The sequence below is a fragment of the Gossypium raimondii genome, chromosome 3 (genome assembly GCF_025698545.1).
Source record: "Gossypium raimondii isolate GPD5lz chromosome 3, ASM2569854v1, whole genome shotgun sequence".
NCBI lineage: Eukaryota > Viridiplantae > Streptophyta > Magnoliopsida > Malvales > Malvaceae > Gossypium > Gossypium raimondii.
In genome coordinates, this window is record NC_068567.1 from 57996111 (window position 1) to 58048227 (window position 52117).

Consider the following 52117-nt stretch of genomic DNA (forward strand, 5'->3'; position numbering starts at 1 on the left):
ACCAATAAAACAGAAATAAGTTGAAGGGCATCCAGAAAAATGATTAATTTTACAGAAATTGCCATGCTTTTGTCGAGGGAAACCATCATGTTAGCCTGTTACTAAAAATGAGCCTATTAATGCTTCATTAACCCATTTCAAGCATTAATAAATAAATAAGGATTTACAGTTCAAGTCATAAATGCTGAGCAAAAAAAAATCAAGTCATAAACTTCTGTCAGACTGAGACTCACCATTTATGTTCTCCATATCAAAAGCTGTATATTTTACAAACTAAACACACAAAATTGGAATCAAATCATTGGAATATTTGCTAATATAACAAAACCAAACCAAACCCAGGACAAAGGGTAACATCACCGACTTAAAGTTAGACATAAGACACAGTCTAGACGGTAAAAACAAAGCCACTCCCAAGACTTTAGTAACCCAACTAAAAAAAAAAAAAAAACATTTCCTATATCCTTTTGCTTCCAACCCCATCATCATTGATTTGATGTGAGAGATGAGAGAAACTAAAGGGACAAAAAATTTGGAGAAATCAAAGGTGAAGGGAGAATCACGCCTTACTAACGAAGCAAAATATACATACAGGGAGGAGAACTTGAACACAATTAACTTACAGGACGGTGTTAACATGAAGGGCTTTGAGCAACGATGTAGCCATTTGTTTCACTAACACTTGGCCTCCAGAACGCTGCCCATCTCTGCGTTCTTCGATTAGATTCTGAAGCTTCTGTGGTAAATCGTTCTCCACTATTAATTGTTTTGGTCGCGGGTGGTGCTCATAAACAGCCTGTAAAAAGAAAATTACAGTGATATTCTTGGTAAACATCCTCCTAACTCCATTGAACAACTACAGACTACAAAAAGAAATGCTAATTTTGCTCTCCACTCTCCAAAGTTAAAGTCACTTTCAAATAATCACTTTATTTGAAATAATCCACTCTTCCATCATTACTGAAATAAATTAATATGGTTTGAAGTGCAATAGCGCTAATTTTTCATAGAGCAAGTACTAATTGGTCACCCCCATCAACAGTTTATGTTTCTATTCCCTCTCCATACATTTATAGAACTCCCTTGTTTTTCTAACTTTTTTAAAATATACTTTTATATTCTATACATCCTCACATCACCTACATGCAGTGAATACGAACTTCAACACCAAATTTCCTAGATTCCCCAGTCACATGGCATGCTAAAGTAGAATTAACATACATGACGTAAACTTCCCATCAAACAATTTCTCTAACTCAAATGATCAACACAAGAGAACATGTATGTTTAATTAAAAAGTGACCAAAGCTGACTGCAAGGAGCTTCCTTACAGTAGAGCTGTCAGGAAAATGAAAAATCCTAATGAATAAAGGATCTTGGCATCCGCCAAATGATCCATAAACAGAATAAGAAGTGCACAGACTCTGGGAGGGAAAGGGTCGTACTTACCTTAATTAATTTAAGTAGAATAAGACGAGCAATAGCATCCTGATGATCCAATCTTGAGATTAGCAAGGGCGTCAAACCATTAACAGCTAATGTTGTGTTTATTCGGGATGATTTCCTATATATGAGATATAAATAGGGTCAGTTCAGCAAAATTTCCATTTTAGGCAATCTCTTAAATGTCTAACGAAAGAGGAGAGAGAAAATAGTGGGGGTGGAACTTTTTGAAAAATGAAACATAACCAACTACCATGCAGCTATGCAAGTATAAAATCAATTTGAATGTTGAAGGGTGAAATTGCTGAGAATGTTCTGTTTTAAATACTTAACCATCTTTAGTCTAATCAAATCAATATACTGCTCATCTCCTCTAAATACTAAGACATAACCAAAGGAAGGGTGTAGTATCTCCTACGTGATAATTTTCAAGAATGGCTCCAATATGTGGACAAAATGTTGCTCCGGACAACATTGGAAAAACTTCACCAATCTCTGAACTGCATCCTTCTTCAGCAAAGCTTGTTCCACCTTGCGGTTGTCATTGTCATGAGCCAAACAAACAGCAATTGAATCTAATGCTGTCACAGACCATAGTTCATCATCAAGCAAACTCAAGTACACATCCAATCCACCATGGGCCCTCAACTGCTCCCTTGAATTACGTGATGCATGAGCCATGTCACACAGTAGTGGCAATGCACTTTGTTTTAAAGGAGAATCTGATATGATAAAATTCATCAAGTGTGGAATTATTCCACTTTCCGCTGCTTGTTCCTGTCTCCTCTTATTTATCTTGCACAAGTTGAACAGGGCATTCAAGACCTTCAGAAAATAATTGAAAAAAACTTATTAGAATAATGTCAAAGGCACCTCAGAAAAAGAGCAAAAATTCAACCCAATTTAATAAGAATCACAATCGGATATGAGAACTTCAAAAAAAATATTGGTTTGAGACTTAAAGTACATTGCCAAGTACTGAGCAGAAGAGAAGGAAAAAGGGATTCAACGGTATAATTAATAGGCTAAACAAAAGAAAGAAAAGGAAGAAGAAGCCTGCATAGCATACATGGATACCCATTACCCTCAAGGCTCAACAATCGGTTCCCTAAAGCTAATTTATGAATGCATGTAGATGTTTAGGTCAAAAGGCAACAATCCCTGTCTCATGAGAGACGAAAAAGGAACAGGAATTTACAAAGCAACAAGAAACTAGTACATCAAAAGCAGAGACAATTTTAACTTATTTAGGAAAAGACATTGCTAGTATTATCAACATCAGGTAGGCACCATCATATTATCTACTGAGTTCAATCAACATTTGAATTAAATCCAGGAGATAACTACCCGAAACAGTATGGGAAATAATTTAGACTAAGTTATCAAATAAGCAGGAGTTGCATTGAAAACCAGGTGCACCACATAATAAAATAAATGTGGAGTCTCAGATAATCTCAGATTATTATAAGTTAAGTAGATGAATCATGAGAGATGATGACATATCAAATTTTCTAGCAAATGCATCATTAGGCATAAAGACCAAGTATAATAAGGCAAACCTCATGATGTATTTGAGATACAAGAGGTCCATCTTTGAGTTCTAGATTTGGGATCAAATACTTAATTGCATCTGCTCGTTGAAGATTCTCTAAGCAGTTTGGATCAGTGGACAAATGATTAATACACTTTAGTATCTACAAAAAAAGATGAACAGTTAGTGCAAAGGATACAGGGGAGAAGAAAGTTGAAAGCCAAAACATTTTTTACATACCTTTAAAAGAATAGGTGGCTCAATGCGATTGAACATCTGGAAAAGACGGTTGAGCAAGCTCTGGCTACACATGTAGGACTTAACGACTGTATCCGCTTGAGCAAACTCAAGAAGTAGGTCTGCCACCTTTTCCAGGTACTCCCTAGCAACATCCGCATTCATTGTTGATACCATGTTGGATAGTAACCCTGATGATGTCGTGCTTCCTGGTCTAGCATTTAAAACACCTGAGCCAGATAATACACCTGATGCTGTCTGAGAAGCTATACCAGATGTGGATGCTACTCCTTCACTAAAACCCAGTTGCCCAACTTTCTTACTCACTGTTTTATTTGAAATTCTAGGTGTAGGATCAACAACTCCATTTTCTCTTCCACGGCCAGAGACCTCTGAAACCATAAAGAAATTTGTGGCCTTGAATACAAGTCAACTACTTGTGTCTCATCAAAAGGTAGCAGAAATTTAAACTTTATATGCCAATGGAAAGGTCATAAGTCTCATCAAAAGATAGCATAAATTTAAACACTACATGCCACAACTTAGAAAGTTCCAACATACTGATAAAAACAGGCAGTTCCGGCATAAGTATGTTTCAAGGAGTCACCAATTCCTAGTAGTGATAATGTGGTTATAGGAAGATAAGGTCAACTATTTACATATGCTAACATCTGCATAAAGCAATTAGCAGTAGATCAATCAATCATGAGTATATACCTGCAAATTCAGCCATCAAGAAGTCTAATTCACCATTTGTTTTCCTGTCATTATTAGCATGTAACAGAGGTAGTATGCTTTCACGTCTCTCTGATCCTGGCAGGTGGCGTACATACTCCAATTGATCAGAGATATGTCTAGAAGGAGGTTCATTTGCCAATAGGCTAAGCAGAGGCCGAACTTGCTGTGCCTGGGTAGTTACTGAAGTGGGAAATCCATTTGATATACCTTCTATCAATTTGGGAGGTCTATCTGTAGATGTCCTGCTTGCAGAGGTACTTGTCCTCTGGTGTCTGAAGTCAAGTTCTGCTCTAGCAGAATCCAGTTTCCACCGGTCTGAATTTTCTCGATCTCTGGAAATAGTTGAAGCTTCCTTGGTGGCAAGGTTAGAAAGTTTTTCCAGGGACGTCAGTTCTGCCAATTTAGAACCAACTGAAACATCCAATACTCCATTGCTAAATTGAGGTTTGTTGCTGTCAATAGCAAGATAACGTGAATCAGGCAGGTTGGCATCTGACCTCTGAGAAAGTGAAGTTGAAGCCCGAGAAGGTTCTTGTGGAACAGTTGGAAAGGAATGGTCAATTATTCCATGCCTAACTTTGAGATCAGATTGATCAGTTAGAGAGAGTGGAGTGTCATTCTGAGCAAACAGAGGATGACTGGAATCTAATGGACCAGAACGTTTCCGTTGAGCAGAACCATCTACTGCAAATCCACCCCCAACAGATATGGTAGCAAGTCGAGTTGCCTCATTTAAACTATAAAGAGTATTAATAAGCCTCAGCAATATCCCATTCTTAGCAGCTATCTGACAGAAATCATTCCTTGGGGTAGATCGCTGAAGCTTGAAGACCTGCCACATGCCATCAATTGCTAGGTGAACCATTTCCCTGTGTAAGAAGAGGCTAATGAGTTTTTTTAAGGCATAGAAAGCAAAATACACTAGAGCATTTAAAACATAATATTCCAAAATGAGAAGAGGTAGAAGAACCAAATAGGCGATTGTGCATCAATGAAGTCAACTATAATTTTGATCGCTTGATTATAGAGCTTTCCAAAATAGTATACTGTCACAAGTCTTGCATTAAAAAGCATAGCAACTATAGCCTCATTCAAATACACACGAACCTGTACTTTGCATAATCAGCCTCTAAGAAACCAACTAAAACAGGGATTCCACGGCAAGCTATGAACATTTGCAAAGTCAAGGAGCTATAAAAGGAAATGAACATGGTCAGTACTAGCCTTTTCCATCAATTAAAAGCAATATTAAACAATTGAATTAATGAGAGGAGAGAATTCAACACCTTGATAGACAAAGCTGCTGTAAGAAACAAGCTGCTTCCATCCGAATTTCCCGAGGACGATCAGGCCCCGCAAAACTCATTACAAAAGGGATCTATAATATAACTTGAAGTGAATAAAACTGCTTAAATACTACAATATCCACTTTAATAGTCCCTCCACTTTCTCTTTTTATTTGAAAAGATCAAAGAAGTAACATACAAATACACAGACAGAATCATGCGTACGTATGAAAACTTCTATTCACATGAACTAGCACTTACAAATCCCACAAGGCAAGCATTCTCCTGGAAATCAGTGTTGTCTTTTACAATCTGATTAATAAGTTGAAGCACATAACATATAACCTGCAATTGGAATAAAGATTAACCTCATTAGTTGGTCTTCACCAAGCTAATAACCAAGTTGGAAACTATCTAAGAGAATTTTACCCCTTTTCCATCTAGGAAAGAGGTTCCTTTTTTTCTTTTTTTTCCTTTTTTTTTTTTTCTGGTTGGGGATGGGGTATGGGAGAGGGAGCCTGATAGCTGACATACACGAGTTCTTGGGACATCAAGCAAGTCCATTAGAGGCAGCAAACCATGCTGGCTAACAAAAGCAACTTTTTGCTCAGGACGCAAGTGGAAAATCGCAATGAGTTTCTGACAGGCAGTCACAATTGCATCCTCTGGTTCCTCTGGTCTTAGCGAGCTAAGTAATCTGCTAAACTCAACAGCCTGTAGTGCAAAGTGAAAATAAAATAAATGCCTTTTTAAATCTCTCTGCTTCCAGAAACAACAATAACATGAGGAAGGTTCAAAATAAAAAATTCAACAGAAAGAAATCTGATACATAGCAATACAGAGAGCAATGTGGATCAGATAAGGATTGGGAAAAAGTACAAATTGATTATTTTAGTTACTTGTATGACCATGTTTTGTCCTCATGATATCAAAAATATATATTCAGTCATAAATCTTGAGGGGGGGATCCTAAAAGAATATCCTTAGCATTCACACAGCCCAGGAGTATCTGCAATGTGCAACTTTTAATAGGATTTATTAGAAGCATATGCAACCTGATGAAGGCTCTCATTGCTTGAGATGTCTACCAATGTTGCTTTGACTCTTCACTGTTTCTTGAATTATCTGTGTCCAACGCATATATGGACTTGGGTACGGAGGAAGACCCCAAGGACCCTCCAAATACATGGAAAAACTTCAAAGAATTGAACATACCCATGCCAAAAACATTGCAGTATCAGACACTCCCAGTTTTGAATGAGTAACATAGATGCCTACTCTCCACAAGACTGGTGATTAATAAAAATTAAATAGGAAACTACCCAGGATCCAAAAACTAGATAGCAGTATGATTTATAATTTTCAATAGAAAGATCTTAAAATTTAAATTTACTAGATTGAAATTAACAGCAAGAGATATGGGTAACACTCATTTATAATGGATGACTAAAATCAATTGGAAGAAAATTTATGACTCAAAATACTAAACAGTTACTTTAGAATAGAATAAATAGTAACTACTTCAAAGAAGGAATATGTAGGTTCAGAAAAGTAAGAGTGAACACATGCATAGGTTGAAAATCAAAATTGCAATATACAATGTAAAACTTAAATAATGTTGCTGTAAAAAAAAATTTGAAACTTAAATTATCAATGAAGATAAAATTGCAACTGTTAAAACAAGTAACTGCACATAATTTTTCTTTTTCTGGAAGAAGTAACTGCACATGCTTAACGGTATAGACGATACTTTAAACCTACTAGAAACAAGCTCCAAAAGTAAGGATCCAAAACAACAATAGGCCTGAAAACCTCAACATACTTAAGGGTGGAGTGTATTGCATATCAAAAGAGGAAGCAAGGTTCAATTACAGAGAAAAGAAACCAAAGCAGCTTTTCGAAAGAAATGATAGGAACCTGTAGGGGAAATAGGTTGTCAGCGGGTAACTTCTCATCTCCAAAAACCTGACCACAGCAATACCATAAACAAGAGAAAACATAAAGCTCATGTGTGACAGTAGCGCATAAACATCATACTCCTAGCACACCAATTTTAAACATACCAAACCATCGATGTCAATTACATCATCGTTCAAAACACCCATCATTACACGAAGCAGGTTACCACCTCCATTTGACTGCCCCATTTGCTCTTCCATTTGTTTCTTAGCAATTGTATCCCTTAATTTCTTAGCTAGGTCATTCTTTCCAGTATCAGGCAGAGTAGCTTTGTTCACATTTGATGCAGCCGCAGATGTTGAAGCTTCAGCAGCACTTTCCACCAGGTTTTTATCAAATGGATGAAACAAGTCATCCAAGGAAGCATCTCCAGGAGAATCGCTAAATCTACTTAACTCGTTACCAGTAGAGATCACTGAAGCTTTCACAGCCTTCAAAAATGGAATTAAAATTGTAAGATTCACTTTTACTTACATCAGGAAACAAAAAAGGTAAGAAAGATGAATGTTAAAATGATGACAAGCCGTGTACATGGAACAGTCAAACAGATAAGAGAATTTACAAAAGATGATCTTAGGCAACTAATATCTCAGTCCAGAGATTTTAGGGCTAGCAATAAAAATTTTTCATAGAGAAGAAAGGTAAAGGACCACAACACAAAAGAAATTATAGCCATTATTATAAGTTCGATCTGAACTACAATGTTAAAACAGGCAAAAAGGTAATGAATGCATCTATTGATAGTTGCCTAACATCTTTAAAATCTCAAATAGCAGCTTATTAGCTCATTAAGCAGAACATGAGTGAAGAAGATATTTCATAGAGATAATTAGTTCATGATGTCATAGAAAACAAGATTGGTTGTTTCAGCCAATGCAAGTCGCACCTAAGCATCCACATGGAGACACACAAAGAAACGTCAGAGAAATGCATCATACAGAAACTTCAAGGTAAATAAATCTAAATCATTTTAATCCACCAAATTAACTTTTTTTCAGAAACTAACAACATTCTATGAAACATTTACCTTTTGCAGACCAGCATCCTGAGTTATAGGTCCAAAGCCAAATGACGCATCCTCAATATCAATTGAACTTCCTTTGCCTCCATGTCCTTTTTCTGTATGTTTCCTTCTTGACTCAGGAGATCCAACATCACCATTTATCGTAACTTCATCTTGATTTGATGTATCATGAAGCTGGTCAGAAGCATGGGCAGCCACCACATTCTTAACAGATAGTCTACCAGAACTACTCTGTAATGATAAGCTTTCATGAATGGCTAAGGTTGGAACTTGATCTGATAGTAGATCATTGTCTAAATTATTTGCGGTTTCTTCAAGAACTCTTTCCTGATAAGCACTCTGCTGATGAGTGACTTCCGCCAATAAGAACTCTTTCCCGGAGCTCTGACAATCAGACATTACAAGCCATTAATGTGATAAAACCAGCATCCGCTAGCACCAGTCATTGGGAAAAACAAATAATTAGGCTTCAAACAACTTAAAATGTTTTGAATTTACTAATTTTCTTTAATAAATTATTTGTTGTTTGTAGCTTCCAACTTCAGCTAAGGTTTCTTTGCAAGAAAAGGCTCACGTTGAAAAGGTTCTCACTGTTTCAGATGCCTCCACTTTCTCTACAGGAAGACTCTCTCCAGCACTCTGATTATCTCCACCAGAGCTTTCTGCATTTGCTGCAATGTCTTCAGATATGTTTCTGCCAAAGGAAATAGGAAAACAACCACAGTGTCAGTCATCATGATTCATGAGATAACGCTGGAGTAAGTAAAACACAAATAGCATGGTTAAAAAAGTATTTAGTTGCCAATCCAGCAAATCAGCAAAAAAAAAAAATTACTGTCCAGCTGAAATACAGAAGTGAAGACACTATCTCAGAAAATGAAAAGATAGGAAGAATGTTTCAAATAATTATAGATAAAAATAAATAAGAGTTAAACTCGAGAGTTCAATCTATACATTTTCTAATAAAGAAATCCCCCTCCCCCCTTCCTGTTCTTTGGCTTCATTTTGAAGTCTATATATTACAAAAAAAGGAGTTAGAATAAGGTACAAAAAGATTCAGAAAATATTTAAGAAATGCTTGAATTCCGGAGAGAAAAGGATCAGGTAATAAGGTTACAATAAAAACCTTCATAAGCAGATGCGTCCCCATAATTTAGTATGAAAACTGAAAGATACAAGAAGCCTTTAAGTTATAGCCAGATGACAAAGCTAGAAAAGGCTAAAAACTTAAAATTTGTTGCAACATGCAAAATTCTATTCACGTTCTAGGTGTCACAACAAAATATGCAACCCAAACAAATTAACTCAGACAGGACTAGGTAAAGAAAACAAGTTACATGACATGAAATAGAGCACATATATCTATATATTTACAATCTCATAAAGAAACCATTGGCCGATTTACTATTTGCATGATGTGGATATTTGTCAAACAAAAATCCTAAGCAAACAAATTGCCATGAAAAATAATGTAGTCAATTAGAACTCTGATTATTTGACCAGCCTAATGATTGTAGGTATCCAGGATAAGTGGGACCTTGTAGCACGTAACTTCATCAACACAACTGAAATCCCATGAAGATGATTTCCAAAACACATTAAATGCAGCACATTATCCTATATATACCTAATGGTTCCACCATGACGCAGAGATGACTGCAATGCACGTTTGCAATTACATATCCAAGGGTGAGAAAGCAGTGTTTTTGCATCAGGCCTCTGTCTGGCATCCTGAAAATTCAATGAAGTGTCACTAACAAAATAACAAATCATCAATGACTTCAAAGGGGTCAAATGAATATTAGTGGTGTTTTGATACAACAGTTTGAACTTAGCAACCACCATTAACATGGATGACAAGAAATTTATGTCCAGTAGTTATCATCCAATCTACGGACCAAGATTGAAGGCCCTATATTCTTTTGGCTGCACAGCTGTCAATTAGTCTATGACATTTAGCATGATATCTTATATTCCTTGGATTTTGTTGATTTCATTTCATCTTGAGGATGGCTGCCCACCAAAGATTTTATGTTTACAATTATGTTTGCTTACTGCAGAACTTTCAGCCAGTTACTTTTTTCCTTCTTTTTGTTTAGAGAGAGAGAGAGAGAGATTGAAGTATCATATGAATCATTCTTAAGGAGACTAGTAACAAATATCTATTTTCTTTTGGTCTTAATAGATTTCACAGTTATAAGATCAACACATCTCACTCCCATTAGTAGTGATCTGTTCTTAGTGATAACTAATATTATTCTGTCTACTCAATTAAGCATGACTCGTGGATAACAAACTTTTGATAAGATGAAGTGATAGTTAAAATACAAAATTGGAACTTCATTTTTCTTCAACTTACCTTCTTAAAGCATTGGCGCAGAAAGTCAGTAATGTCTGGAGATAAGCTGTCAGGTATTGGTGGATGCTCATCCTGAGAGTAATATTTTAAAAAAAAAAAAAAGTGGAATTTAAGGCATGATAAAAAGAAAGTGCTCGTTAAAGCATTCTTCAGCAGTCAAATGAGAATATGGAATGATTTAATCAATAGGAAGGGAAAGAAAAATAGAAACTCAGATAGAAGAATTTACTCTTATCTTAAAGAAAGACTAAAAGAATTGTGGGGATATAAATGTCAGACAAACCTGCACAATCCGAAAGAGAGCTGGCATAGGCTGCAAATCATAGTACGGAGGCACACATGTAAGCAGTTCGATCACAGTACATCCAACACTCCAAATGTCAGAAGCAGCACAAACCCCTGACATTTCAATCACCTGAAATATAAATCAACCTCCAATGTAAGGCTTCCATATACCTCAACTGCCGCACACGAGAACTTGGAGAAACAAATTTGACAATTAAAAGCCACACTCCAATCATTAGCAGGAGCCAAAGAACTACCTCTGGGGCCATCCAATATGGTGTTCCAACAACTGAGTGTGTGTTAACATCAGCCTCAGTTAGTTTTGTTGCAACACCAAAATCAGCAAGTTTCACAAGACCCTGAAAAGAGAAATTGAGGGTAAGTTGGGAAGAAACCAAGAGAGTCCATTCACCCTAAACAAAGACCATCAGATCTAAGTTGGAAACAAGTTTAGAAGGAAAAAAGAGCCCGGTGACTATAATGAACCCACACAAACAAGCAGGGACACTGAGGTTTGAGGCAATAAAATATGGCCACAGGTTCAGCAGCACACAGCATTCCACTTTAAAAATCCTTAAGCACTTTGCCGTCATTTATATTAGCCGATTTCTCACTCACCACATGAGTTGCCAAAGTAGAAGGTAGTATATGAATTAAGTGGAGCAAATTCAATTAGTCACTAATGGCCCCATAAATAAGGAGGCCACATGGTATTGTTCTCATACAAATCTTTTCTTCCATGCTCAAATTTATAGAAAGAGAATCAATAAAAATAACTGATCAGAAATAGCAATAATAAAACTCTCCAAGGATAAGAGACAAAATAGCTATTAGGTTACCTCTTTAGTTGTCAAAATATTTGCACCCTTAATATCCCGATGGATAACACCCTGCTCATGTAGATAAACCAAGCCTTCCAAAACCTGCTTAACAAGTAATTAGCATATCCAAATGATTTTAATAGGGAAATGAAGCAGTAAATTGCAGAAATACAAACAAACCTGAGAAATATAAACAGCCACCAATGATTCTGGAAAAGGCCCAAATTTATTTGGCTTGATAATGTTTGCAAGTGAACCATTCTCCACATACCTATTAAAATTAAAGCAATAACTGTAAGTTTCTAACAGCTGAGAACATGCAATCACAATGTAAGGTTTCTTACTCAAGAATTATATGCAGATGAGACTTTGTCTTTGATGATCCAAGATACTTCACAATATTTTTATGGTTCAAATTCTGCAAAGAAGCTCAAATGTTAATTAGCATCAATAAGACACTGACAAAACTCAGTACATGTAATCCAACCAGCAGCAGACAACAATTACCACGAAGATGACCAGTAAACAACAAACAATGGACAAGGAAATTAAAAGGTATTGATAGTTGTAACACAGAGGGTTGGAAGTAGGACATCTTCGGTGCACATATGGCAAACCCATGCATCAAATAAGCAAGTGAGAATTTTGAAGTAGCATTATATCAAAAGTTCAAAAAGCACCAAAATAGACCCAAAAAGCAGTTAAAGGAGGGAGTTACCTTCAATAAATCAATCTCTTGCTGCAATATTAGCCCATTCCATGAACCAAGTGTATCCAAAAGAAAAAGGCAACTTGTCAGCCAAGCTAACACAAAAGAAACTGGAAATAGTAAATGCATGTTTTAGAATTAGCATTCTAAGGACCAAATATAAATTTTTATATTTATTTTCCATGTTTATCACCTAATTCTTCCAAAGTGTTGGACAAATATGTTAAATAGACCTACACTACTCGGACTATTCATTTTTCTTGAAGTACCTATGTCCAAACTCATGTCCAACACATGAATATGCGGGTATGATCTCTAAATATCCTCAAAATACATGGAAGAACTTAGAAATCTAATCATACCCATGCCAGATGCATACCTGTATCTGACACTCACACCCAAATCCAAGTAACATAAGAAATAAACCACAATTAAGGCTTGGAATGATCAATGAGCTCTGAATAATAACAATAACTGCAGCAGGTTACACAGCAACAAGGCAATTTTGTTGATAACAAGAAAACATGATAGGGACTAAATTTCTCAGAAAAGATATACAACAAAGAGTTTGCAAAGAAAAGTAATTTATTGAAGAAAATAATGCAAGAATCTTAAACATTTCTCTGTAAGCAGTCCCTATGAAGTAAACAACTCTCACAATACAAATAAACTAGAAATCTCAAGATGATCCTAAGTCTAGAACCCCTTGGTGTAACTATAGTTCGACAGCCTAAGGGATTTTGTTATTAGCAAGGAAAGAAAACTATAGTTTAGCCGCTAAATAAGAAAAAGATATTAGCTAAGGTGAATCATCTCACTATTCCAACCACAATCTTCTCCACTAGATTGAGGTTTCAAACAAATCCCATACAAAAAATATTAGCTAGATTCTCCCAAATGCGCAAGTGATATTCTAAAATAGGTAGGTGGCACTATACCAGTGCACCCTCCCTAGAAAGGAAACTGATCAACAAGAAGGTCATAGTCTTCCCAACTCGATTTCTCTATAGGGAGATGAAGCCATTGAACAAGTAACTCAAAAATGTAGGACCTCCAGAGTTCTGAAGCTAACAACGTGCCAATATACATTACGGTTCTACTACCATTTCCCAACTAACATTGATGGCTAGTAGAGAGGTTGTTGTGACTTTGAAATTTCCTCTAGTAAGACAGAGAAGTGACACATGAAAGATAGGATGGAGTTTAGATGACAAAAGTGATTACAATTCGTAAGCTAACTATGCAAACTCTAGAAGGATAGATTGGATGGGAGATGAACTCAAGAATTTCGTTTACATGGAAAGAGGCGTCATCTAATTGGTTGGTTAGAACCCCCTATAGCTTATATAGCTTGTCATTGAGATGAAAACTCATAAACATCTCATTCTAGTTTGCTTGAACTATGTTAAAGATGCCAACCATCTCATCCCCAGAACCAAATCTACCTTGTTAAGAGAGAATAGGTAGAAGTCTTGTGTGATGGTTAGGCTTGGCAATTGCTTGAAAAGATCTTCACAAATTTGATTACAACAAATAATTTCACCATTTCCAAGTTGTACATGACGAGAGATTTGTTGGAATGGAATTATGGGTTGAACCAGTGTCCACTACTACGATAACTTGAAGAAGTCAATTTTTCCCTCGAAGCTTCATTGTAGTTCCTAAAGTCTTGCCCAAGGTGGCTTGCAAGGAAATCTCAGCCATGTCCATCGTAGATGTCATACCTTCTTCAACATCTTCTGGCATCTCAACAGTGTTTTCTTCACTTTTTTCGATCTCCTTGAAAGAGAAACTCATGAAGTTGCATCGGTGTCCTAGAGCAAATCTTTCATTACACCAGAAACAAAGACCCTTGTTCAATTGATTCTGCCACTCAACTTTCCAAGATCACACTTGCAAGGGTTGAACTATAGCACGTGTGGTCTTTAAGTTGCCTTCGTAATCCGCTAGAACAACCAAGGGAGAAGAATGGCTAGTATCTCATTGCTTTTTAAAAGTTTGGTTTAAGATTTAAGTATTTAGTATTGTCGTCAAAAAACGCTTTTGAGAAATAAAATGTGACATGATATTGTGAAGTAAATATACATTTAAATAATGTTCGAATTCGTTAATATTATGATATTTTAGTAAGAATATAAAAAAATAATTTATTACAACTCATTATTAATATTTTGATATATGAAATATAAATTTTAAATATTTTTAATAAATTATTATTAATTATTTGTAAAATATAAAATAAATTTTAAACATTAAAAACATAACCATTGCAAATTTAAATATATGATATCATACATTAGACTATAAATAAGGGTTAAAAATGTCATTTGACTTCAAAAGTGTTTTTCCCAAATGCAAAAGCTAAAAAAAAAAAAATTGCTTTTGAGTTCAAAAGTACTTTTTGACTTCAAAATTTTTTGTTTAGCATTGCTTATGGCTCCAAAAGCACTTTTAAGAAGCAATAAGAAGCAAAGCCAAAGTGTTACTGTGAGGCTGAAGAGCTCGATTAGTTTTGGGTTTGTGGGCTAGTTTGGCTCAATGTGGTCAAATTCGGCCCTATGTTGCTCCAGTTAGGGCTTAGCTTGGACTAAAGTTTAAGGGCCAAACTCATGGCTTTGTAGACTTTTCTAGGTTTGTCGATCCTAACATCAGCCTTTAGCTCCTCTTTTAAACCATTAAAAAACACACCCAATAGGTAATGATCTAGCAGGTTTGAGACTCGCGAAGGTCTCTTAGCAGATTCTTGTCTATATTCTTGGACAAACCTTGTCTATAGTATACTACAAAGATGTTTATCAATATTTTGGAACTTCGATAAACCATAGTTTTCTTGCAATGCTTTGACAAGCTCCTCCCAATAAAGTTGCTCCCAATTGATTCTAGAAAATAAGTCAAGGGCATCACCTTCAAGATACATAGAGGCAATATTGACTTTAAGTTCCTTCGGAGTTAGATAATATCAAAAATATTTTTCCACTTTTTGGATCCATCCATGGGGATCATGATCATCATTTCTAGGAAATTCTACCTTCATTTGGGAGCACCATGACTGACCCCTCAACCACCAAGGATTATCCATGCCACTATCATTTGCTTCTAACCAAGCTAATCTTCCCTTCTCATGAGGTCCAAAAAATATTTCTTTAGCCTTTGCTTTGTTCAATATTCTGACATTGATTTCCATTGGAAAGGCTTCACTGGATTAGGTCTTAAGTGTTGCCACTTCTGCTACTACCAAGTCTATGAAGTTTAATTCGGAAGCGCCAACAGTTAATTGTTGGGCAATGGAATCAAAATTTGAATTGGCTAAGGATTTAGTGTTTGCGTTGGTTAGATCTTTTTAGAGATTGGAAGATCCAATGTTCAATGATGATAGATATGCTCTGATACCAAAATACAGGAGTTGGATTTAAAGATATACAGTAATGAGTTAGAAAAGGAAAGATATTTGTTGAAGAATATAATAAAAGAATCTTAAACATTATTCCTCCAATGTGCAACCCATATGGAGTGAACAACTCTCCCAATACAAATAAACTAATAATTGTAGGATGATCCTAAGTTTAGAACCCCTTGGTGTATTTATAATCTAACAGCCTAAGGGACTATGCTATTTGCTAGGAAAGAAAACTATAGTTAAGCCACTGAATAAGGAGAGGCAAATATCAAAACTACAGTTAAGTCATTAACTATGGAGGAAATAGAGAAATGTGTTGCAATAGTAGAGAATCATCCCACTATTTCAGCCACAATCTTCTCCACAAGATCAAGGTTTAAGTCAAACCCCATGTAAGACGTTAGCTAGATTCTTCCCATATGTATGTGATCTTCTAAAATAGGTAAGCATAGGTGGCACCATATAAAAACATTTGCAAGTACTCTAAAATCAATCAATAAATCCTCAGAAGAGGTTTAGGACAAATAAACTTCAAAATGGCAAGTCCTAAGTAGCTTGGATACAAAATGTGTAGCCCGTCAACATAAGTCAATTATAAATATAAGGGTAAGTATATTATGGATGCTTTATTATGAGAAAAGAAGCCCCTTATTGAAAGAAACTAAGAAACATGTCAACCAACAAAAAGGCTCCATTTTCAAACAATCATTCATCTATCAAAACACCTAGAAAACATGGTATGATCTAAAAACAATCAAGAAGCAAAAAGTGATTGAACCTTAATGTAATTTAGCATATGGAAACACAACTACTAATGAACTGCCCATATCTAGCAAGCCATCTTAGTGAAACTCCGTACCAATTTGAAATATGTAAATTTAGAAACTCGAGCAAAATTAAAATATTAAAATCGAACCATTATAATATTGAGATCCTCCTGTGCAATGTTCTCCAAAGACACTTGTTTAATTGCAACAAAGTCTCCATTCTCCAAATCCAAACCTTTATAAACACGTCCATATGCACCTTTTCCTATTTCATCTCCAAGCATCTATACAAGAAAACAGAAGACAACATAAATTTCAATCTACTTTATATGTTTCCCAGGTGTGTGCTCTATTCCTACATCAAATAATTAACCAGGGCAAATAGAAAAAAAAAAAAAAAACACTTAAATTCAGCTTTCAATGAGAGCTCAAAAGCAACAAAAAAAAAGTAAAAAGAAAATGGGAAATTGGAAGTGTGTAATTCTTTCCTATATCCTTTTTTCCTTCCAATTTGTCATCAACTCGCTGGAATGAGGAGCATTTGACGAACAAAACCTTCACATCTTAATTTTCATTGCCATTTTACTCCTTTCATCAACTCAATTTTATAACCGACCAAAGCCGTAATTAACAGAGAAAAAAAGAGATACGGAAATCAATAGGAAGGGTAAAAGAGTAGAAATTCGAGGAAAAATAGATCGAATTATGGAAACGGACTTACGTATTTGTTGTCGAGAGTTTTAGATTTGTGGAAAGCGGAAGAAGCTGCTTGGCGAGACATTTACTTTTGTGTTTTTGTGTATTCTGCAGCTTCAGCTCCTCCTTCCTTGTTTTTGCTTGTTTTAAGGAGTGAGAAACGAAGGCAATCGGTCACTGTTTAAAAGAACCCTACAAGAAGAAATGCTCCATCTTTTGACTACAAAATTTAGGGTTTAGAATCGCAGGAATCCAGAGACGAGGCCATAGCTCCTGCGAAGCCAAAAGAAAAAATAAAGAAAGAATTCAAAAGAAAATAAAAGAACAGAAATGAAAAAGAAACGAAAAAAGGAAGAAAGTGAAAGAATGAAAGGGAAACGACCAATAGAAAGACAAACACTGTATTGGCGTGAAATCAAAATTGGCTTAAATGCAAAATTGACCTTAAATTGTACTACTTGTCTCATTTAGGTACTTAAAGGGCTTTTTTAATAATGGTTATTTTATTCCACAATGCTGGCTAACGAAAAACTTGAAATGTGGCATCTTTTTATTGGATGTTTGCATTTTTTTTTATAGAATGAGATGAAATTAATAGTTTTAGTAAAAAAATACCTTTTAGGTACAATTCGGGATAAATTTTGATTTTATTATTTTTCTTTTTTTGGAAATTTTTTATAATATTCTCTTTTTCAATTCGAGTCAAATTATATTTTTAACTTTTAGCATGTTTTAATAAAATTTAAGTTTTTTTGCCACTTTTAGAATGTGTTTGAAAAGTTTGATTGTGGTTAATAATTATAATAAATTGAATTTAATGTATATCATTAATGTATAAATTAATATTCACAATAAATTTCATACTAAAAATAATTTAGTTTTTAATAAAAATAATAATAGTTTTGTATCTCCAACCTTAATTAAACTTTTTCTTTGTCACTTTTTCGGGTGATGTATTATCCAACATTAATTACACTTGGAACTTGACGTGGACATTCAGTCCTTTTCTATGAATAAACAATCAAACATTAAATTAAGAAAAGAAATTCATCACACATCATAATTTTTAGGAAGCGTAAATTAAATTGTATAATTTTACGATAAAATGTAATTTTATCATTTTAATAATTTATATCTTTATATTTTAAATGTTTAAATTGAATTTTATCATTTTTGAGGTCAAAATACAATTTTACTATTACTAATTTAAAATCTTATAAATTATAAAATGTCTAAATTGAAAATTTACCATTTTAGGAGGTCATGGCCTCGATCTCTTATTGGCCACTAGACCAATTGGTTAATAAAAATAGGTAAAAGCTTTAATTTAAAAATACCAAAGGTTTAAATTCCATTACTTATAAAATTTTAATAAATTATCTTTTTGCTAGTTAAATTGTTTGATGCAATCATGCCACGTGTCACAATATAATTTTGTCACATGTTTTAAATTTAATGGCGTTAAAAGAGTATTAAACTAGTTGATAGAAAAAAGTTCGAGTATTTGGGACAAAAAAAACTTTAAATATTGAGAGAAGTAGACAAATTAAAAATAATAATTTTATATTTAATCCGATTGAATCACTTTTTAAACATTTAATTGAGATTTTAGATATATCTACTCTATTTTTTTTACCATAAAATAAGAATCATGAATTTCACATGTGTTATATATTAAAATTAATCTTAGGATATAAATGAGTATACCACCTTTAACATTTTAAATTTTTTTATGAAAACGTTGTTGGTAAAATAGAGGTAAATTAAAAAAAGATTGAAATTAAATTATAAAATGGTAGAAGGTTAAATATAATTTTACTATATATTAACTTTTAATTTTATTATTTATTAGAGAACTAAAATTTAAAAAATTCATTTTTGAAAGTTAAGTAACAAAGTCCAATGCTTTGAATCTTTGAATATCCATATTTGAGTCTCATCATCTGTAATGTTATACATGGATTTTAGTCCGAATTATTTTAGTTTTTAATTTGTTTATAGGGGTGAAATTAGGGACTAGCAGGGCTCGGTTTCTCCTAAAATGGAAAATTATTATTTATTTAGGTCTTTTAAAATTTTAAAATTTTAAATTAATAAAATTAAAATTACACTTTGCCCCCTAAAATGTAAAATTTTGATTTAATCAATTAAAATTTATAAAGATATAGGCTATTAAAACGATGAAATTATACTTTTGTTATCGTAAAATTACAATTTAATTTTGACCTCTTTTAAAAGTATTTTCTGGTTTCGCCCTGAAAATACTGAATATTGATTTAATTATAATTTATAGTTGTTTAGATATATATTTATAATTATATTTTATGGATTTACTTGTAAATTCTACGAATAAAGGATAAGTTGTAAAATATCACAACAAATGATACCTTCAAAAAGGACGGAATAGGTTAAAAGAAAAACAGAATCAATTTATCTACAAATAGAAGGGTTGGTTGGATGCCACCAGGGGACAGCTTAAACACAGCCGTATTAGCGAAAAGGACAGCACAAAACCACAGCAATGTGCTCCATCACATTAAACAAGTCAATGCTCACCTTTGCTTTACTCACTGAAATTGACAGATTTAATCGCAAATGAGATTTATATTTTCAAACATGCAACACTGAATAATAATTTAAATTTCTTTTACTTAGTGGATTCTTATTCTGATTCAAAGACTAATAATATAGTTTAAATGGCAAGGCGTAATAAAAAGAGATGAGAGGGTTATTATACGTTGCCCGTATGAAAAAAATTCCCTCTCAAAGTTGGTACTGATTTCTTATAAATCAATCCTTGGTAATTTAAGAAAATGTAAGGTAAGCTTAGATGGGCGGTGAGGTGCAATACGATGTGTTTAGTTTATTTTTTGTCTCACACTATAGTATCGTTATAGTATCTAATCTCAATCATCTTTTACATATATGTTGTAGCATTTTGATTTGTGTTGTATTGATTCTTAAAATTAACGATGCTGATAAGATTATAATATTACTACTTGGTTTTCTGGGAATAAATGATTTTATATTATCCAAATAAGAAAGTAATCTGATACATCAAAATCAAAGCTACTTAATTGGTGGTTGAAAAGCAAGATACATTAGTCAAGAATTCCCCAAGTCCTACACAGCCTCGTATTAATAAAATAGGGATCTAATTTAGGACTAAGTTTTAATTTTATAATATGTTATTTTCATATTATATAATTCACATCGTATAAAAAAATTAAACATATGATGCTTTAGTATAATTATTAGAAATTTGTTAAGTTGTTTATTGCTAAAGTTTCAATAAAATATAAAATTATTAAATATTAAATATAAATAACGTTTAAAAATATTAAATATGCACATTTGAGTTAAATAGACAAAATTTGTAATTTATATTTCAGTCTAAGATTAATTTAAGCAAGTATGTATGATGTTAACATCATACATGAATTTAACAGAAAACAAATACAGTTTAGTCGCATCCAACAAATAAACACATTTATTTGGTAATGATAAAAAATTCAAAATATTTTAGCCCAACTCAAATAAGGCATATATCAAAGTTTATGCCCAACTAAACCCTAAAAAGGTTTTAATGGTATCATGAGGCCCTAAATCAATTTAGAAAAATCAATTGAGCTATATCAAACTTTTGCACCCAATTGAACTCTTATACTTATAAAATTAGTTAATTTAACATTTTGACTGACGCTAATTGTTAGGTTCTAACAAAATCACTAGCACCAATTTTAACGGTCATTGAGTCAGCTAAAAGATGCTAACGTGGCAGGAACACGTCAAGAAAAATAGAACAAATTAAAATGTTAAAAATATTTTAAAAATGCAAGTCAAGAATTAACTTGATAAATGATTGTCTAGTTTCAATTAAATCTTAGACAATCATTTGTCCAAATTCATTTTGTCTGGCTATAATTTTTAAAATTATAAAAGATAATAATTTTTTAAGAATTATTAAAAATCATTAAAAATTATAAAACAATTTAAAAGATAAAATTATTAAAATTATAAAAATCTGTTTATAATTTGTTAACGTTGGAGGTTAATAATTTGTTAATTTTCTAGATAAAGCTAAATATAGAAGTAACAGAAGAAGAAGAAAAAGGCCGCATTTAGTATTTACTATCTAAACCAAATAATCAGTTTTGTTAGTCGAAGGGTCCAATTTTGTGCAATAAGTTTGCAAGGACTCAATTGATTTATTTGGAATAGTTCAGGGCTTATGATATCATTAAGTCCAAAAAAGAAAGCTTCATGTTTAATTGAGTAATTTTCAAAATCATCCTCAAAATTATATTACAAACAAGTAAATTACAGTTGGCCGAAAAGCAAAGCAAGTAAATTACAATTTTCCATCAGAATTTCAACAATATTACAACATATATAGTATCTGGGACTGTATTCGAAGTGTTGGTGGGGTACTGAAACTCATTGGTAGCTAAGAACTGAAACCTTGGCTTGAGGACCTTCTTGAATGTAAACAAAACTGCAGTCGGAACCAGGATTCAACACTTTAAGCCATGGTGGAAGCTCGTAGGTGTTCTTGACCGGTGTCGGAGAAAGACCCCATAAATTACCCGATAAATCTTCAATCACCAGCTTCAGATCTGTTATTGGCTTTTCAGATGTGTTCTTTATTACAACCTTGTGGCGATAGTAAGTCGTTTTCCCCACATTCCATGTGTTGGTTATCGAGTGAAGGAACCTAACTGGTGGGACGCCTGCAAACTCAGATTATCAGAATTTATGAATAAATAATAATATATTTAAAATTTGGTGTTCATAATTTTGTTGTATTCACCTGGAGATTTTGTGCTAGGAACCGATGTTTCCTGGTGATGGTAATCTGCAGAGGTTAAAAAATATGATTATTTAGATTTGTATGCCATTTTCTTTTCTTTTCTTTATATATATAATATTTGCTTACTGACTTTGTGATGGTTGCTCGGTTGTTGGTCGTTTATGGTACGGACCTATGAAATTCAGTACAAGAAATTTAGAATTCCACAATAATGGCAGCAAATAATTTTCAGCAAGGCAAGGTGGGAAAAGCATTTATTTACCTTTATTTCCAGATAGGCTTTCAAGCTTAGAGAAAAGGCCGACAAGAGGTGCAGACCCGGAAAGTGTAGGCTCAGTTTGCTCGTAACTAGACCGATCATCGTTGAAGCCGTCGTTCTGGTCGGGTCCTCCCACCAGAGCTCCGTATATGACATTAGGATCCGTTTCAGGGCGGCGGTACCAGGCTTCAAATCCTTGGACGCAGCTCACCATCGAAGGAAGAACAGAGATTGAGGCGATTGAAGCACCTCGGTGGTGAACGTGGGTCGGATATTTTGGTCCGTAACCTACCAAGTAGCTCATTGACTTGGGATTTTTGCCTAGAATGTAATCGGCCTGTGACTTGGCAAAATTTAAAACTTCATGTGGTTGAATTTGGCCATCGGGACAAGTAAGTTTAGCATTTGCTGCAGAGAGATAATCAGAGTAGACAGCAAGAAGAAACGATGCAGCTGATGCATATTGCAGATTGTTCCATTCATGTACATACATTAAGCCACCTGGTTTATAAATACAAGGCATATAAATATTTACTTTTTTTCACAATAAAATGGCAAAAAACAATTGGATGGGACAATGCTAACCAGGGGTAAGGTGGACATTGTAGCCATCATTCTTTTGCAGACAAGCACAGGCAAAATAATCAGCTTTGGCCTGATATTGCTTTAGTGTCGAAGTGTATGTACCACCTTTTTGCTCCATCAACACCTGCAATGGCGCCACCGATCTTTAACTGCCTATTCTTTTGTACTTATTACTCGAAATGTCGGATAGGTTCGCATCATTCGAGTACGAGATGACTGAAAAACAAACAAACTTCTTTTACCTTTGAAAGAAGGATTTGCACACCAGCATACTTGTTGTCCCAAGAGAATTCTTTGACAGCCCATCCAGTTCCACCCATATAAACAGCATTGTCTACGACATACTTCAGGTAATGCTCGTCGCCGGTTGCTCGGAATAACCAAGTTGCAGCCCACAATAATTCATCCTTCAAAGGAAAATTCAATGAGAAGAAAGTGAATATCTGTTCATACAGAGGAAGGTGATGAACATACTTGGGGTATGATATTTACTTACCGAGTAACCCGACGATGTATAAAACTGCTTAGCACATTGGATGGAATCATCATATAAGCCTCTAAATTTATCTGCAAACGAGAAAAGCTGCGAAGATCGAAATGTTAGTGAAAATGTGGACTGTTTCCCTTAACACATTTCTATTGACAGGATGTTATTTACCTGTTTGGCATGCACTAGGAGGAGCTCCGAGTAAGAAGAGTTGTAAGGCTTGAAAGCTATCGCGGCAGCAGCCAAAGCAGCAGCTGTTTCACCGGCAAGGTCAGAACCTGGATGAGCCTCGTCGAGCTTGTAAGCTGTTCTCGGAGTTGTCATGTCTTCCGCACGCTCCCAACAGTAGTGATCAGAGTCCCCATCGCCAACCTGATCAAATTGTGCATCATCATACCATTTCATAAAAAACATTGGCAAATACATGTAAAGTAACATGAAACGGGTTCCCTAAACCCTGTTTCTTACAAATTTTGTCATAAGCAACAATCTCCTACCTGTCCCCAAAGAACATTGGGTTGAGTGTGAGCCTTGATGAAATAATCTGTGCCCCATCTGATAGCCCACAAAGTATGTCCCATTTGGTTCAAATTAGTGATTTCCTTCCTGTATTCAATAGTTCCCCATGCAAGCATTGTCACACTAAATGCCATTGGTAGCCCAAACTTCACATGATCCCCTGCATCATAATATCCTCCCACCAAGTCCACCTGCAATATTCCATCATCACCAAAAAACACAAGTTCAAAACACACAAATTCCTGCTCCATTCATCAATGAAAAATAAAGGGCAAGCTTCAATCTTTTTAATTTACCCCTTGAAGAGCGCCATCCTTGAGGCCGGAGTCACCCCGCCACTTGACACGCTGGTCAAACGGTAGCTTACCGGACCTTTGTGCCTCAAGAAACATGAAGGTTTTGTCAAGGGCTTCACCGTAGTTAAACTCGGCTAGAACAATGGCTGCCTGAAATCCCAGCAGGATAAGGCAAGCAACAATGTTGAAGTTGTTCATGATTAAACTCAATGTTAAGCCACAAAACAATGTTCTTTTGCAAAGCTGTTTTGCTTCTCATCTCAACATTGCTTTTATAGATATACACAATGAAGAACAAAAAAAACAGGTTTGAAAATTTGTCTGAAATTTGATTACATGGTGATAGTGGTAGCCACCACGTTTTAATTCCAACAATGGAGTAGAGCTTCTCACGTTCTACATTATAAATTTTATAAATTATAATTGTACGTGTAATAGACATACGTATACAAAGATTGACAATTATTGTTGACAACTAATGAAGTGCCATATATTCTTTGGAAGATCCTGGACCGGAAATCAAGCTTTGAGATAACACGATTGGTTGCCAACTTTCCGACAAAACATTATCAGAATTTTCTAAATTAATTATTTTTGAGAGAGATTTTTTAAATTAATAAAATGTTTGTTTTGTCAACCTTTAATTATATATTGATTTTTTTTGAGACACTCTTAGATTTCTTATTTCTTAAATAGATACCAATATGAGAAATTATTTTATATATCTATAATCCTTTTTTAATTATTTAATGACACTTCAGCAATTTCTTTTTATATTATTGACACATAATTTTAGTAAATTTTTTACCTCGAACCTATTCTTCAGGTTCAGGATTAGAGTTCTGGGTTTGAGTTTCAAAGTTTAAGGTTTTAGGTTTGGGATTCAATGTTCAATGTAAAAAAAATTACCAAAATTATATGTCAGTAATATAAAAAAATTACTGAAATATTATTAAATAATTAGAAATGAACTATAAATGATGTGCCGAGAAAATTACATAAAATAATTTCTAAATGTATATATATATATTTGTCAATAATATCATTACAAAAACATCCTTTCTTTTTAAAGTTCAGATGTCTCTTTTGAAGACAGCAGCATAATATTTATACAATAATTTTTTATGAGTTTTGGATAAAATTTTAATATATATATATATATATATATGAAGGAAGAGAACAAATCAATATTATTGTGAAGTTTTTGGCTATCTTTTAATTTTAATCCAAAATAAATATATAAAATTATATTGTTTCAATTAAATATTCATTTATGTTTAGAGTAAAGTTCAAAACTATATATTAATTTTAGTTTAATGTGCAATGCTATATATGAATTTTAATTTTGTGTAATTTTATATATTTAATGTTAATTTGATTCAATTTTACAAATCAATAATATAATTAACGATATAATATCATTTTACGTTAATATATTGCATACATAAATAATTATATTTATTCAAATATAAAATAAACTGATGTAGTTTTTTAGATGTATACAATCGACTTAAAATTGAAGTTTCATGTATACGTTTGAACTGCAATTAAAATTATATATATATAATTATACCAAATTAAAATTCATGCATCAAAATCAAATTGCACATTGAACCAAAGTTAATATATAATTTTAATATTTATCTCTTTATTTTTTTATGAAATTTCTTTTATAAATATAATTTTTCAGCCTTGTTAGTGCATTATAATGGGTGTTTGAGTACATAACAGTTTATATATAAACATATAATATCACAAATTTAATTACACCTTCTCCTAAATGGAAAAATAATTGATATATAGTATGTTCATGTTATATGTTTTAATAGTCTACCAATTTATTTGATACAACTTATATACATATATTGAAACTTAAATAATTTAAAATTAATTTATGAACAAAGTCGTATAAAATAATTACAACATAATTTAAAATCAGAATTAATTTGATTTAATTAACAATTAAAATATGTCTTATCTATTTTTAGTGATAGCATGAAAAAAATTAGTATTTCTAACTCGAGGTACTCATGGGCTGAGTTCGGGTTAGGCCCAATCAAAATTTTAGGCCTATTTGTTATGTCCAAACTTGGCCCGGCCCATTTTTTTAAATATATTTTTTAAATATATATATAATACATCAAAAATATTAAAAGCATTAAAATAAATGTTTCCAATAAAAAAATATTTATACTTCAATAACACTAAGATAGGTGTAACCTTACAAGCAAATGCGTCTAAAATAGTAATAAAATTAACAATAAAATAAGAGTTATACAGTAACAACAAAATAGTAGCAACATAATAGTGAAATTTTAGTAAAATAGTGGGAAAAAAAACAAGAAAATAGCCAAAAAAAAGAGAGAGTAAAAAACAACTTACATATTTGGGCCAAGTCGAGCCCGGGCCGAAAAAAGCCTTACTCGAGACTTGGCCCATTTTATAAACAGGCCTTTTTTTTGCTCAAATCTATTTTTTGAGTCTATATTTTTACCCAAACCCTCTCACTTTTCGGTCGGGCCGGATGACCTAGCACATGAGCAAGTACATTTCTAACTCATTAATCATCAAATGGACCATAGACTTTTGCATTCAATGAATTTGTTTCTGTTGTTCTAAGATGTTGACCTTATTTCTTTATCTTCCTTTCTTTTGCACAATTATCATTCATGTCTAAGGACTCTTTTGAATGAGCGATGTATTTATTTGCGGTTAGTGTAAAAAAATGGTGACGGTAAGATTAGATATGATAATGATACTATAACGTAAAAAAAAATTAAATACACCACACTGAAGATAAATACCAATTCAAAAGAGTCCTAAGTTAGCCTGAGTTCTGTTCCTTCTTTCTTGAAGATTTCCAAACACATTCAGTAGAAACAAGTAGGGGACCATGGTCCAAGCAAGGAAGAGGCAGATTATGAACTAATGTAAGCTCTCTATTCCGAAGAAATTATGCATTGGAAAAAGCAAAGCTATGTCCAGACTCTCCCAAACTCGGTCCATCACCTGTCTATTATTTGTCCAAGTATAGTAAGGGTCAGTTCTTCATTGCTTTCGAAAAGTGCTTTTGAGAAGTGCTTTTGAAAATTTTGAGTGTTTGGTATTGCTGTCAAAAAGTGATTTTGAAGAATAAAATGTCCATTTTAGACATGATAATATAAAGTAACAAATATGTATTTAAATAATGTTCAAATTAGTTAATATTATGATATTTTAGCAAAAATATAAAAAAATAATTTATTATAACTTATTGTTAATATTTTAATATATAATATTAATTTTAAATATTTCTAAGTAATTAATATTAATTATTTATTAAATTTAATTAGAATATATAAACTATATTTAAACATTTAAATATAATAATTAAATATTTGTAATTAGATATTGACAAAATTGTATTATTATAAAATTATTTTTATTTTTAATTAATGCTTTTAACACATTTTTATTATTTTATTTTTAAATGTATTCAATATATAACTCATATTAGATATTAACATAACATAGAAAACATAAACCTAACAAATTAAAATATTACATATATTTGGATTGAAGTTTTAAAAAGGGTTAATATTTATATATCAAATATAAATACTAAAACTTTTACAATAGCATTTACAATTTAAAATGAATTCATTAAACTATAAGCTATAGTATCTCTTGTTAATTTCATTTCAAAACCACTTAAATTGTTTGATTCACCGTCATCATCACTATCATCGTTATCGTCGTCATCATCATCACTTTCTCGACCATGCGCATTTTCTGAATCAATATTATTCTCATATGCCGAGTTAATATCTTCGTATTCCATAAAATCCGCATCATTTCAACCGACATGTTTTCGGATAAAATTGTGTATCGTTATTGTAGCAACAACGATCATCGTTTGCTTTTCAAAACTATAACTTGGCATATCCCTTAAAATGACCCATTTTTTTTCAAAACACCAAAAGTTCGTTCAATCACACTACGTAATGATGAATGTGAATGATTGAATATCTCTTCTTTACCAGATATCGGTCTACCTCTTCGGAAGTCAGGTAAATGATATCGTTGACCTCTATATGGTCCAAGATAACCTTTCATTTGAGGATATCCAGAATCAACAAGATAATATTTTCCTACAAGTCATAATATAACAAACAATTAATTCAATAATTTTTTAATAAAAAATCAATTAAAGAACTTATACTTTATTATTTAAAAAATCACATATAAATAAAATATCTAACCATTTGGAGGGTGCAGAAATTTGTATTTTGGATCTCGAATTGCATTAAGAAATATTCTAGTGTCATGTGCCGATCCTTCCCATCCAGCCATGACAAATGTGAAACACATATTAAAATCACATACTGCCATAACATTTTGAGTCGGGATACCTTTTCTTCAAATATAGGGAATTTGTTCATTTGGTGGAAGAATAGCCGCAATGTGAGTACCATCAATTGCACCTATGCAATCCTGAACAAATAATCATATTACTCTCGTGCGTATTTTTAGTCGACCAAATATATTAAAATATAATAATATAAAATTAAATTTTAACCTTAAAATGCGGCATATATCTAGAATCATTACGTATTTGTTCGGGTATTGAGCTAAAAAAAGGATCTTCGGTGCAATTAGATCAGTGGCCATCCTTGAAACTTTCTCAAGCACAACTGCAAAGTATCGACTTATTGTTGATCCAAACCTTTGAAATCTTTCTCGACATTGGGAAACTTTTGCACCGGTGCCCAAGATGTATAAAAAAATTCCCAACATTTCACTAGAAGATATGTTTCTTGAAGTTTGCAAGTTGTATCTTGTCTCCAGAACTCTCAGCAAACTTGTGAATACCATTTTAGACATCCTAAAATTAATCATACAACGTGATTCGTGACCGTCAAAGATCTCTCGGATCCATGTCTCACCTGACTGTTTTGAATCCATGCATGGTTGCCTCAATATATACTTCTCGTAATATAATTGCACGGAAGAAGATGCAACAACAAATATTCGGTTAAAACATTCCATGCGTTGTAAAATCTCTTTCTTTTCCCTTTCATCATCACTTTCATCACCGTTATAATCCTCAACTATACTCATCACCTGTGAATAAATTTTATATCCAAAATCAAATATAAACAACTATTAATAAAACTAATTTAGTAAAAAAAGTGGAACATAAATTCAATATCTAAAGACCAAACATAAACAACTATTAATAAAACTAGATTACACATAAATAAGTAGAACATAAATTCAGTATCCAAAAACTAAACATAAATAACTATTGATAAAAACATACTTCGCTTAAGCCATTATAACTAGAATATTACACATAAATAGATATCTTTGAACCCTAGAAGATCAGAAAATTTTCAACTATCCTCCATTTCCGTCTTACGCCACAAAGCTCTAATCTTGGGATTCATTGATAAAAACATAATTCGCTTGTCCTTATTGAGAAATAATCTAAGTGCGAAAAAGTATAGCGGACTAGCTTCTGGAACTTCTTCCGACATGCTGTCAAGCATTTTGACTGCTTGTGGAATACCATATGGATCCATAATAGGAGTCAAACTAGATGTGGCTTGACTCATATTGTCAGCTGCATTGCATAATTTTTCTATTTAACTAGACAATCTTGCAGCCCCTCCAATTTGCTTTAAGGATTTCTTTCTTCCAGTTTTAAAATGTGAACTTGACGTCTCAGGATTTTTTCTTTTTTGACCGTTTCCATCAATTTGAACATCATTTGAAATGTGAACATCATTTCTCATATTTTCTTCTTCACTCTCTTCAGGTATTTCGTTGTTAACATCCTAAAAAAAATCACTACGGAGTGTACCAGAAGAAGGTGCCCATGCTTTATCACCTGTTGCAACTATCCCCATGAACATTTGATCCAACTTCCCTTCGAATTTAGGATCAATGCCCGATGTTTTAAATTTTTTAGCTTCAGGCACAACCTGCATATAAAATGATTGTTTAATAATAGTAATTGGCAATAACCTCATAAATAAAAAAAATAAAAAATATTTAGAATTTTTAATGTACCTGGAGCCTACTCTCCCACCATTCATCCGATGCATCAACGATTCTTTTTGTAGGATTCCACCCTAAACCAGTATCATCGCCTTTAAGTTTCTTCCAAGCTTTCCATTCTTTTTTTAGGGCATCCCACCTATTTTTAAGTTGTCTTTATGAAAAACCCTTGCTCGTTCTTTTGTGAAATAAGTACCAGGCCTATTGCCTTTTAATATCTCTTTAATACAAATATCACAAAATATGTCTGTCAATCTCTTATCCCACATTGCTTTCACTTTTTCATCACTAACTTCAATCGCCGAAGTACTCATCTATTGTGTATACGAACAGATTCGTTTCAGCCAGTAAAGCAATCAAGAAAATCAAATGTCACATAAATATATATGTTTACATGTGTATCAAAAATTTAACTATATACATGAACAAAAAACAGTATTAATGAAGCTTATTGCCTACCAGTTAGGGAAGGGTCATTTTTTTTCCACATTAAACTATTGGATTTATTGCAAAAGTTGAAGCCTTTGCTTTCAATCTTTATAACTAGCACAACACACATTCTTTCGCAAATTGTATTTGTAATAAAATAAGCAGACGAGAAATAAGCAGACAGAAAATTGTAAAGAAGGTTCTGAAAATCCAGAAGTCCAAGGAAAAGCAAGCTTCAAAGAGCTGAGAAATTAGATGTCGAATCATCATTTCAATTCTGATATGTGATCAGCAAGGCTTTGGAAAGTGCCACCAACAACTTCAGAAGATTAGAGGTTCTCTTTTTCTATTGGCAAATGGACTTCAATGTTTACAATGTTTTGATAATTTTGGATTACTTTTTGATCATCGAAATTTTAAAAAAATTATGGTATGATCTCTAATGTTATTAATTTATTGTATTTTGATCATTGAGCCATTAATTGTCATTTACACATGACATGTTATATATCATTTTAGACAAAAAAAATAAGGTTAAATTGCATTAGTCCTACATTTCCTTTTACGAATTTCTTTCTTTAAAATAAAATTGAGACGCAAAGGAGATGAATAAGAAGAAAATTTTAATTTCTTTTGACCAACATCAAGCGAATTAGATGATTAGTTATTGGTTAAAAAGAAAATTAAAATTACTTCAATTTTCTTCTATTTCATCCATAAATCTATATATATATATATATATATATATATATATCTGATTTTATGTATATTATTGGTATTGCTAACATGTGGTTGAGACTAGATGATGGTTGTGATGTTGCAATATATATAATATTAGTTTGTATTTTAGCGTGATGTACGAATTGGTTGTGTGTTAATTTAAATTTTCGCTATATTTTTAGTTAAAATTAAAATATATAGTAATTTAAATGTATTATTATAACATATTTAAATTAATACACATAATCAATCTATGCATTACACGAAAATATAAATTAATTATATATATAGAAAAGAGTATTTTATATAAAAACTTTTAAAAGTGAATTAAATGAAAATTTGTTAGCACATGTTAGCAATACCAATAATATACATAAAATCAGATATATATAATCACTAGAAATTAAGAATATATATATATATATATATATACACAAATAGTCCACCAAAATCTTGTTGAATTTCACCTCGCTGATTGGTTTGCTACTATCGAATCCAGGTAAAAATATGTTAAGATAGTGATAATGAGTGTAAAGAAAGCACTGGATTATGATGGACATGATTTGAGAGTTTAAGAGACTTATAATCTAGGTAATATATATATATATAATTAGCTTCTTATTTCTAATCTCTTTTACTTTTTACATCTTCACTTCTTATTTCTAATCTCTTCATAAATCTATTTCTAACCCCCTTTCCACTAGTACATCACAAGCGATCTTTTTCTGTTGGGAACACCAAGCTCTTGGTGATGGGTTTGGATGATGGGGCAAAAATAGGTAAGGTTTTAGAATTGGTTGGTGAGAACCCATTTGGATTTTAGATAACATGCACGACAACAAGCTGAGAAAACAAGCTACTAAAGAAGCAATGGTGGTTGAAGATTTGGCTAAAACAGTGGGCGGGCAAGTAGAAATTAACTGGTAATTTGATTTGTTTTTTGTTGACTTGTTACCATTATATTTTTTATGGACACAAGTCTTATGTTTTGGAATTGCATGCGTACTGGTGATCCTAGGTTTCATAATTTTGTGAGGGAATAAATGCGAGATTTTTATATTGATTTATTTTATCTTGTGAAAACCCAAATCAGTGAAAATAAAGCTAAAGATATAATTGGCAGACTGAGATATCAAAATTCATTTCGAATTGAATCTATTGGTTTTGTTAGGGGTATTTGGCAAGAGTTTGTGCGAGTCCTCATGCTCAAGTGATCCACATAAGAGTTTGTAGCAAGAAAAGGGATAATATTTTCATGTGTTCAGCAGTTTATGCGAGTCCTCAAGCTAAGGTTCTGGACCTAATTGTTGAATCTTTTAATGAGCCTTGGCTTATAGCCAGTGATTTTAATTCGATTTTGGATAGTTCGAACAGGAAAGAAGGTGTAGCTCGTTTGGTACCTATTTGGTTGTGATTTATTTCAAGGTTTTGTTTTCAATCATAGCTATCTTCTTAAAGATCCGGCAACATAAGTTCAACCAAATATATCCAACAAAAAATATATATCCAACTTAATCCTCAGGAAAATCAATCCTGCATTTAAAATCAATCAATATACGTAAGAAGAGAAGACAAAGATAAACTCACCAAGAGAGGGCGAACAAAGCAGAGGCGAGATGAGGGCAAAGAACCAACAGAAGCGCAGACAGAGGAACCAAAGAAAGAGCAAAGAGCAAAGAGCAGAGAGCAGTGTAGCAGCAGAGGGAACCAACATCGTGTGGATAAAAAGGTAAAGTAACCAACCCAAAAGTACTTTTTGGCTGAAAAGCTAAAAAAATCTACTTTTCATCTGCCCAAAAGTCTTTTTAAGAAGCTGATATTTTGCTATCAAATGAAGGGTGTTCTCCATTGCTTTTCAAAGAAAAGTGCTTTTTTAGCTAAAAGCCCATCTCAGCCGCAATGAAGAACACAGCCTAAGTGTCCTTAGCCGGCCCAACTTCATCTAATTCAAGTGTTAAGGCAGGCAAGTAGTTTTTCTGCTCCAAGTAATTCATTGCTTCTAAACGACAGTTTATCCTTTGGTCAAAACCAGTTCATTGGCAATTAGAGGGGTTTATTGGCAGGATAAAATTAGGTTTGGATCGGGCTTAAATATGATATTAACATATTTTATGTCGGTGTAAATTTGACTCAAAATATGAATCTAAAATTTTGTTCAAACCTACTCATATTTGCAAAAGATTAACCCAAATTCATTTTAACTCCGTCAATATTATTTTTTTTAAACATTTATGTTTTTTATTTATTGAAATTTTTTATAATCATCTTAATATTATTTTAACGTTTACATTAAAGTAATATTATATATTTAGTATATATTTAATTTTTAATATGTTATAAATTACATAATATATAAAAATAACATAATATAAAGTATTATAAACATAAAATGGATCAAGCTCAGGACTTAAATGCTCAAGCTCGTATTTAATCTTTATTTTAAACAGACCTAATTTTTTTTATGTAAGCTCCTTTTCAAAATCTAATATTTTGTCTAACTTTCAAATAAACTTCTCAACCTGAGCAAATAATCCGACTCAAAAACAGTTGTAGTAAAAATCATTTTGCATATTAAGCTTTAAACAATTCGGACCTCACATCACAGTTTCCTTCCTTCTTTTTTTATTTTCTTTTTATTGCAAACTGACGATAGCGCCTCACAATTTCGCTTTTCCTCGATAAAAAAAAAAAAACAACTATTGTGGCTGGCTGGTGCTAAAGCCAATTAATTGTTTTAAATTTTAATATCATTATTAATAATAACTACTAAATGTTAAATTTGGGTTAGTAATAAGGATTCACTGTTTACCATATGGGAATTACGAGTTACCCTCTTAAGTTTTTTCGAACTTGTTTTATATAATATTAGAGATAGAGAATAAAGATAACACGATTTAAATTTATGTTAAATGAATGTAAAAAGAAAGTTTTAGTCACCGCTCTATATAGAAAGTTACTCATTTTGTAAAGCTCTTTGCAAGAGAAAAGAGTCATTAAAGGACATAGTAGTTATGATTCGATATGGTTTTTTATGCTCAAATTAATATTCTATAATCTATAATATATATATAGGGTAAACTACACTTATGGTCACTTTTGTTTACTTTAGGTTATATTTTAGTCACTTATGTTTGAAATATTACGTTTTAGTCACTTATGTTATCGTGTTGTAACATTTTAATCGCTGAGCCGTTAATTGCCGTTAACGGTGTAACAGTAAGCTGAAGTGGCACGTTAAATCATCATTTCAAACAAAAATTTTAGGTTAAATTATACAATCGATCCCCATATTTTTTTTTGTTTTGGGTAATTTAATTTATTTTTTATGTCCTTTAAACTTTACTCTCTTTTTTTCCTTTATTTTCCATTCTCTTATGTTTCTTCTTCTATTTTCCTACCTTCTCCATGTCTTTTAACATATCAGGAAGTCGAATTGGCAGTGAAGAAAGAAGTAGGAAGTCAAAAGCCATCATAGCCTATAATAAAAACCCATAAAACCATACCATGATTCTTTCTTCACTGCCAATTCGACTTCCTGATATGTTAAAAGAAATGAAGAAGGTAGGAAAACAGAGGGGGAAGCAGAAGAAAATGGAAAAAAAAACAAAAGAAAGTTAAAAGAACATAAAATAAAAAATTAAATTGCTCAAAATGAAAAAAACATGGGGACCAATTGTATAATTTAACCTAAATTTTTTGTTTGAAATGATAATTTAACGTGTCACGTCAGCTTACCATTACACTGTTAACGGCAATTAATGGCTCAATGACTAAAAAAATGTTACAACATGATAACGTAAGTGACTAAAACATAACATGTCAAACGTAACTGACTAAAATGTAACCTGAGGTAAATAAAAGTGACCATGGGTGTAATTTACCCTATATATATATATATATATATATATATATATATATATATATATATATATATAAAACTTTTGAATTGATAATAATATCTTTTATTTTCTATCATATTAATAAATTGACATTTAAAATAATTATAATATTTTATTTAGAATTATTATTCAAAAAGTTGACATAAAATAGAATTCATGATAATTATATATTTAATAATAATTATGATTTAATAGAATTTGTGATAATTATGATTTACATTTACATTTATTAATTAAAATTTTTAATTAAAATAATTATAATTGAAGTAAAAGTTAACATAAAAGTTTTAAAATTTGCAAAAAAAAAATAAATAAATTTTTATTTCTTAATTTGATGTTTTTTAGTAGAAACAAACCGAATTAAGCGAAAACAATAAAATCACATAACTCTACCTAAGAAATCACCATCTAATTATAGTAAATTTATTGACTTTTAAGAAGATAAAAAATTGAATAGTAAAGAGTTTACTTACAATATATTGTTTTTTATTGTTTTTACAAATACTCTGATAATAAAAATTTAGTAGTACTATATTTGAATTATCAAATTAATTAATGTATTTTAATATAGTTTATTAATTAAAGATTACATGAAGTAAAATTATATTGTATATTGAAAATAGTACAAATATTTTAATTATGATTTGAACTTTTTAATATCATGATATTTGAAAATTTCTTTTATTATATTTGAATTCTTAATTGAGTTAATATATTTTAATTATAGTTAACCATTCAAATAAAAATTAAAAAATAATTGCAGTAATTAAAAATACTTTATTTAAAAACTAATTAGAAATTAGTTTAGAAACTAGTATATTAAAAGCACGAGTTTAGAAAAAATTTGAACCGATGAGAATACCCTTTATTTTCTATCATATTACTAAATTCATATTTAAAAATAATTATAATATTTAATTTAGAATTATTAGTTAAAAGTTTAAATAAAATGAAAGTTGTGATAACTATACATTTAAAAACAACTATAATTTAATAGAAGTACACATTTAAATATAATTATAATTTAAATTGCAATTATTAGTTTAAAAAAGTTATGAAAGCTCTACGAACAATTTATAAACTTATTTATGTCATTAAACGTTTATTTGCAAGCAAATTAAGTATACAAGTGTTTTACATTCATTTTCGGGTCTTATATGAGCTTATGAAAGCTCTAATGCTAACCTAAGACCGAATTAGGACTAAATTGTTACAAAGTTTCAAGTTGACACCGTGACGTTTGGGGGTTTCTCATCACGACACAACATACTGACTAGTCTCGTCGCAACGGTCCATGCACTTTCTAAACAAATACACATGCAAAATCTAACCACATTTCCAGTCAAAGCATGTAATCTCTAAGTCTCAAACATAACAAACTACCTTTGGCAATGGTATACCAATACCATGATACCTATAAGTTAACTAATTGATATAAATCATTCCAAACCTTCAACAAACATACTTATTTACCAAGGTCATTGGTATTTACAACATTTCATACCATTTACAACCATATTTGGATCCATTTACATGTTATATTCAATTAACCAAATTTATACATTAACCTTTTAAACCAAAAGTGTATATAAACATAGTTTTGTATCAATTTGACTCAGTCTAGGTACATGCCATACTTGACACTAAAACAAAACTTATACAAACTTTGTTGAGTCAGAGATTACTTCTGGGATGCTGGATCAACTACTCAAACTACCAGGAATTCACTATACCTGCTCATGGAGAAAACAAACCATACACTGTGCAAATACGCTCAGTGGTATTTCTATGATTCATGTTAATATAAACAAATTAAACATATGCATACATCCATATTAATTTCAATTCATAACCTAACCTCATGGCATTTCATGCAACAACACTTACATTTCCAAATTTACCACGTATGTGACCAAACTTATAACCAATTCATACGTATGTTCATGCCAAAACTTACAATGCTACTTAATTTGCACAAATCCATTTCATTTTTCCATTCAATACATAAGTATCTAACATACCTTTCATAATCATATACAATCATCAATTTTCTTACCTATAGTTATGCTAAAATTTCATCTGATCATTTCATTCATTTACGAGCCCAACAGCTCATTCATGTTCAATCGGGCCTTGGGGTTTGTTTTTGATTTATTTCGCATATTGTCATATACTGGATTTCAATGTCATTTATCAATTCTCATGTTTATAACCCTATTAACTAGACATGAACTCAAAACGGATAAGGATCTGTCACCCTTAATTGCTTGGCAACGATAATTTTCAATCAATATCATAACCCTATAACATGCCAACTATATCCAACTCGATTCAAATAGCTAATAGAGTAACAAAATTTACAATTCATTATATAAAGTTCAAATAATATTTAATCATAGTCAAATAAACCATCAAATTGTCAAATCCTCATATAAACAACATATTTAAACTCAATTTCCTGCCAATTATCACATATAAATCAATTCATATAACTTTCTATTCTATTCAATTTAGTCTCTATCTCAATATTCAATCTAAATCATAGCAATTCAATTAAATAATCCAATAACAACTCACCTCAACACCATATAATGCACAATGACATGCACATGCAGAAAATAAGTGGTTCTTGAATTATAGAAATACAAATCGAATTTTCAAGCTACTCGTCGACAACTTTCGAATTTCCTTTCCCTCTTGACTATTTCGTGTCAACGTTAGCTAAATAAGACCATAACCACATACTACTATCAAATTTAGTTCAAATTGAAATCAATTACAAAATCAAACATATTTTACAATTTATTCAATTTAGTCCTAAAATCCAGGATAAACAAAACTTTCAATCTAAGGCTTCAAATTGAAATCCGATTTCACAATTATTCATTTGGGACCTCATATTTCCTATTACTACTGAAATTCCATTAAAATTTTACATTTTATTCAATTTTGTCCCTAATGCACAAAACTCACAATTAAGCTTTACAATTTAGTCCTTTTTTATCCAACCTTAATTTTTAGCAATTTCACACTAATTTCATCTAATTTTAAACAATGGTAACTTTCTAAAACTTCAATAGTTTCGCAATTTGGTACATGAGCTAGCTAAATCAAGCTCCCATGACCTCAAGTCTGCAAAAATTACCAGAAAAGGACCTAAATGAACTTACCAATTTATGGTCGAATGTTTCAAGCTTGAGAGGTTTTTCAAGTTCAACAATGGTGGTCAGTTTTGGTGAAGAAGAAAGGTGATTTATTTTCTCTTTCTTTCCACCGAATTCACGTATTTATACTTGATTTAATTTTTGATTAATTTTAATTAATAATGCTTAAATTATAATTAACCTTAAATTTTATTATTTAATCCCGTCCAATAAGTCATATTTGAGCATGGTCTAATTGCTATTTTGGACATTTTGTTAATTGCAATTTAAGTCATCAAATAATTTTCCAATTAAAAATCTATAGCGATTGTACTTTACAATTTAATCCTTGGGTCCTAATTAATCACAATTTCGGCCAAATTGACCATCCAAAATTTAATTCACCTATATAATAACTCCGTAAATATAATTATTTAATATTTACGGACTCGGTTTACTGAACGAGGTCTCAAAATCGTAATTTCTAATACCACTAAAAATTAAGTCATTACATTCATAGTTCAAACAAGAAATATTATTTTATGCTAATTAGTGTAATTAAAATGTATGATTTAGGGTTGCAATTAGTGTTACAATTATATATCAATTAAAACTAATATTTAACCTTATTTAATTGGTTTTGTTTCCATCGCAAAAAAAAAAAAAAAGGTTTTCATTATTATTCGAGATGTTTAGTTATTACTATTTGATATTCAATACTTTTACCATTATTTGCATAATTGTGAATGTTGTTTACCATTGTGAAATATTATGTCAAAGGTAATGAAGCATTTAAGTAATAGTTATTTGTAGGTGAAATTTTGACTCTTATTTGAATAACAAGTTATTTTATCTAATTACTTAATGTTTTTACTATCAACCCGATAGGTCGAGCTTGGATAATGATTTTTTTGTTTCAGTTTGATCGAACTAAATTTAAACAATATTTTTAAATTTAAATTTATTTATAAATAAATATATAGAGTATTGATATAAAAGGTATATCTTTAATACTATATATTTTTAATAATAAAACAATCTTTTTTAAACGAGTCTAGGCTTAAAACTTTTTTGGAGAACTTTTAAGCCTTAAAAAGCTTGAGCTAGCTATTAAGCTTGTTGGAACCTAATGATCCATTTAGATAAACAGTTAGTTTGTTTTTGGTGAGATTAAAAATAACAGTAGTGGTAAAATTAGTTACTGTAGTTATGAGATTGAATATTGTAGCGGTAATATTAAAATTAATGGTGAGATATGTGTTTGGATTTAAATGTAACTATAGCGGTGAGGTAAAAATAAAAATGACCTTTATAGACATAATGTGTAGCGAAGATTATACAATTCTATTTGTATCAATATACTATATAACAAAATCATTTTTATTTTTAGTAGTAATTAAAATTTTATATATTATAATTATATTAATAAAATAAAAGTAAATAATTTAAAATTTTAAAATGAAGGGCAGTACATAAAAATATTTATATATATTTGAATGATATTACAAAATTATAATATTAAAAATATTATGTTTTTACTCAATTAAAATATTAATACATATTATCTTACAATATTTTTAAAAATTATTTATTTATTTATTATACAATAATAAAATTAATTAATTAAAAGAATATGTTTATTAAATAACCCAAAAATATAAAGGGTTTGTTACTATTTACACTTGCAAAAGAAAAAGGAATAAAAAATGAACATTGGCAAAAGTGGGAAAAGGTGTGTGGTGAGATTGGGGTTAAAAGGCCATTTAAAGGCACTGTAATGCGGGTAAAATTGCTTCCTAAGCCTCATTTTAAGCCTTATTTGTATTTAAATCCATTTTTTATAAGCGTAATAGGTTTTTTTTAATAAACATATTAGATTAATTATTTTAATGATAAAATAAATAAATAAATGGATACTAAATTTATGAAAATATTTCATTTAGATTTAATATTTATTATTATCCAAAGTAAATAATAAAAAAAGAAATTAGAGATGGGGTGGACCAACGGCGCAGGCTAAGCCCAGATGGCAAAGGATCTTAATTAGCATATATTATCCATTAAAGATTTTGACGCTCGAAACTGCCCGCGTAGCCGTTGATACCACCATTCGGATAAGAAAAAACCAACAAAAAAGAAAAAAGCTAAGCCAAGAGAAAGAGAGCTGCAACACTGAATTAACAATGGCGATGATGACGCCCAATCTTCAAGCCACTGATTGCTCCAACCTTATACCTTCCTTAACTTCTCTCTTCCCTCCTCGCCTTCTCCACCGCCCCTTATCGCTACCCCACTCCCGTTTCATCTCCAAAGCTTCTCTCCACCACCCTTCTTCCCCTTCTTCTTCTTCTTCGCCGCCGTCACTCGTCAACCGGAGACAAATCATTTCCCAAACGGCGTCGATTTCTCTGTCCCTCGCAACTCTCTCGTCTCTCCCATTGCCAGCTAAGTCCGAGGAAGTTTTGTCGGAATGGGAAAGAGTCTACCTTCCCATCGATCCCGGTGTTGTCCTTCTAGACATCGCCTTTGTCCCTGATGACTTAAACCATGGTCTGGTCTCTCTTCTTTCTTTTTTCACTGCATATTTAATTTCCTATTATGGGTTTTATTTTATTTATTTTATATATGTATATAGGATTTTTGCTGGGGACGAGGCAGACTATTTTGGAGACAAAAGATGGGGGAAATACATGGACTCAACGTTCAATTCCTTCAGCTGAGGATGAAGATTTCAACTATAGGTTTAACTCTATTAGCTTCAAAGGCAAAGAAGGTTGGATTGTTGGTAAACCTGCAATTTTGTTATACACTTCAGATGCTGGAGAAAGCTGGGAAAGAATTCCATTAAGTGCTCAACTTCCTGGTGATATGGTCAGCTCTCTGTCTCTTTACATCATTGTACCAGCCATTTATGGCCTTAACTTAAACTTGTTTTGCCCCATATTATGCATTTCAAGTAATGGGTACTTTGTTATCAGGCTGTCAGCAGTCGTTACATATCAATGTCATGATTTTTCAGCTGAGACTGTTATTTTCAATCTATTTGCTAGGATTTGAAGATTGAACTCTTGAGTGTGCATGCGTGGGAATATATATGGCTATTCAAAAGATCAGTGATTTAAATGACTGAGTTAAATGATCTGGGTTCTTGCAGGTATATATAAAAGCAACTGGTGAAAAGAGTGCAGAAATGGTGACTGACCAAGGAGCAATATATGTTACATCAAACAGGGGCTATAACTGGAGAGCTGCTGTTCAAGAGACCGTCTCAGCTACTCTGAATAGGTGTGTATCTATTTAAAAAGAAGTTTAAGTGCAATGCTGTTTCAGATAAGCTTTATTGTAGAGGACTTTATGGTATGAACCAGTGGAAGAGAAGCTAGGTTTTGAAAAAATATATATTTCTTGTAAAAAATTAAATAAATAAGATCATTGCTTTCATGTTCATTTTTATGTTGATGTGCTCATTCAAGTTTACGATAGTATTATCATATCCCCTTTAGAATTCCAAAGAAGCAATGCACTACAGGAAGTCAACATGCCTTAAACAAATTGGATTGTCATGAAATTAAGTAGGCAATAGGCTCTTTCCTAGAAGAACTTCCATCAGATTATTAATTGTATGTAGGGGAGAATACTTACACTGCTCCGTTACTTCTGCAGAACAGTTTCTAGTGGTATTAGTGGGGCAAGTTATTACACCGGAACTTTTAACACTGTGAACCGCTCTCCGGATGGACGATATGTGGCTGTCTCAAGCCGTGGTAACTTTTATCTTACATGGGAGCCTGGACAGGTATAACTCCTTCATGGTTATTTACAGAGGATTCATGGGACTTGCCTCTCTTTTGAGATCTTTATACGGTCATGCTATACATATGCATGCAAAGAAACATAAAATATTATTGCTACATAGAGAAAAAAAAAAGTAATAGGAGAATGCTTCCTCATAACCAATATTATTAAACTTGAAACATATTGCTAGCAGTCATGCTTTTCTATGTTATCAGGCACATTACAAAAACCATTGTGTCATCTTACTCGTCCCTCATGCATTAGTATTGATTCATCATTGATGAGATATGAGGCGTCATGCACTTAAGTATTTTCATTCTTAATGATCTGCATGATCATGGTAGTGGACAACATTTTAGGAGCAGAAGAATTTGGTCTCTGTTTTGTAAATAATGATGTGTCTTGCTGCTAATTATTATTCTCAAGTTTTAATTAAGCAAATGCAGCATACTTAATGAGCACTTGATTCTACCATTTTCAGCCATTCTGGCAACCACATAATAGAGCAATTGCAAGAAGAATACAGAACATGGGATGGAGGGCTGATGGTGGTCTTTGGCTTCTTGTCCGTGGAGGAGGGCTTTTTCTTAGCAAAGGCACAGGGGTAAGAAATGTGATATTTCCCCCATTGTTTAGTTTACACAGTTAAAATTATCCTGAAGAACTGTAATAATAAGATACAATTTCACAAGAACTTCTCGATTTATCTTAGGAAAAGCAGTTTTATATGAAAAAAAGTTATCAACTTCCAGAAGGCTGAAAACCTGGGAAAAATTAAACTAGTAAAAGAAGATAAGAATCAAGATTTCCATTCTTAATAGCTATTTCCCATGTTAAAATGCGACTCTGACCGTTATACTAGGCTTAGAAAGAATGCAGAAGTGGGAAAAATGGAAAACATTGGTAATTATTGAATGTTTTCCATATTAATTTTAATTAAAGACACTTAAAAAACTAGCATGCTTTTTTCCTAAAGGATGTAATTCCTAACTGCTGAATGCCTGATTTAATATCCCACCGAATCTGATGGACCAAAAGAATGAACCGCCATGACTTTCTGTCACAAATGTAATTGCTTGCTAACTTTTGCACCGCCCTTAGTAACAGAGTCTGAATACCTTCATAAAACAAGCACCTATCGTCTTCTTTGGTTTAGGGTTTTTGAATTGCCACCAATCCCTACTTCTCCTGATTTCTTTGTTCATTTTAATTTCTGATGTTCCAGATATCTGAAGATTTTGAAGAAGTTCCTGTACAAAGTCGTGGCTTTGGCATTCTTGACGTTGGCTATCGATCAGAGGTAATTTTTAGATCATTAGCTATTTGGCAACAGTATTTTATCTAATTCTACTGCATGACTTCAAAGGAGACCTGGACGAGTGATTGCTGCATCCGTTTCCTGTCACTCATGTAAATCTAATGTAGAAACATGCCCATGCTTATTGGATATTATGCAAATCACATTTTGCATATATTATGCATATATGTGCACAGGTATACTGGCCTGTCCATTGATATGAAATTACTGGTTTATCACATGATACCTGCATATCAAGATGATAGGATCATGTTGTATATCCATCTAGCAGATTACATGAATATCATTGTCCTGGAATATTGTTCCCATGGTGTGACCAATTTTTTTTTTAAGGTGCTTTCTATAGTGTTATAAGCTTCTTCTTTTTACCCTTCACACTTCTTTACTGCATACTAACCGGATTTTGATTGCTCAGGAAGAGGCTTGGGCAGCAGGGGGCAGTGGGGTTTTGTTGAGAACTACCAATGGTGGGAAGAATTGGACCCGTGACAAGGCAGCTGATAATATTGCTGCTAATCTATACTCAGTGAAGTGAGTCTAATCTTTACTAAAAGCTTGACTACTTTGGTTTTGTTATTTTGTTCTGAATGTGCATCATTTCACGGTTAACTTTCTATTGCCCTTATCATTAGTATCTGCTATGATCCTTTTGGTAGTTAATGTTGGCACTTTTTAACTTCATTTATCCTAGTAAACTTAATCCCATGACCATGCGCGAGGCATTGATGAAGTCTAGCATATCTTCCTGAAAAGTAAACCTTCCCTGTATAAACAAAGCCAAAAGTACTGGGAATTCATCAGCTAGGCTTGAATTTTCTCTAGTTTGCCCTTCTCATCTGTTTTCTCTTATGTTGGTTATTTCAGTGTTTTTTTTTAAATGTAAGTAAACCTACTTTCTAACTTTACCTAAAGTCAGCTTATGCCTTAACAGAGGCAAAGCAAAGAACTTTATGTGGGGGGATCAGGATAAAGATAATCAATTCTCAATTTTGGGGGTACCCAAATAGGTTTTCACCGTTTTAGAGTTAAATAATTGCTAAAAACCTAGGAAATCTGACCCAGTTTTAACTTCCAAACATCTTACTTGGATTTTTATGCACCTTACATTGGTATGCTTAACTTTCTCTTAGTTTCTCCATATATTTGAAGGATCATACCTCCATACCCATGTCCGAATATATGTAGGACTGGTTTTTTTTTAATGAAAAATAAAGAGTCCAAATAACATTGATCAGCATTATTCTTAGATTAAGCTTACAGATTAAATGCCTACCTCGATTCATAGTCTTCAAACTGAATTACCATGAAAAGAAAATTTTTAAGTGGTCTTGTTAAGTATTAGATTTGCCCTGATCTTACGGTAAATTTGGGTCCCTTCACCTATTACCAGTTAGATTTAAGTTGAATGCTTAACAAGGTTTCAGAACTCAAGTTTTATTGGTTGCTCTTCCTATCTAACCCTATGTGAGGTTGACGACCCCTAGTGAGGTTGTCCACGAGTAGGCCCACATCTGTTAAGTATTAGATTTCCTATGGTCTTATATTGAAGTTGGGATCAGTTGGTTTTATGTTGGATGCTCAACAAAATTGAAAAAGAGAGTAACATCAATTGTCCAAAGCCAGTATTATTCCCTTAAATCTTTCAAGTTTCATATCTTTCAGTCCAATTAATATGTAAATCTTATATGCAGGTTTATTAATGACAAGAAGGGATTTGTGCTGGGTAATGACGGCGTCTTGCTCCGGTATCTTGGATAAAGCTATTATCCATTCATGGTAATCAATTGCAAATTCTATTTACATTTTAAACATGATTTTTGTTTTATCATTTCACAGTCTATGCATCACATATTCTAACAGCTCAACTAAATGTGTTTCCCCTGGAAAACAAAAATTCACAAGTTCATGGTAAACTTTGGATTTAGCATCAAAATTAATGGTATTTGCATTTCATTTTCTGCAGATGTCCGACAATGCTTGCAATTTTGTATAGCTGATGTAAACTACTTTCCTGGTGGTGATATTTGAGAGGGGAAAAAAATTCCATTAATGTGATTATGTTATTCCTTTGATTTTCTTTTTGGTCAATGTGATTATATATTTTACTCTTCCATTAGGTTCCTGCAAATGTTTTGCTAAATGGAAAAGAAACAAAATGTTTATACCTGTCAAAGTGAAAATTCATATATGTGCATGGATATCAGTTTGTGATATAATCCTCTAAATTCATGAAATAGTTAATAAGAAAGTTAAACATACTCGTATAGATAACATGACTGTTAACAGTAAAAGTACCATAGAGGTTCATGTATTAGGACTTAGATCGTATTTTACCCCGATTTATTAAAAAATAAACAAATTAGTCCTTGTACATTAAATCAAAAGTAAATTAAATTTTTCTATAAAAATTTATTTATTTGTATTGTTAAAAACTAAAATGCTTAATGGAACAACTAAATAATGGTACATGAAATGTCATGTATATGATGTTTTAATGTACTAAGGGTCAATTTTTAATGGTAAAAATTGATCAATTTACCGGGATTCTTATTATAAGAATTTTTATAATATTTTTATTCTCAAATTTTGAGCTTATTTTTAAGAGAAAAAAATCTTTTTAAGACGTAAAAATCTTCTCATATTCTTCGATGATTGTGGCAAGTTTTCAGACTACACACTGCCATCGGCGCATTAGTTTAGTCCTTGCTTTGACTAAAAAAGGCAATTTGGTTCTTTAATTTTTTCTTTTTTAGTCTGAACAATATCATATTTATTTTCTTAAGCATCTAACAACCCTTTGGTCCTATTTTTTTTTTTTTTTAATTTCTAAGCTTGGTTGTCGTGTTCTAATGTTTACCATTTAATAATAAAAAATTTCCTTCGTTTGTTTCCGTTGTCCACCATGAGACCACTTTCCTAGTTGGTGAAAACATTGGGATTTGTTTGAAAAAAAAGTCAACAAAAAGCTGATTAGGAAACTGAGATAAAAGGTCAAAAGTTGAAAGACTTTCAAACCCTAAATGTAAATGCTGTTAAAACATTATTGGTTGTTAGATAATTTATTTAATTATTGATTTATATTTAATTAACAAAATTTAAGTGATAAATATAATTATGTTGTTTGGTAGAAATATATGTTGATATTTTTAATTTTTAATTTACTATTTTAATATTTTGTGTTTTTGAATTGTTTTGGATGAAAATTAAATATAGTAATTTTCATTTTATTTCAAATTATTTTTAAAAACATACAATTAACTTAACAAATTTAATGATAAGTAGTTACCTATTTATTTATCTTGTTCACCACTTTTTCTTTAATTTATATTTAAATAAAAAGATTAATTCGGCACATTTGGAAGAATAAAAACATTTTCATCTTTCAAAGTCTTTCTTGAAATGTTGATGTAGTTATCAAAATTTCTTTAAGTTGGGCAAAACAATTTACTTTTGTGGTGAATCCGAGTACATCCAAGCCTTTAAATAAGTCCGTTGTTCCTTTGACTAATTGTCTCGCATCCATACAATCACTTTCAATAATGACAAGCCTATAACCCTGTTGCCAAGCTTCTTCTAAACCCTCAACCAGTGCCCAAAGCTCTGACACTAGTGCTGACGATCTCCCAATGCATCTGTTAAATCCTAAAATCCAAAAGTCATATGAGTCCCTGAGAACACCACTTATAGCAGCCTTGCCGGTTGTCCTCTCAACTACTCCATCCACATTCACTTTAACCTAACATCCGGGGGAAGACACCAACCACCCGTCTTATTGTTTGAATGTTTGTTCCTCATACTCACAAATGCCACAGGAATGATCATTGGTCATTTGACTATTGCAACATTTTCTTTTAACAATTTCATTATAAGTTCTGATCATATCTATTCTTTTTGATACAATTCCTAGAACTAACTATAGCCCTTCCCCAACCCATAAATAGGAGGATAATGAGCTTCAACGCACTCAAATTCACTTCCTCTTGGAATAGACAACAATACCCATGCCAGTAGAGTTAAGATTCAATCGACAATCCCATTAGTCATCTTAAACACTTTAATCAATTCAAAATTATGAGGTGGGTTCAAGTAACAAGAGATCAAAGTCCCTTATTTTGGTACCCAACCATCTGTCCTAAAAATTATCAATTTTCATACCCTAACATAATGAGGCTCAAACAGGAAAACTTCTAAAACTCTCTTTACCAATAAAATTCTGGTCATTCATTGGATATTCATTAAATGATAAATAATTTATCTTTAATATAATAATAGAAGAGATTATTATCTTATTTACTATTAGTAAAGTAAAAATGTTAAAATATACTTTAAATTTCTGTATTTTTTTGTATATTTAAAATTTAGTTATTTTAATTTCATTTTAATAAATTTAATCTCTTTACTTTTCAATTAAAATGTAAGTCCAAATATTAACATTATTAAAATTATTTTATTAAATTTATATTCTTTACAACGTGATAATTTTAATTAGATGACTATTAACTCGATATTTTTATTTAAAATATCAAATCAATAAATTTAATTGTGTTAACAATTATATCTAAAATTAAAAATAAAAATATTACGTTTTTGAAAATAAAATACAAAAGTTAAATTTTAAATTAAAAATTATGTAAACTTATTTGACAAATATTTTAATGATTTTGACAGTTAGAGAAAATAATTACCCAAAACAGAATGGATAAATAAAATAAAATAAAATTAGAGCTAGTAAGTTTTCATGAAACGTGATAAAAATATACTATAAAAAATAAATTATTTAATTTATTATTATTATTTTTACTTTTGTGCGGTTGAGAAAAAAATAGTATAAGAGAAGACGACGAAAAAAAAAAATACTACCGACCGACAAAAAGGGATAGCCAAGCTGGCCAAAAAGGGAGGCTAGGTTACAGTGGGAGCATTCCTATAGTAACACGTATAACGCCAGCCAGTAATTACAACTCTTTTAATTTCTTTATTTTTGCAGAAAATATTGAACGCGAGGATCTTTGATCTTTCACCCATTGTTCCCTTTCATTTCCTTTTCACGATCCTTCCTTTCCCTTTAGATCTACGTTTCCTTATTTGAACCCAATTTTGTTCTCTTTTTACTACTTTCGAAAGTTTGGGTTTTTTTGGTTGCTTTGCTTTTTATTCATTTCGATTCCATTTGGATTCAATTCGATCGGGGGAAAATTCATTTGGATTCTCTCTTTCGATACTCTAGACTTGTTAATTTTCGATTGAATCGGAAAAAAGAAGAAGAAACAAAGGTCGATTAGAGTGGATCGATGAAATTAGGGTAAAAAATTGGGGATTTTTGGGGGGATTATGCAGATGGAAAGGGAGAGGCGGAATAGCATTGCGAATGGAGACTACAGTTGTTATACGAATGATAAATACAGTAGATTTTCCAATGATTACAGTGTTTCAGAGAATGAAAAGAATCAAAGCTTGCCCTCCTCTTCGTTACCCAGTGCCGGTTTTATCGAACATCCGGTTTCCCGGTTCGATACTCTTGCCGGTGTTGCAATCAAGTATGGTGTTGAGGTAACTATACTCATCCTTCTTTTAATAAGTTAGGGTTTTTTTCCTCCTTACAAGTGGACATGCTTGTATAATATGGGAAGTTAGTTGGGGAAATTGACCAATGTTAACGTAGAATTTACATCTATATTATTTACCGGAGTATACCATTATTGTCTATGGTTTTTTGGAGTTATTGACAAATTGTTGTTATGGGTTTGAAATAATCAGGTAGCAGACATAAAAAAGATGAATGGTCTGGTTACTGATCTTCAAATGTTTGCTCTTAAGACGCTTCAGATCCCTTTACCAGGGCGGCATCCGCCATCACCTTGCTTGTCGAATGGTTCCGAAACGCCAGGGTATTATATCTTCTTTAATGCTAATGCTATTTTTATTATCACTCGTATAATTTACTTAAAACTCCCTTAACTTCAGCGTTAAGATGGTTACTATACACATTTCCGTATTGGCACCTGCGTGTGTTAAGCTTCATAGTGTCTTCTTATGATTATGACTTGAGTTGTTAATTCTGGGTTTGCCTTCTTCAGACTATCGATGCACTTTTTATTTGTTTCATCATACTTATAGCAAAGTTGTGAGATCCTTAAGTAATCATCTTGATGTTAAACGTAACTAAGTTCTTTCTCTTTATTACATCTTTGTAGTTTGGTCATTAAGAAATTGCCATTCTTGCTGTATTCTTAATGCATTGAGAACAAACTTTTACAAGGATTTATTTAATATTTTAATTCCAGCAATGTTTTTTTGTTCTTTAAGTTTTGAAGTTATTGACCTTCACATCAGGACTGATAATGAATGCTTACTCATCCAACATAACAGTCTTGTTTGAACAAACTGGAATTTGCATGTAAAGATTACCATTCAAGTGTTAATTATATCATAGTAGTTGCTTTTTTGGAACATTCCTTATCTAAGCAGCGTTTCCTTTCCCTTAAGGATGCATATAGTTCTGGAGAGAAGATATTCTGAAGCCTATGACTTGCTATCTTATGCGAGGAACCATTTGTTACGTTTCAAGAATTGATCTCAAATCGAGTTTTAAGTGGTTTGGTGTTGGATGGCATTATTACTAGCATCCATGACCATTGAAAGTTTTCACTATTAGAAGTGGTAAATGGCATCAAACGGTATTATTTTTCACATGATGCTAATCATAACATAGATAGCCATGAGCTACAAAGTGGTTGGAGGAGATTGTGACAACAGTTATCTTACAGCTGACTACTGGCCTGTAGTGGAAGCTGGCTTCCCGTGTGTAAATTAATCGAACTGCAGTTCTTCAGTTGATTTGCTGAATGCATGCTAGGAATCTTCATTTGTTGCTGCTTTGCTTGATATGATTTTTTTTCCGGGGACAAGATTCTGAGATAGTAATGACCCTTTAGATTTAACACTTTAGGCCATACAAGAAATGTTATGCAAGAAGGCGGTTGTTCTTAAGAATTTGATAGTCAATATTTCAATGAGTTGTTAAAGTTCTTTCTAATTTCTATCACCTCTGAAATCCTGCAAGATGCATCTCTGATCTCTTTGGTTCTTAATTCTGATCTGTTCTTCTCAATTAAGCTCACTATGACAGACAACTCTTTGCAGACAAAGCAGTGCCAACCAGTCCCCAGGTCCAAATTTGCCTTCTGATTTGCGTGGCTCATTCCAGTCATTGAGACTGAAGACTCCTCCTCGAAGGGTCTCTCCAGCAATGAGCTCATTACAAGGTTATTATGGCCTTAAACCATCAGAAAAAAGTGTGGCATCTGAAGGTTTTGAGATGGCTGTATACAGGAAAGGAGAAGGTAATTATCTGGAGGATGGTCCATCACTTAAACTCTCCTCTGCTTCTGATTCACCTTTGAAGCTTCATCGGAAATGTAGAAGCGTGACTAACGGATTTTATGACGAGAATGGTGAAATTGCAGCAGACATCATATCTGCTGCAGAAGTCAAGGATGACCCTGATAAATCAAATGACAAACTGATAAGAAGACGGCAGAAATCCGAGGCTGACTTTAATCCCCGTGCTCCTGAAAAGATATTGAAAGAGGATAACACCAGTAATGGAGGATTTTCAACAATAACGGCAAAAGGCTTGGCTCAGAGATCCAAGGCAGCAACTCGCACTAATCCAGGAGCCGATGCCGAAGTATTTGGGTTCAACACCACAGCAACAGGCCTCGGAGATGGTTATGTGGTCGATGGATTTACTGCAGTGAGGAAGTCATCAAGCACGTCGAGCTTACAAGACCAGGACAGTAGTAGCCTATCATCCCTATGGCCAACATCCAAATGGAATTTGAAGCCTGATCTACAAGCACTCTCAACGGTAAGCATTACAAAACCCATTTTTGATGGATTGCCAAAGCCAATATCTGCTCGTAAAAACAAAGCAGCACTTGATTAGCTCCCTTTTCCCTCGCCTGCATTGTGTTCCCCATTTACATATACCAAATTTTGACTGCAATTCATGAGGCCTCCATTGCTAGTTCTTCTTCGAGGGGTTTATACAGATACAAGAAAAGGACAATAAGAAAAAAAAATGAAGTCCATTGATACAACAGCTTCTCTTGTCGTAGTTAATATGAACTATATATATATATGTATGTAATTTGTGTAATATATTGCTCCACTTTTGACCCATTTTTCATTGTAGGGTGGTAATGGTTGAACCAGTTCTGTTTCTCTGATATGTTTTAGACCATTTTACATTTTACTCTCCAATCATTGTGTTATGTTAAATTAAAATTTAATAATAAATAATGAATATTCATATGCATGCTTTTTGATATTTGGTCTTGAAAAAGAACGGTAATGATTGGACCAGGTTATGTATATAAAATAATAAAATAGATTAAAGTGAACTCAAATGATTGGCTCTGTTTCATTACGCGATATCTCAGTTTCCCTTGTTCTGTGTCGGTGAGAGACTTGGGTTTGTCCTGAAATCACTTACAATTGCTTTGGAGTACACCAACGATGCTATTTGGTTATTTGTGGTTAAAAACTGATCCATGCTAAA

At 32.3% G+C, this 52117-nt stretch overlaps 5 protein-coding genes across 5 annotated transcripts; 2 read left to right on the forward strand and 3 right to left on the reverse strand.

Moving 5' to 3' along the window:
* Positions 1-212: 212 nt before the first annotated feature.
* LOC105794950 (MAP3K epsilon protein kinase 1) lies at positions 213-17611 on the reverse strand. The gene is made up of 24 exons (XM_012624360.2): positions 17278-17611; positions 16706-16840; positions 12402-12422; positions 12028-12101; positions 11864-11954; positions 11702-11785; positions 11120-11221; positions 10861-10992; positions 10578-10649; positions 9846-9949; positions 8810-8912; positions 8222-8602; positions 7299-7625; positions 7153-7200; positions 5770-5949; positions 5497-5580; positions 5236-5327; positions 5057-5140; positions 3929-4818; positions 3215-3603; positions 3003-3137; positions 1862-2268; positions 1450-1564; positions 213-796 (listed from the first exon to the last, which is right to left on the reverse strand). Exons 1-24 carry the CDS (start codon positions 17335-17337, stop codon positions 620-622), a joined length of 4287 nt encoding a protein of 1428 aa, XP_012479814.1. The 5' UTR covers positions 17338-17611; the 3' UTR covers positions 213-619.
* A 3905-nt stretch (positions 17612-21516) lies between these two features.
* On the reverse strand, positions 21517-24428 carry LOC105794952 (endoglucanase 5). Its single transcript, XM_012624362.2, has 10 exons — positions 24209-24428; positions 23891-24103; positions 23565-23765; positions 23403-23489; positions 23149-23313; positions 22907-23030; positions 22325-22822; positions 22193-22234; positions 22063-22107; positions 21517-21982 (listed from the first exon to the last, which is right to left on the reverse strand). The coding sequence occupies exons 1-10, from the start codon at positions 24404-24406 to the stop codon at positions 21690-21692; spliced, it is 1866 nt and encodes a 621-aa protein (XP_012479816.1). The 5' UTR covers positions 24407-24428; the 3' UTR covers positions 21517-21689.
* Positions 24429-29619: 5191 nt separating this feature from the next.
* LOC105794964 (L10-interacting MYB domain-containing protein-like) lies at positions 29620-30564 on the reverse strand. Its single transcript, XM_052628952.1, has 3 exons — positions 30518-30564; positions 30263-30404; positions 29620-30174 (listed from the first exon to the last, which is right to left on the reverse strand). The coding sequence occupies exons 1-3, from the start codon at positions 30562-30564 to the stop codon at positions 30028-30030; spliced, it is 336 nt and encodes a 111-aa protein (XP_052484912.1). The 3' UTR covers positions 29620-30027.
* Positions 30565-40517: 9953 nt separating this feature from the next.
* On the forward strand, positions 40518-45770 carry LOC105794957 (photosystem II stability/assembly factor HCF136, chloroplastic). Its single transcript, XM_012624369.2, has 9 exons — positions 40518-40991; positions 41077-41312; positions 41596-41726; positions 42105-42237; positions 42718-42840; positions 43462-43536; positions 43970-44085; positions 45246-45330; positions 45518-45770. Exons 1-8 carry the CDS (start codon positions 40625-40627, stop codon positions 45310-45312), a joined length of 1248 nt encoding a protein of 415 aa, XP_012479823.1. The 5' UTR covers positions 40518-40624; the 3' UTR covers positions 45313-45330; positions 45518-45770.
* Positions 45771-48528: 2758 nt separating this feature from the next.
* Positions 48529-51870, forward strand: LOC105794959 (uncharacterized). Its single transcript, XM_012624371.2, has 3 exons — positions 48529-49104; positions 49312-49442; positions 50698-51870. The coding sequence occupies exons 1-3, from the start codon at positions 48886-48888 to the stop codon at positions 51500-51502; spliced, it is 1155 nt and encodes a 384-aa protein (XP_012479825.1). The 5' UTR covers positions 48529-48885; the 3' UTR covers positions 51503-51870.
* The last annotated feature ends 247 nt before the right edge of the window (positions 51871-52117 follow it).

Excerpts from the sequence above, each read along its gene's own strand:
- LOC105794950 (XM_012624360.2), bottom strand. The coding sequence starts at position 17,337 with ATGTCTCGCCAAGCAGCTTCTTCCGCTTTCCACAAATCTAAAACTCTC. Across the intron at positions 8,913-9,845 it reads CGTCATGGTGGAACCATTAG|AAACATATCTGAAGACATTG; the intron begins GTATATATAGGA and ends TTCCTTTGGCAG. Across the intron at positions 5,581-5,769 it reads TTGATGTCCCAAGAACTCGT|GTTATATGTTATGTGCTTCA; the intron begins GTATGTCAGCTA and ends TTCCAATTGCAG.
- LOC105794952 (XM_012624362.2), bottom strand. The coding sequence starts at position 24,406 with ATGAACAACTTCAACATTGTTGCTTGCCTTATCCTGCTGGGATTTCAG. Across the intron at positions 23,766-23,890 it reads CCAATGTTCTTTGGGGACAG|GTTGGCGATGGGGACTCTGA; the intron begins GTAGGAGATTGT and ends CAATTTGATCAG. Across the intron at positions 23,490-23,564 it reads TCCTAGTGCATGCCAAACAG|CTTTTCTCGTTTGCAGATAA; the intron begins GTAAATAACATC and ends CGATCTTCGCAG.
- LOC105794964 (XM_052628952.1), bottom strand. The coding sequence starts at position 30,564 with ATGAGTACTTCGGCGATTGAAGTTAGTGATGAAAAAGTGAAAGCAAT. Across the intron at positions 30,405-30,517 it reads GATGAAAAAGTGAAAGCAAT|ACAACTTAAAAATAGGTGGG; the intron begins GTGGGATAAGAG and ends TTTTTCATAAAG. Across the intron at positions 30,175-30,262 it reads GGTGGGAGAGTAGGCTCCAG|GTTGTGCCTGAAGCTAAAAA; the intron begins GTACATTAAAAA and ends TTTTATATGCAG.
- LOC105794957 (XM_012624369.2), top strand. The coding sequence starts at position 40,625 with ATGGCGATGATGACGCCCAATCTTCAAGCCACTGATTGCTCCAACCTT. Across the intron at positions 42,238-42,717 it reads TTACATGGGAGCCTGGACAG|CCATTCTGGCAACCACATAA; the intron begins GTATAACTCCTT and ends TACCATTTTCAG. Across the intron at positions 42,841-43,461 it reads TTCTTAGCAAAGGCACAGGG|ATATCTGAAGATTTTGAAGA; the intron begins GTAAGAAATGTG and ends CTGATGTTCCAG.
- LOC105794959 (XM_012624371.2), top strand. The coding sequence starts at position 48,886 with ATGCAGATGGAAAGGGAGAGGCGGAATAGCATTGCGAATGGAGACTAC. Across the intron at positions 49,105-49,311 it reads CAATCAAGTATGGTGTTGAG|GTAGCAGACATAAAAAAGAT; the intron begins GTAACTATACTC and ends TGAAATAATCAG. Across the intron at positions 49,443-50,697 it reads AATGGTTCCGAAACGCCAGG|ACAAAGCAGTGCCAACCAGT; the intron begins GTATTATATCTT and ends AACTCTTTGCAG.